Source organism: Balaenoptera borealis (assembly GCF_965194805.1).
Source record: "Balaenoptera borealis genome assembly, contig: HAP1_SCAFFOLD_1837, whole genome shotgun sequence".
NCBI classification, from domain to species: domain Eukaryota; kingdom Metazoa; phylum Chordata; class Mammalia; order Artiodactyla; family Balaenopteridae; genus Balaenoptera; species Balaenoptera borealis.
In genome coordinates this window covers 1-72,089 of record NW_028122416.1, presented here as the reverse complement: position 1 = coordinate 72,089, position 72,089 = coordinate 1, and the positions used below count along the sequence as shown (strand labels likewise).

Sequence of the window (72,089 nt, the reverse complement as noted above, 5' to 3'; positions counted from 1 at the left end):
ACTCACATTATCACAGTCACAAGAGTGGTTAGGGAGAAAAGCACTAACCAGGGGAACTAAAACAGAGGCAATCCAGGCCAAGCTGGGCTGGTGGCAGATATCTTGCTCCTTACGCTCGGGTGCATAATGCGACTCACCACAGTGCCTTTTTCACAGACCCTTTTGAACGTTTCTCCACAGAATCCAACAGCTCAAGTTAGTTCATGACGCTTCAAGGTCAACAATCGTCAAGAGAAAAACATGCAATATGTCTTACAATGTTGGATTCCTTACAAACAGGACAAGGAGATAACCATGTAGACAAAACCAGAGCATTTGAAAACATCTGTATTCTACAAACACACCAGTGAATGCTATAAATAAGGTACTATGACATAAAACAAAATGAAAACTAGATGTGAGACTCTTCTCTTCAGTGTACAGACTTCATGGCAGTTGCTGCACACTATCTAGCTACTTAGATCTTTAACTCTCTGTTCTGTTAATACCAAATGAGGCCCAAGTGTGTCAACCTGTTTCCCACAGAAACCAAAAAGTCTACATGCATCTCTTTTCTCCTGTGCCCTTTCACCTTACCTGCTCCCAATTCTCCACCAACGTCCTCCTCTTTCTCTAATTATTCTCCTCTTCATTTTGCTTGGCCTTGCCCCCAAGCATGCAAGACAGAGAGTCCTAGAGGTCCAAGATTCTAGAGTGGCTGTTTGCAAGGCGGAGGAGATTACAGTAACTGCCACACTGTATATACTTCTGTGCAAAGAAAAAGGGACAGTGTTCAGAATGTCTCTCACATATAACAAGAGCTGGAGATGGCAGGATACCTGTGTGGCCCAAGGAACTAGAGCTAGCAAATTATGGGCCAAACAATTGCAACCAAAGGCTGGAAGAGGAAAGGTCTGCAACCAGCTCTGTCTCCTAGCTCTCTGGTATTTGCTGCCAACGGGCAGAGTCTATTTCGTGAAGCATCAAGCACTGAAAAGAAGACTCCTGCTGCTGGAAGGTGACAGGAAGTAACGTCCAATGCAAGATCAAGGCTTGTCCTCGAAGCAATGCCCATAATGGAAGAAAAAAAAAAAAGAGAAAGCGGAAGAGAAATGTTAAGTCGCAAGTCCAACCTGGCCCCCAGCCTAGCCCAGCCCAAGGAAGGTAGGAGTCAAGGAGAAGAAACTAAAAGAGAAGAGCCTTGGACCACAACATTCTCCACAAGGTACACTCAAGAAACTTCACCCTACTCTTGAACCAAGTTACAAAGAGAGCTTCTTAATCCCTACTTTGGCTCCTTAAAAGCTGCTATCAGTTCACTCATTAGACACATCTGATTTCAGAACAACTGTAATAGTTCAAACTAGATGGCTCTTTCCTTCCTAAGGATTATTAATTAAATAAGATCTATATAGCTCTAAGTATATGATACATAAAATAGAATACTCTGTAGAATATAAGTAACTCTTAGTTCAGTGTATTAATGAACGTCTGTAAGAAATGTTGCAATGATTTCCCTAATGGAAGAGCCTGGGGGAGGTAAATCTGTCTTCTAGGATTTCCTCCTCCCCAAAGCTCAGAAACTCAGGTGTTGTTTTAGCTCTCCTACACTCTCTTCACCCAAGCCCGCCTTCCTGTTGGGGATCGGACCTCCCTATTGGCTCTCTCATACCTTTCAACTGCCTGCTTTGTGACATCACTCTCCTCCCAAACCTACTACCACTTGGTAGAGCCTTGGGGTTTCCGTGGAGCTGTTTGGACCAGTAACCAGTGACCTCTGTACTGGACACGTGCGCCGTTCAGCTGCAGCCACTCAGACATCCTCTAGTGTTGTCTCCTCATCCCTTGTACCTGCAGTGGATGCTTCCTCTTCTCTGACCATGTCAGGTAAGAAAAGAAACTTTGGAAAGTTTTGCGTTCGATTTCTTTTGCCCCTAAATTGAGTAGGAGATTCAAAATAGCATGGAATAATGAGGGAAAGTATTGAACTACAAGTCTGGAGACCTAATTTCACTTTTGACTTTGACGTTTACTATCTGTGTGACTTTGGACAAATCACTGGCTGTCTCACAAAGCCTGTTGCTTTCCTTAACTGTTACGTTAGGATACCACATTGGGTTGATCACTCTGATCCCCTTCTTTTCCAGTATTGAGCCTTAAAGGGTACCCATGTAGAAAACGAAATCAGACACTTCTCAAGAGTGTTTCAACAGAAACACAGAAAAGCCAGGGGACATAGAAAACTAGCAATATATACCAAGATGTTTCATCTCTAATGGTCTCCCTCCACTAGGATTTCGACTAGTTGAAAAGAGAGAATAGGGAGAGAGGATGGAGAGTACTGGGCTCTACAGGGAGGCACAGAGTCGAGCGTAAGGAAGTTTAGGACGGTTTTCATTAGCACAGGCCAACAGGCACCAAGAGATGGGAGAAAATGTAAGAATGAAGAGGGAAAGCATAGAGGAGCTCTCAAGAAAAACGGAGTTTGCAATGGAATGCTGATGGGAACCAAAGATTTTCAATTAAAGCAGAAACAGCACAGAGGGAAACCTGCTCAGAGCAGGGCAAAACCAAGTTGATGGTAGCAAACCCTTACATTAACAGACTTAAGAAGGAAAGTAAGGCCAGAACAGGGGATCACCGGGAAAGGCAGCTTATCAGAAAAGTCATACTCCGTTTTCTTTCTTTTATTGCCTCTCTGAATACAGTTGGCCACTTGACAGTTTTGAATATAAACATTTTAGAAATACGTTTTAGAAATGATGCCTCCTATAAACAAGCAACCACAGTGGTTATCTAGGGGGCTGCTTTTCAGTGTTTTATTCTTTCTAATTTTTAAACTAGGTAGACATTTCACCAATTCAACATTTTAAGTGATATCTTCTAAATTGAATCAGAAGGACTATTTTCCTTGGTGTGATATGTAGGTTCTAAGGCAAGGCTGCTTTTCATTTTTACAGTTATTTCCTTCCTAACACAGAGAGCACATTGATCAACAGCCATCGTTCGCTTGTAGATCTTAGCTACCGAAGAAGAAGAAGAAGAAGAAAAAGTCAAGCCCCACATCTCTAATTCCCCCCACTTAGGGAATTCCCTGGCGGTCCAGTGCTTAGGACTCGGTGCTTTCACGGCCAGGGCCACGCGGCGCGGCCAAAGAAACAAAACAAACAAACATCCACGTTTATCGAAAACCATATTGTGGAGTCCTGTGGATTTTCTTACATTTGAAAATCTTTTTTAATTGGATTCTAGGCATGATGGTTTTTTGAGGTTTTGGGATGCCATCTTCTTGGATGCTGAAGATGATTCTAATCTAAGTTCTAGGATAAATCCAAAAACCTTCCTGATACATTTTAAGCTTCCTTTCTGCTTATTATATAAGCTATATTCATTGAAATATATATTTCTCCTAGGCTTAATACCTCTTACTTGCTGGGTAAAAATATGAAGGAGCACAATAATGAAACTCTTTTACACTTATTATTTTGCTGTCTGCTTCGTACCGGTTTTCATTGAAATACTTGTCTATATGTGTTGTGGCTACCTATACATGCACATTTATTGCATTCTGTTGCTTGTTATGCATTTTTTACTGACATACCTTCTCTGTCTGTATGCATTGGCTAGGAATTCATTCACCTCTATCACCTCCATCGTGTTTTCTGGTTAATAGTATTCACTAAAATAGAGTGGGCAAAATTCACTTTCATAATATTGCATGGATAGTACAGAATGCCATTTGTTAGTAAATTCATTAGGCTTCGATACTTGCCACATACCCCAGTTTTCATTAATATCTATGGATTTCTTTTTCGTTAACGTAATATGCTTGTCATGATTTTTCTTTGTCTTTCTAGAACTTATTGTATCTTCCTCCATATAAATCATACGCAATAGATCAGCTTATTCATCTATTAATTATTACTGCTATTATTATTGGTGGTGGTGTTATAACCACTTTATAGGTGAGGAATCTGAAGTAATCAGATAACTTTTCCCTTTCCAAAAGCACTTAAGAAATCCACTTTCGGGTAATCATTTTGAGGTAGGATGAGAAACCAGGCTTGAAGAGGGCAAAAATGACTCTTTCAATTCACCAGTTGGACTGAGCTGTACGTCACCTCTAGGTAATAGCGTGGGAACTGCACAAGCAAAGGGAGACACTGAAGACGACCATGGTAATAGCCGTACTGTTTTCTAATGGACAAAAAAAATGCCTATATTATAAGTTCTATTTCTCCTGCTTTCTGGCAGTATCATGCTCAGAGTGGAGTCCTGGCAAGGAAGTCAGGATACTTAGGTTCTGAAACCTGGTAATGATACTAACATAATGAGAGAACTTGAACAAGTCAACCCGACCTCTCTGAGCCTCAGTTTCCTTACTCACGAAATGAGACTGAGAACATCGAAGTTCTCTAAGGGCCTCCTAGTTCTAAAATGCTTCCAGTCTAGGAAATAGCATAGAAGTCAATACGAGTGCAGGCTGAAGGGAAAGACAGGGCAGGGAGAAGGTTGCTTCCAGCCTAGAGAACAATCTCTGAACCACACCACTTGGCTCTTCTGCCCGTCTGTGCCCAAGATGGGAGCACAGGCAGTTAATAGAGAAGAGTGGAAAACTGCTCAGTCCTTACAGCCATCATTAACTGTCTGATTTTGGGTTTCTCAGGAAGTAGTGATAGTAGAGGTGTCCTGATAGCAAGAACCTTCAGATGATGCCGTTCCTCAAACGTAGTGAGAATTTCTCAACCTCCCTGAGTTTTTCATGACCCTCTTGTTCTTACAGAAAATTTCCAACATCCATCTCTACTTGGAACTCTAAATTCTCTGCAGCATTCTCCTCCTGTGGTGAGCAATGCAACTTCCCTAACACGAAGTGTCTGCAACTTCTCCAGAGTCTCTGCCCCTGCCGTCAGTTCGGCATCGGCTACCGGTACCCCTTTCCAGACACTCATGGGTAGTGCCTACCTTTACCAACATTCTAGCACGACTATGTTATCTGGAGTTACTGACCACAGCCAGATCTCCACTTCAGCTGCTTCCTATCCAGGTGTTCTTGAGTGGGACATCACAGCAAGCACTGAAAAGAATTCTTCTTCACTCGGAGACTTTACTCTGGCACTCACTGACCGCCACACAGCTGCCTCCTCCATGTTTCTGGCAGCCCAGTATGATAAAACTTCAGACGCCAAGAACATGGTCCCTCTACATCCATCGCTTTCTGCCAGCCTTGCTCAGGGAACACCATCTCAGATTCCAAATCAGGGGCAGAGCCGCCTGCCACTTCCCTGCCAGGAAGGAAGCCAGGTATATTACTATAACCAAGGCACACTGGGGTCTTTACTGTATGGAGAACTTGGCTCCTGCCCGCAATCCTACGGCTCGGCGTCATACACAGGAAGTCGGGCCTCTGGGCAACCAGAAATGGGAATGGGACTGAAGGAGATTCAGCCCACAAATATCCGACCACCAGCTTCCACCTCTGCAGTCTGCCACCCTGTGTCTGCTCAACGCATCACAGAAACAAGTTTTCAAGGTGAGTATAACAAACGCCAGAGAAAGTTGAAGAATGAGGTCGGCACTCAAAAATGGGGTCAAATCGACAGCTGGGAAGGGGTGTAGAGGCAGGTAGAATTTAGATCCTGAGCCTTTAATAACCACTACCTTCGCTCAGTGCCCTCTGTTTTTAGACTCTCTATGAGAACACCTAGGGCTTCCCTGGTGGCGCCGTGGTTAAGAATCCGCCTGCCAATGCAATGCGGGGGACACGGGTTCGAGCCCTGGTCTGCGAAGATCCCACATGCCGTGCAGCAACTAAGCGCATGTGCCACAACGACGGAGCCTGCATTCTAGAGCCCGTGAGCCTCAACTACCGAAGCCCACGTGCCTACAGCCCATGCTCCGCAACAAAGAGAAGCCACCGCGATGAGAAGCCCGCACACCGCAACCAAGAGTAGCCCCCGCTAGCCGCCAACTAGAGAAAGCCCGTGCACAGCAATGAGAGACCCAGTGCAGCCAAAAAAATAAATACGTAGAATAAATAAGTTCAAACAGTAAATAAATACATAAACATAAATTACAAAAAAAAGAACACCTAATGCAGGTGGGAAGGTGGGAGGGCCACTGTAGAGGTCATCTATGCTACATGTACAAGAACCCCGAGAGCACACCAATCGGTACCACACTTTTCACTGCTGTAGCCGATCGTTCCCCCTGTACTGCCACACTGTAGCACTCCCTTCCCTCATCTACTGCTATAGTCTCTTCGGAAGGTGTTTCAGAACTCTTGTTATGAGAGTGCCAGTTGAACTGTCCTCACTTCCTTCATTTATACCAGGATTGAAGACCTTGTGGTCCGAGATCCTGTCCAGAGAGCAAGCAGGCTAAGACTCTGTCTTTGTTGATGTATTTCATCAGCAAGGGCTCTACCCCCTCTCCTAGTTCATGGTGTGACGTGTTCTTGGCCTCTCGGGAAAGTGGGGAGAATGGAAAGGACCCTATATGAGAATGCTAGGCTTTGTAAAACATTTCAGGTTTTTAAAAATAAGACTCATTTTGTATTGGACTTATAAACAGTCCTATGAAATACAAAGCGAGCCGAGAATCAGCGACAGGAAAGGCTCACCAGTAAGAATTACAACAGTCACTGCTTACCTCGTAGCATAGGGCACTGTCCATGATCCTTAAGAAGAGTTAGTAGAAATGCCTTGCCCATCTTGCCCCTGAACCCCTTGAAAGGTACACGACTGCTGTGTTGGTGTTTAGGGGGAGCATCTCACTTACCAGGGACTGACTTCTCCCTTGATCCCTTTGTAGGGATGGAGACCTCCCCCCTGGTGATGAAAAATTCCCTGGGATTGCAACCTCCAAGCCAGACGTTTTGTGTGACACAAAGTCAAGAACTCCCCAAGTCCTGCAGTAGCAGAAACAGCCACATACTTGAGAGTAACCCACCATCTGAACTTGGGGACATTTCAGTGACAGCTCCAGTCCAGAGTGCCAGGCGTCTCCTGGCCCTGCCTCCAGCTCCAAGCCAGGGACAAATAGAGAGTAAGCACGTGGATGATATCAAAACCAAGCTTTCAAAGCCTCTGGATGCCTACCAGATCCCAACAGAGAACCAAGATCCTCCACTACTCCCTTTAGGAATCCCTGATATTCACCAGCCGCTGGCCTGCACCGATCCCCTCAGCCAAGAGGAGCAGCCTGGTTCTGAAAATGCTGATCTGGGAGAGAACAGCCGGAGTCGTCAGGACCTAGGGACACTTGAAAATGGGATTGAACCTAGCAGTGGTCTTGCAGACATTACTACACTGGCGGAGGATATTCACCTTCCCCAGCTCTTTAATCCTTTGAAAGATCTTGATCAATCCCAAGGTCCCAACGTGATCAAAGCTAAAGACACCAGAGCCATTAAGGTGAATCAGGTGCAGGAAAAGCCAAGTGTCATAAAGGTTCCCTCTGATCAACCCAGGAAGAACAAACAGAAAGCCTCTGAGCCTATCAGTGGCGCTCCCAAGGCCAAAATCCAGCCAAAGAATCCAGAGTGCCTGTTAGGGGGAGAAGTGGTTACATGCCACGCTGCAGTCAGTGACAGGGCTCCTGTGAACACGGCCAAGCACTCTCAAGGCAAACCTCAGAAAGCTGCATCCAGAAAGATCAGCAAAACTAAGAGCCACGGGCAGGAAAAGACCAAAAGGACCAGAGGGAGAAACAAGGCTGAGGAGAACAAGCAGTCAGGGAACAAAGTCAAGGCAGAAGAGAAGCCAGCAATCCCCCACACGAAGCGAAAGGAACACCAAACTGAGCTTCTCCAACAGAGCTTTCAAAAGCCTCGAACCTCCCTTGGCGTGCGCATGCTGGAGTCTGTGAAGGTTCTTCATGCGCTGGGGAAGAAGAATGAGACGAAAACTGGGCTCTCTTCCTGTCGGCTCTTGGGAAAGTCAAGCAACCCCAAAGACCCCCAGCCACCCCCAGCTATCCAGCCATGGCGGCATACCCCACGTGAGGGGAAGGGTCCTGAGAAAACGCAAGTCCAAGCCCAGAAACCAGACAGCAGTGCTGAAACAGAGTGTCCGTCTCCAGCCCAGTATGAGCGGCCTCCTCCTGGGAAGGTCAAGTTGATACCTCTGCCTTTTTCTGCCTGGGACAAGCCTCAAGCTCGACCCGCTCCTCGGAGGCCACAGTCTCTGGCCTCACATCGGCCTGCTGGGGCTTACCGTGCCCAGCCTGGTTCTACTGACTCAGCTCAACCTGCTGCAGCCAATTCATCCCAGCCAGCTCCTGCCTCTTTGCCAGGCCCCGCCAAACCAGCTCAGCCAACTGTGACCAACCCAACCCAACCGGCTTGGCCCAACCATACCCAGCCTCGTGTCCCTCAGTCTGCTGCTCCTAGGCCTGCACCCTCCAAAACTTCATCTGGCGCTCCTCTCCAGCGGGAGCCTGTTCCCCCTGCTGTGAATAAGCGCCAGTCCCCACCCAAGCTCCAAACCCACTTTCTACTCCAAGACTTCAGCAAGCAACGAGTTCCATGGAGGGAACCCAACGTGCCTGAGCCAGTCATGTCAAAGCCCATCGAACAAGAGCAGAGGCCAGAGCGAGAGGCCATGAAGAGGCGGGCTCAACAACAACGGGAGAATGCTGCCAGATACACCTCTTCGGGCAAGCTGCAATTTTTCACCGAGAGGGAAAACGAAATGGAAATTGCCGACTACTACGGATACGTCAAGTGAGAGCTGCTAGGATTCTTGGTGCCACCTTGGCTACCAGCTGTTCTTCCATACACAGGTAAGACAGGTATAGAACTGAATAAGTAAATGGAATACAATTAATAGACGAGTAACAAACCTTTCGAATTTTCAGATGCTGCTAACTGGGGCGTGAGAAAGGAAGGACTGAAAGTTGGATGGGAGAATGAAGGAAAGGGGTAAAAACTGAGCAAAGAGGAAGGAACTTGGCCCAGGGCTAGGAAGGCCAAAAGAGACGTATGGATTTAGGAAAGGAAGCAGGAGCGAGGATGAAATGGCAGAAGTAAAAAGCAGGGTCAGAGGTCTGGGTTGAAAGAACACAATTGGAGTAGAGTTGAAGGTGACAGAAGATGAGTCTAGGTTTACTAGGAGAAATAGAAAAAGTCTCTCGGGGACGCTGGCCTTAAGTCTCACAACCACCAGATAGGTATTTCAGAAAACAAGAGGTTCAGGACACATCTCTGAAAGGTCTGAGTTGCCTTATTCAGGTGTGACTGTAGTGGGGGAATAGGGAAATCTACCAGAGAAGTGGCTAGGGCTCAGAGTTATCCTAGGGGCAGCTGACGACAGGGGCAGAGCCAAGGGAACTGCTGGATCAGGAGGCCCACGAACAAAGCAGGGGCATAGCCGCCTGTCACTTCCCTGCCAGGAAGGAAGCCAGGTATATTACTGTAACCAAGGCACACTGGGGTCTTTACTGTATGGAGAACTTGGCTCCTGCCCGCAATCCTACGGCTCGGCGTCACACACAGGAAGTAGGGCCTCTGGGCAACCAGAAATGGGAATGGGACTGAAGGAGATTCAGCCCACAAATATCCGACCACCAGCTTCCACCTCTGCAGTCTGCCACCCTGTGTCTGCTCAACGCATCACAGAAACAAGTTTTCAAGGTGAGTATACAGACGGCAGAGAAAAGTTGAACAATGAGGTCGGCATTCAAAAATGGGGTCAAATCGACAGCTGGGAAGGGGTGTAGAGACAGGTAGAATTTAGATCCTGAGCCTTTAATAACCACTACCTTCTCTCAGTGCTCTCTGTTTTTAGACTCTATATGAGAACACCTAGGGCTTCCCTGGTGGCGCCTGCCAATGCAGGGGACACGGGTTCGAGCCCTGGTCTGCGAAGATCCCACATGCCGTGCAGCAACTAAGCGCATGTGCCACGACGACGGAGCCTGCATTCTAGAGCCCGTGAGCCTCAACTACCGAAGCCCACGTGCCTACAGCCCATGCTCCGCAACAAGAGAAGCCACCGCGATGAGATGCCCGCACACCGCAACCGAGAGTAGCCCCCGCTAGCCGCCAACTAGAGAAAGCCCGTGCACAGCAATGAGAGACCCAGTGCAGCCAAAAACATAAATACGTAGAATAAATAAGTTCAAACAGTAAATAAATACATAAACATAAATTACAAAAAAAAAGAACACCTAATGCAGGTGGGAAGGTGGGAGGGCCACCGTAGAGGTCATCTATGCTACATGTACAAGAACCCCGAGAGCACACCAATCGGTACCACACTTTTCACTGCTGTAGCCGATCGTTCCCCCTGTACTGCCACACTGTAGCACTCCCTTCCCTCATCTACTGCTATAGTCTCTTCGGAAGGTGTTTCCGAACTCTTGTTATCAGAGTGCCAGTTGAACTGTCCTCACTTCCTTCATTTATACCAGGATTGAAGACCTTGTGGTCCGAGATCCTGTCCAGAGAGCAAGCAGGCTAAGACTCTGTCTTTGTTGATGTATTTCATCAGAAAGGGCTCTACCCCCTCTCCTAGTTCATGGTGTGAAGTGTTCTTGGCCTCTCGGGAAAGTGGGGAGAATGGAAAGGACCCTATATGAGAATGCTAGGCTCTGTAAAACATTTCAGGTTTTTAAAAATAAGACTCATTTTGTATTGGACTGACAACAGTCCTATGAAATACAAAGAAGGCCGAGAATCAGTGACAGGAAAGGATCACCAGTAAGAACTACAACAGTCACCGCTTACCTCGTAGCATAGGGCACTGTCCGTGATCCTTAAGAAGAGTTAGTAGAAATGCCTTGCCCATCTTGCCCCTGAACCCCTTGAAAGGTACACGACTGCTGTGTTGGTGTTTAGGGGGAGCATCTCACTTACCAGGGACTGACTTCTCCCTTGATTCCTCTGTAGTGATGGAGACTTCCCCGCTGATGAAAAATTCCCTGGGATTGCAACCTCCAAGCCAGACAGCTTTCCTATGGAATGACAGAGAACTTGTCAAGGTGAAACACCAGTCTGCGGGAGAAAGGGAAGAAGAGAATGATGGAAATCGTTTCTGGGAAACTATTTTTACATTATGTGTTGTTTGTTCCCGGTAAATAAACTGAAATCTTCTTAACAGTAAAACAAAATCTAAACCACTAAAGCCAACAATACAGGAGTATAACGTTCGAAAAAAATTTCTTTGGCTGCGCAGCATGTGGGATCTTAGCTCCCCAACCAGGGATTGAACCCACGCCTGCTGCATTGGAAGCGCAGAGTCTTCACCACGGGACCACCGGGGAAGTCCCAGGACTATCACTTTTAAAGGAGAAGGTACAAACCCCTCGGTTCTATGAACTGGAGATTTTTAGTAAGAAGTCAATATATTTGTTGTTAGGCACATTTTATGTTAGGCTGTCTCCCTGCACAGGATGCAGGCGCCTTGAGAATGGAAGTCATATCCCTCTATAGTACGTCCCTCTTCTTTCTGCTTTGCAGTTTGCTGCTCCACTTGTTCAACCCCACCTAGTAATAACCTATACTTCCCTTGTTCCTGTTTTCCCATCTGGAAAACAGACAAAAGGCAACCAAACAACGCAAAGGTCTCAACAAATAAGGGATATCCAAAACCAGAGATGGCCAGAACTTCTGTACCCCTGATGAAATAGTCCTCATACAAAACCTGATAATCAAATTCCTTAATGCTAGGAATCACAGTGAAAAATAGTATCTGAACTGACTTCTGTCAGATGAGTGAGAACTAAGGTTAATTCAGTGTATCTGAAGCATAGAAAGTGAGGGCAAAAGTGGCACAAGATGGGGCTAGAGAAGCAGAGAGGATTCTAGACCACGCAGAGTCTTAAAGGCCAACAGTGTGTTTTCTATTCTCAAAACAATGCTTGTGAGCGATGTTTATGAGCAACGTTCCAACTTGCTTTGAAGGTTTCTTGTGTGAAGAGTGGATTGGAAGGAAACAAGATATATGGACACCAGTTAGGACCTAATCGCAACAGACAGGCAAGTTCAGTATTAGGAAGTTGAGGAAGAGCTGGCTGACAGATTCCAAAGAAATTCAGGAGATGAACTGAAGCGGGCTTAATGGGGTAGGAGATGGAGGAAAGGAAGGTCTTAGGGAATTCAAGGGTTTACTGCACACATGAGCAAAGTCTCAAAATTAATCATTTGAACGTACAGAGGCGGATCTCCCAAATGACACCGGTTAGGAAGCAACGGTACGCCCTTTAGAATTCCTAGAGACAACACAAATCAACTGTTTCGATGGAAAATTCGGCGGGACTCTTGATTTCCATGGGAATACAGAGAAAAGAGACACTGATCTGGCTTGCAGGTATATTTAGGAAGTTGTTAGCCGGACATCACCTACTAGTATCATGTAAGTAGGCCGTCCGAAGTAGGAAGCTTAGGGGAAAAACCTGGAGGAAAACTTAAAAGCTTAAGCCACACCTCTACACTACACCACCTTTCACAATTTCTTCTCAGATAAGCATCATCCCCATCAGTGAAGAAACTCGTTCGTACCTCATAATAGGAAAAACAGGCCTAAAGATTCAATGTGTGTCTTGGGAGGTCCCATCTATGCGATATCTTCCTGGGACCAGAAAAGGCCCCAGGAAGATCCATCTCTGCACCCCTGAAAGCTTACCACCAAGGAAAATGACTAGGTCCATAGATTTCCTCCCTCAAACCAGCTTACCTCACACATAGATCATTAGCAACTCCGCCCTTACTCACATTATCACAGTCACAAGAGTGGTTAGGGAGAAAAGCACTAACCAGGGGAACTAAAACAGAGGCAATCCAGGCCAAGCTGGGCTGGTGGCAGATATCTTGCTCCTTACGCTCGGGTGCATAATGCGACTCACCACAGTGCCTTTTTCACAGACCCTTTTGAACGTTTCTCCACAGAATCCAACAGCTCAAGTTAGTTCATGACGCTTCAAGGTCAACAATCGTCAAGAGAAAAACATGCAATATGTCTTACAATGTTGGATTCCTTACAAACAGGACAAGGAGATAACCATGTAGACAAAACCAGAGCATTTGAAAACATCTGTATTCTACAAACACACCAGTGAATGCTATAAATAAGGTACTATGACATAAAACAAAATGAAAACTAGATGTGAGACTCTTCTCTTCAGTGTACAGACTTCATGGCAGTTGCTGCACACTATCTAGCTACTTAGATCTTTAACTCTCTGTTCTGTTAATACCAAATGAGGCCCAAGTGTGTCAACCTGTTTCCCACAGAAACCAAAAAGTCTACATGCATCTCTTTTCTCCTGTGCCCTTTCACCTTACCTGCTCCCAATTCTCCACCAACGTCCTCCTCTTTCTCTAATTATTCTCCTCTTCATTTTGCTTGGCCTTGCCCCCAAGCATGCAAGACAGAGAGTCCTAGAGGTCCAAGATTCTAGAGTGGCTGTTTGCAAGGCGGAGGAGATTACAGTAACTGCCACACTGTATATACTTCTGTGCAAAGAAAAAGGGACAGTGTTCAGAATGTCTCTCACATATAACAAGAGCTGGAGATGGCAGGATACCTGTGTGGCCCAAGGAACTAGAGCTAGCAAATTATGGGCCAAACAATTGCAACCAAAGGCTGGAAGAGGAAAGGTCTGCAACCAGCTCTGTCTCCTAGCTCTCTGGTATTTGCTGCCAACGGGCAGAGTCTATTTCGTGAAGCATCAAGCACTGAAAAGAAGACTCCTGCTGCTGGAAGTTGACAGGAAGTAACGTCCAATGCAAGATCAAGGCTTGTCCTCGAAGCAATGCCCATAATGGAAGAAAAAAAAAAAAGAGAAAGCGGAAGAGAAATGTTAAGTCGCAAGTCCAACCTGGCCCCCAGCCTAGCCCAGCCCAAGGAAGGTAGGAGTCAAGGAGAAGAAACTAAAAGAGAAGAGCCTTGGACCACAACATTCTCCACAAGGTACACTCAAGAAACTTCACCCTACTCTTGAACCAAGTTACAAAGAGAGCTTCTTAATCCCTACTTTGGCTCCTTAAAAGCTGCTATCAGTTCACTCATTAGACACATCTGATTTCAGAACAACTGTAATAGTTCAAACTAGATGGCTCTTTCCTTCCTAAGGATTATTAATTAAATAAGATCTATATAGCTCTAAGTATATGATACATAAAATAGAATACTCTGTAGAATATAAGTAACTCTTAGTTCAGTGTATTAATGAACGTCTGTAAGAAATGTTGCAATGATTTCCCTAATGGAAGAGCCTGGGGGAGGTAAATCTGTCTTCTAGGATTTCCTCCTCCCCAAAGCTCAGAAACTCAGGTGTTGTTTTAGCTCTCCTACACTCTCTTCACCCAAGCCCGCCTTCCTGTTGGGGATCGGACCTCCCTATTGGCTCTCTCATACCTTTCAACTGCCTGCTTTGTGACATCACTCTCCTCCCAAACCTACTACCACTTGGTAGAGCCTTGGGGTTTCCGTGGAGCTGTTTGGACCAGTAACCAGTGACCTCTGTACTGGACACGTGCGCCGTTCAGCTGCAGCCACTCAGACATCCTCTAGTGTTGTCTCCTCATCCCTTGTACCTGCAGTGGATGCTTCCTCTTCTCTGACCATGTCAGGTAAGAAAAGAAACTTTGGAAAGTTTTGCGTTCGATTTCTTTTGCCCCTAAATTGAGTAGGAGATTCAAAATAGCATGGAATAATGAGGGAAAGTATTGAACTACAAGTCTGGAGACCTAATTTCACTTTTGACTTTGACGTTTACTATCTGTGTGACTTTGGACAAATCACTGGCTGTCTCACAAAGCCTGTTGCTTTCCTTAACTGTTACGTTAGGATACCACATTGGGTTGATCACTCTGATCCCCTTCTTTTCCAGTATTGAGCCTTAAAGGGTACCCATGTAGAAAACGAAATCAGACACTTCTCAAGAGTGTTTCAACAGAAACACAGAAAAGCCAGGGGACATAGAAAACTAGCAATATATACCAAGATGTTTCATCTCTAATGGTCTCCCTCCACTAGGATTTCGACTAGTTGAAAAGAGAGAATAGGGAGAGAGGATGGAGAGTACTGGGCTCTACAGGGAGGCACAGAGTCGAGCGTAAGGAAGTTTAGGACGGTTTTCATTAGCACAGGCCAACAGGCACCAAGAGATGGGAGAAAATGTAAGAATGAAGAGGGAAAGCATAGAGGAGCTCTCAAGAAAAACGGAGTTTGCAATGGAATGCTGATGGGAACCAAAGATTTTCAATTAAAGCAGAAACAGCACAGAGGGAAACCTGCTCAGAGCAGGGCAAAACCAAGTTGATGGTAGCAAACCCTTACATTAACAGACTTAAGAAGGAAAGTAAGGCCAGAACAGGGGATCACCGGGAAAGGCAGCTTATCAGAAAAGTCATACTCCGTTTTCTTTCTTTTATTGCCTCTCTGAATACAGTTGGCCACTTGACAGTTTTGAATATAAACATTTTAGAAATACGTTTTAGAAATGATGCCTCCTATAAACAAGCAACCACAGTGGTTATCTAGGGGGCTGCTTTTCAGTGTTTTATTCTTTCTAATTTTTAAACTAGGTAGACATTTCACCAATTCAACATTTTAAGTGATATCTTCTAAATTGAATCAGAAGGACTATTTTCCTTGGTGTGATATGTAGGTTCTAAGGCAAGGCTGCTTTTCATTTTTACAGTTATTTCCTTCCTAACACAGAGAGCACATTGATCAACAGCCATCGTTCGCTTGTAGATCTTAGCTACCGAAGAAGAAGAAGAAGAAGAAAAAGTCAGGCCCCACATCTCTAATTCCCCCCACTTAGGGAATTCCCTGGCGGTCCAGTGCTTAGGACTCGGTGCTTTCACGGCCAGGGCCACGCGGCGCGGCCAAAGAAACAAAACAAACAAACATCCACGTTTATCGAAAACCATATTGTGGAGTCCTGTGGATTTTCTTACATTTGAAAATCTTTTTTAATTGGATTCTAGGCATGATGGTTTTTTGAGGTTTTGGGATGCCATCTTCTTGGATGCTGAAGATGATTCTAACCTAAGTTCTAGGATAAATCCAAAAACCTTCCTGATACATTTTAAGCTTCCTTTCTGCTTATTATATAAGCTATATTCATTGAAATATATATTTCTCCTAGGCTTAATACCTCTTACTTGCTGGGTAAAAATATGAAGGAGCACAATAATGAAACTCTTTTACACTTATTATTTTGCTGTCTGCTTCGTACCGGTTTTCATTGAAATACTTGTCTATATGTGTTGTGGCTACCTATACATGCACATTTATTGCATTCTGTTGCTTGTTATGCATTTTTTACTGACATACCTTCTCTGTCTGTATGCATTGGCTAGGAATTCATTCACCTCTATCACCTCCATCGTGTCTTCTGGTTAATAGTATTCACTAAAATAGAGTGGGCAAAATTCACTTTCATAATATTGCATGGATGGTACAGAATGCCATTTGTTAGTAAATTCATTAGGCTTCGATACTTGCCACATACCCCAGTTTTCATTAATATCTATGGATTTCTTTTTCGTTAACGTAATATGCTTGTCATGATTTTTCTTTGTCTTTCTAGAACTTATTGTATCTTCCTCCATATAAATCATACGCAACAGATCAGCTTATTCATCTATTAATTATTACTGCTATTATTATTGGTGGTGGTGTTATAACCACTTTACAGGTGAGGAATCTGAAGTAATCAGATAACTTTTCCCTTTCCAAAAGCACTTAAGAAATCCACTTTCGGGTAATCATTTTGAGGTAGGATGAGAAACCGGGCTTGAAGAGGGCAAAAATGACTCTTTCAATTCACCAGTTGGACTGAGCTGTACGTCACCTCTAGGTAATAGCGTGGGAACTGCACAAGCAAAGGGAGACACTGAAGACGACAATGGTAACAGCCGTACTGTTTTCTAATGGACAAAAAAAATGCCTATATTATAAGTTCTATTTCTCCTGCTTTCTGGCAGTATCATGCTCAGAGTGGAGTCCTGGCAAGGAAGTCAGGATACTTAGGTTCTGAAACCTGGTAATGATACTAACATAATGAGAGAACTTGAACAAGTCAACCCGACCTCTCTGAGCCTCAGTTTCCTTACTCACGAAATGAGACTGAGAACATCGAAGTTCTCTAAGGGCCTCCTAGTTCTAAAATGCTTCCAGTCTAGGAAATAGCATAGAAGTCAATACGAGTGCAGGCTGAAGGGAAAGACAGGGCAGGGAGAAGGTTGCTTCCAGCCTAGAGAACAATCTCTGAACCACACCACTTGGCTCTTCTGCCCGTCTGTGCCCAAGATGGGAGCACAGGCAGTTAATAGAGAAGAGTGGAAAACTGCTCAGTCCTTACAGCCATCATCAACTGTCTGATTTTGGGTTTCTCAGGAAGTAGTGATAGTAGAGGTGTCCTGATAGCAAGAACCTTCAGATGATGCCGTTCCTCAAACGTAGTGAGAATTTCTCAACCTCCCTGAGTTTTTCATGACCCTCTTGTTCTTACAGAAAATTTCCAACATCCATCTCTACTTGGAACTCTAGATTCTCTGCAGCATTCTCCTCCTGTGGTGAGCAATGCAACTTCCCTAACACGAAGTGTCTGCAACTTCTCCAGAGTCTCTGCCCCTGCCGTCAGTTCGGCATCGGCTACTGGTACCCCTTTCCAGACACTCATGGGTAGTGCCTACCTTTACCAACATTCTAGCACGACTATGTTATCTGGAGTTACTGACCACAGCCAGATCTCCACTTCAGCTGCTTCCTATCCAGGTGTTCTTGAGTGGGACATCACAGCAAGCACTGAAAAGAATTCTTCTTCACTCGGAGACTTTACTCTGGCACTCACTGACCGCCACACAGCTGCCTCCTCCATGTTTCTGGCAGCCCAGTATGATAAAACTTCAGACGCCAAGAACATGGTCCCTCTACATCCATCGCTTTCTGCCAGCCTTGCTCAGGGAACACCATCTCAGATTCCAAATCAGGGGCAGAGCCGCCTGCCACTTCCCTGCCAGGAAGGGAGCCAGGTATATTACTATAACCAAGGCACACTGGGGTCTTTACTGTATGGAGAACTTGGCTCCTGCCCGCAATCCTACGGCTCGGCGTCATACACAGGAAGTCGGGCCTCTGGGCAACCAGAAATGGGAATGGGACCGAAGGAGATTCAGCCCACAAATATCCGACCACCAGCTTCCACCTCTGCAGTCTGCCACCCTGTGTCTGCTCAACGCATCACAGAAACAAGTTTTCAAGGTGAGTATAACAAACGCCAGAGAAAGTTGAAGAATGAGGTCGGCATTCGAAAATGGGGTCAAATCGACAGCTGGGAAGGGGTGTAGAGGCAGGTAGAATTCAGATCCTGAGCCTTTAATAACCACTACCTTCGCTCAGTGCCCTCTGTTTTTAGACTCTCTATGAGAACACCTAGGGCTTCCCTGGTGGCGCCGTGGTTAAGAATCCGCCTGCCAATGCAATGCGGGGGACACGGGTTCGAGCCCTGGTCTGCGAAGATCCCACATGCCGTGCAGCAACTAAGCGCATGTGCCACAACGACGGAGCCTGCATTCTAGAGCCCGTGAGCCTCAACTACCGAAGCCCACGTGCCTACAGCCCATGCTCCGCAACAAGAGAAGCCACCGCGATGAGAAGCCCGCACACCGCAACCAAGAGTAGCCCCCGCTAGCCGCCAACTAGAGAAAGCCCGTGCACAGCAATGAGAGACCCAGTGCAGCCAAAAACATAAATACGTAGAATAAATAAGTTCAAACAGTAAATAAATACATAAACATAAATTACAAAAAAAAAAGAACACCTAATGCAGGTGGGACGGTGGGAGGGCCACTGTAGAGGTCATCTATGCTACATGTACAAGAACCCCGAGAGCACACCAATCGGTACCACACTTTTCACTGCTGTAGCCGATCGTTCCCCCTGTACTGCCACACTGTAGCACTCCCTTCCCTCATCTACTGCTATAGTCTCTTCGGAAGGTGTTTCAGAACTCTTGTTATGAGAGTGCCAGTTGAACTGTCCTCACTTCCTTCATTTATACCAGGATTGAAGACCTTGTGGTCCGAGATCCTGTCCAGAGAGCAAGCAGGCTAAGACTCTGTCTTTGTTGATGTATTTCATCAGCAAGGGCTCTACCCCCTCTCCTAGTTCATGGTGTGACGTGTTCTTGGCCTCTCGGGAAAGTGGGGAGAATGGAAAGGACCCTATATGAGAATGCTAGGCTTTGTAAAACATTTCAGGTTTTTAAAAATAAGACTCATTTTGTATTGGACTTATAAACAGTCCTATGAAATACAAAGCGAGCCGAGAATCAGCGACAGGAAAGGCTCACCAGTAAGAATTACAACAGTCACCGCTTACCTCGTAGCATAGGGCACTGTCCGTGATCCTTAAGAAGAGTTAGTAGAAATGCCTTGCCCATCTTGCCCCTGAACCCCTTGAAAGGTACACGACTGCTGTGTTGGTGTTTAGGGGGAGCATCTCACTTACCAGGGACTGACTTCTCCCTTGATCCCTTTGTAGGGATGGAGACCTCCCCCCTGGTGATGAAAAATTCCCTGGGATTGCAACCTCCAAGCCAGACGTTTTGTGTGACACAAAGTCAAGAACTCCCCAAGTCCTGCAGTAGCAGAAACAGCCACATACTTGAGAGTAACCCACCATCTGAACTTGGGGACATTTCAGTGACAGCTCCAGTCCAGAGTGCCAGGCGTCTCCTGGCCCTGCCTCCAGCTCCAAGCCAGGGACAAATAGAGAGTAAGCACGTGGATGATATCAAAACCAAGCTTTCAAAGCCTCTGGATGCCTACCAGATCCCAACAGAGAACCAAGATCCTCCACTACTCCCTTTAGGAATCCCTGATATTCACCAGCCGCTGGCCTGCACCGATCCCCTCAGCCAAGAGGAGCAGCCTGGTTCTGAAAATGCTGATCTGGGAGAGAACAGCCGGAGTCGTCAGGACCTAGGGACACTTGAAAATGGGATTGAACCTAGCAGTGGTCTTGCAGACATTACTACACTGGCGGAGGATATTCACCTTCCCCAGCTCTTTAATCCTTTGAAAGATCTTGATCAATCCCAAGGTCCCAACGTGATCAAAGCTAAAGACACCAGAGCCATTAAGGTGAATCAGGTGCAGGAAAAGCCAAGTGTCATAAAGGTTCCCTCTGATCAACCCAGGAAGAACAAACAGAAAGCCTCTGAGCCTATCAGTGGCGCTCCCAAGGCCAAAATCCAGCCAAAGAATCCAGAGTGCCTGTTAGGGGGAGAAGTGGTTACATGCCACGCTGCAGTCAGTGACAGGGCTCCTGTGAACACGGCCAAGCACTCTCAAGGCAAACCTCAGAAAGCTGCATCCAGAAAGATCAGCAAAACTAAGAGCCACGGGCAGGAAAAGACCAAAAGGACCAGAGGGAGAAACAAGGCTGAGGAGAACAAGCAGTCAGGGAACAAAGTCAAGGCAGAAGAGAAGCCAGCAATCCCCCACACGAAGCGAAAGGAACACCAAACTGAGCTTCTCCAACAGAGCTTTCAAAAGCCTCGAACCTCCCTTGGCGTGCGCATGCTGGAGTCTGTGAAGGTTCTTCATGCGCTGGGGAAGAAGAATGAGACGAAAACTGGGCTCTCTTCCTGTCGGCTCTTGGGAAAGTCAAGCAACCCCAAAGACCCCCAGCCACCCCCAGCTATCCAGCCATGGCGGCATACCCCACGTGAGGGGAAGGGTCCTGAGAAAACGCAAGTCCAAGCCCAGAAACCAGACAGCAGTGCTGAAACAGAGTGTCCGTCTCCAGCCCAGTATGAGCGGCCTCCTCCTGGGAAGGTCAAGTTGATACCTCTGCCTTTTTCTGCCTGGGACAAGCCTCAAGCTCGACCCGCTCCTCGGAGGCCACAGTCTCTGGCCTCACATCAGCCTGCTGGGGCTTACCGTGCCCAGCCTGGTTCTACTGACTCAGCTCAACCTGCTGCAGCCAATTCATCCCAGCCAGCTCCTGCCTCTTTGCCAGGCCCCGCCAAACCAGCTCAGCCAACTGTGACCAACCCAACCCAACCGGCTTGGCCCAACCATACCCAGCCTCGTGTCCCTCAGTCTGCTGCTCCTAGGCCTGCACCCTCCAAAACTTCATCTGGCGCTCCTCTCCAGCGGGAGCCTGTTCCCCCTGCTGTGAATAAGCGCCAGTCCCCACCCAAGCTCCAAACCCACTTTCTACTCCAAGACTTCAGCAAGCAACGAGTTCCATGGAGGGAACCCAACGTGCCTGAGCCAGTCATGTCAAAGCCCATCGAACAAGAGCAGAGGCCAGAGCGAGAGGCCATGAAGAGGCGGGCTCAACAACAACGGGAGAATGCTGCCAGATACACCTCTTCGGGCAAGCTGCAATTTTTCACCGAGAGGGAAAACGAAATGGAAATTGCCGACTACTACGGATACGTCAAGTGAGAGCTGCTAGGATTCTTGGTGCCACCTTGGCTACCAGCTGTTCTTCCATACACAGGTAAGACAGGTATAGAACTGAATAAGTAAATGGAATACAATTAATAGACGAGTAACAAACCTTTCGAATTTTCAGATGCTGCTAACTGGGGCGTGAGAAAGGAAGGACTGAAAGTTGGATGGGAGAATGAAGGAAAGGGGTAAAAACTGAGCAAAGAGGAAGGAACTTGGCCCAGGGCTAGGAAGGCCAAAAGAGACGTATGGATTTAGGAAAGGAAGCAGGAGCGAGGATGAAATGGCAGAAGTAAAAAGCAGGGTCAGAGGTCTGGGTTGAAAGAACACAATTGGAGTAGAGTTGAAGGTGACAGAAGATGAGTCTAGGTTTACTAGGAGAAATAGAAAAAGTCTCTCGGGGACGCTGGCCTTAAGTCTCACAACCACCAGATAGGTATTTCAGAAAACAAGAGGTTCAGGACACATCTCTGAAAGGTCTGAGTTGCCTTATTCAGGTGTGACTGTAGTGGGGGAATAGGGAAATCTACCAGAGAAGTGGCTAGGGCTCAGAGTTATCCTAGGGGCAGCTGACGACAGGGGCAGAGCCAAGGGAACTGCTGGATCAGGAGGCCCACGAACAAAGCAGGGGCATAGCCGCCTGTCACTTCCCTGCCAGGAAGGAAGCCAGGTATATTACTGTAACCAAGGCACACTGGGGTCTTTACTGTATGGAGAACTTGGCTCCTGCCCGCAATCCTACGGCTCGGCGTCACACACAGGAAGTAGGGCCTCTGGGCAACCAGAAATGGGAATGGGACTGAAGGAGATTCAGCCCACAAATATCCGACCACCAGCTTCCACCTCTGCAGTCTGCCACCCTGTGTCTGCTCAACGCATCACAGAAACAAGTTTTCAAGGTGAGTATACAGACGGCAGAGAAAAGTTGAACAATGAGGTCAGCATTCAAAAATGGGGTCAAATCGACAGCTGGGAAGGGGTGTAGAGACAGGTAGAATTTAGATCCTGAGCCTTTAATAACCACTACCTTCTCTCAGTGCTCTCTGTTTTTAGACTCTATATGAGAACACCTAGGGCTTCCCTGGTGGCGCCTGCCAATGCAGGGGACACGGGTTCGAGCCCTGGTCTGCGAAGATCCCACATGCCGTGCAGCAACTAAGCGCATGTGCCACGACGACGGAGCCTGCATTCTAGAGCCCGTGAGCCTCAACTACCGAAGCCCACGTGCCTACAGCCCATGCTCCGCAACAAGAGAAGCCACCGCGATGAGATGCCCGCACACCGCAACCGAGAGTAGCCCCCGCTAGCCGCCAACTAGAGAAAGCCCGTGCACAGCAATGAGAGACCCAGTGCAGCCAAAAACATAAATACGTAGAATAAATAAGTTCAAACAGTAAATAAATACATAAACATAAATTACAAAAAAAAAGAACACCTAATGCAGGTGGGAAGGTGGGAGGGCCACCGTAGAGGTCATCTATGCTACATGTACAAGAACCCCGAGAGCACACCAATCGGTACCACACTTTTCACTGCTGTAGCCGATCGTTCCCCCTGTACTGCCACACTGTAGCACTCCCTTCCCTCATCTACTGCTATAGTCTCTTCGGAAGGTGTTTCCGAACTCTTGTTATCAGAGTGCCAGTTGAACTGTCCTCACTTCCTTCATTTATACCAGGATTGAAGACCTTGTGGTCCGAGATCCTGTCCAGAGAGCAAGCAGGCTAAGGCTCTGTCTTTGTTGATGTATTTCATCAGAAAGGGCTCTACCCCCTCTCCTAGTTCATGGTGTGAAGTGTTCTTGGCCTCTCGGGAAAGTGGGGAGAATGGAAAGGACCCTATATGAGAATGCTAGGCTCTGTAAAACATTTCAGGTTTTTAAAAATAAGACTCATTTTGTATTGGACTGACAACAGTCCTATGAAATACAAAGAAAGCCGAGAATCAGTGACAGGAAAGGATCACCAGTAAGAACTACAGCAGTCACCGCTTACCTCGTAGCATAGGGCACTGTCCGTGATCCTTAAGAAGAGTTAGTAGAAATGCCTTGCCCATCTTGCCCCTGAACCCCTTGAAAGGTACACGACTGCTGTGTTGGTGTTTAGGGGGAGCATCTCACTTACCAGGGACTGACTTCTCCCTTGATTCCTCTGTAGTGATGGAGACTTCCCCGCTGATGAAAAATTCCCTGGGATTGCAACCTCCAAGCCAGACAGCTTTCCTATGGAATGACAGAGAACTTGTCAAGGTGAAACACCAGTCTGCGGGAGAAAGGGAGGAAGAGAATGATGGAAATCGTTTCTGGGAAACTATTTTTACATTATGTGTTGTTTGTTCCCGGTAAATAAACTGAAATCTTCTTAACAGTACAACAAAATCTAAACCACTAAAGCCAACAATACAGGAGTATAACGTTCGAAAAAAATTTCTTTGGCTGCGCAGCATGTGGGATCTTAGCTCCCCAACCAGGGATTGAACCCACGCCTGCTGCATTGGAAGCGCAGAGTCTTCACCACGGGACCACCGGGGAAGTCCCAGGACTATCACTTTTAAAGGAGAAGGTACAAACCCCTCGGTTCTATGAACTGGAGATTTTTAGTAAGAAGTCAATATATTTGTTGTTAGGCACATTTTATGTTAGGCTGTCTCCCTGCACAGGATGCAGGCGCCTTGAGAATGGAAGTCATATCCCTCTATAGTACGTCCCTCTTCTTTCTGCTTTGCAGTTTGCTGCTCCACTTGTTCAACCCCACCTAGTAATAACCTATACTTCCCTTGTTCCTGTTTTCCCATCTGGAAAACAGACAAAAGGCAACCAAACAACGCAAAGGTCTCAACAAATAAGGGATATCCAAAACCAGAGATGGCCAGAACTTCTGTACCCCTGATGAAATAGTCCTCATACAAAACCTGATAATCAAATTCCTTAATGCTAGGAATCACAGTGAAAAATAGTATCTGAACTGACTTCTGTCAGATGAGTGAGAACTAAGGTTAATTCAGTGTATCTGAAGCATAGAAAGTGAGGGCAAAAGTGGCACAAGATGGGGCTAGAGAAGCAGAGAGGATTCTAGACCACGCAGAGTCTTAAAGGCCAACAGTGTGTTTTCTATTCTCAAAACAATGCTTGTGAGCGATGTTTATGAGCAACGTTCCAACTTGCTTTGAAGGTTTCTTGTGTGAAGAGTGGATTGGAAGGAAACAAGATATATGGACACCAGTTAGGACCTAATCGCAACAGACAGGCAAGTTCAGTATTAGGAAGTTGAGGAAGAGCTGGCTGACAGATTCCAAAGAAATTCAGGAGATGAACTGAAGCGGGCTTAATGGGGTAGGAGATGGAGGAAAGGAAGGTCTTAGGGAATTCAAGGGTTTACTGCACACATGAGCAAAGTCTCAAAATTAATCATTTGAACGTACAGAGGCGGATCTCCCAAATGACACCGGTTAGGAAGCAACGGTATGCCCTTTAGAATTCCTAGAGACAACACAAATCAACTGTTTCGATGGAAAATTCGGCGGGACTCTTGATTTCCATGGGAATACAGAGAAAAGAGACACTGATCTGGCTTGCAGGTATATTTAGGAAGTTGTTAGCCGGACATCACCTACTAGTATCATGTAAGTAGGCCGTCCGAAGTAGGAAGCTTAGGGGAAAAACCTGGAGGAAAACTTAAAAGCTTAAGCCACACCTCTACACTACACCACCTTTCACAATTTCTTCTCAGATAAGCATCATCCCCATCAGTGAAGAAACTCGTTCGTACCTCATAATAGGAAAAACAGGCCTAAAGATTCAATGTGTGTCTTGGGAGGTCCCATCTATGCGATATCTTCCTGGGACCAGAAAAGGCCCCAGGAAGATCCATCTCTGCACCCCTGAAAGCTTACCACCAAGGAAAATGACTAGGTCCATAGATTTCCTCCCTCAAACCAGCTTACCTCACACATAGATCATTAGCAACTCCGCCCTTACTCACATTATCACAGTCACAAGAGTGGTTAGGGAGAAAAGCACTAACCAGGGGAACTAAAACAGAGGCAATCCAGGCCAAGCTGGGCTGGTGGCAGATATCTTGCTCCTTACGCTCGGGTGCATAATGCGACTCACCACAGTGCCTTTTTCACAGACCCTTTTGAACGTTTCTCCACAGAATCCAACAGCTCAAGTTAGTTCATGACGCTTCAAGGTCAACAATCGTCAAGAGAAAAACATGCAATATGTCTTACAATGTTGGATTCCTTACAAACAGGACAAGGAGATAACCATGTAGACAAAACCAGAGCATTTGAAAACATCTGTATTCTACAAACACACCAGTGAATGCTATAAATAAGGTACTATGACATAAAACAAAATGAAAACTAGATGTGAGACTGTTCTCTTCAGTGTACAGACTTCATGGCAGTTGCTGCACACTATCTAGCTACTTAGATCTTTAACTCTCTGTTCTGTTAATACCAAATGAGGCCCAAGTGTGTCAACCTGTTTCCCACAGAAACCAAAAAGTCTACATGCATCTCTTTTCTCCTGTGCCCTTTCACCTTACCTGCTCCCAATTCTCCACCAACGTCCTCCTCTTTCTCTAATTATTCTCCTCTTCATTTTGCTTGGCCTTGCCCCCAAGCATGCAAGACAGAGAGTCCTAGAGGTCCAAGATTCTAGAGTGGCTGTTTGCAAGGCGGAGGAGATTACAGTAACTGCCACACTGTATATACTTCTGTGCAAAGAAAAAGGGACAGTGTTCAGAATGTCTCTCACATATAACAAGAGCTGGAGATGGCAGGATACCTGTGTGGCCCAAGGAACTAGAGCTAGCAAATTATGGGCCAAACAATTGCAACCAAAGGCTGGAAGAGGAAAGGTCTGCAACCAGCTCTGTCTCCTAGCTCTCTGGTATTTGCTGCCAACGGGCAGAGTCTATTTCGTGAAGCATCAAGCACTGAAAAGAAGACTCCTGCTGCTGGAAGGTGACAGGAAGTAACGTCCAATGCAAGATCAAGGCTTGTCCTCGAAGCAATGCCCATAATGGAAGAAAAAAAAAAAAGAGAAAGCGGAAGAGAAATGTTAAGTCGCAAGTCCAACCTGGCCCCCAGCCTAGCCCAGCCCAAGGAAGGTAGGAGTCAAGGAGAAGAAACTAAAAGAGAAGAGCCTTGGACCACAACATTCTCCACAAGGTACACTCAAGAAACTTCACCCTACTCTTGAACCAAGTTACAAAGAGAGCTTCTTAATCCCTACTTTGGCTCCTTAAAAGCTGCTATCAGTTCACTCATTAGACACATCTGATTTCAGAACAACTGTAATAGTTCAAACTAGATGGCTCTTTCCTTCCTAAGGATTATTAATTAAATAAGATCTATATAGCTCTAAGTATATGATACATAAAATAGAATACTCTGTAGAATATAAGTAACTCTTAGTTCAGTGTATTAATGAACGTCTGTAAGAAATGTTGCAATGATTTCCCTAATGGAAGAGCCTGGGGGAGGTAAATCTGTCTTCTAGGATTTCCTCCTCCCCAAAGCTCAGAAACTCAGGTGTTGTTTTAGCTCTCCTACACTCTCTTCACCCAAGCCCGCCTTCCTGTTGGGGATCGGACCTCCCTATTGGCTCTCTCATACCTTTCAACTGCCTGCTTTGTGACATCACTCTCCTCCCAAACCTACTACCACTTGGTAGAGCCTTGGGGTTTCCGTGGAGCTGTTTGGACCAGTAACCAGTGACCTCTGTACTGGACACGTGCGCCGTTCAGCTGCAGCCACTCGGACATCCTCTAGTGTTGTCTCCTCATCCCTGGTACCTGCAGTGGATGCTTCCTCTTCTCTGACCATGTCAGGTAAGAAAAGAAACTTTGGAAAGTTTTGCGTTCGATTCTTTTGCCCCTAAATTGAGTAGGAGATTCAAAATAGCATGGAATAATGAGGGAAAGTATTGAACTACACGTCTGGAGACCTAATTTCACTTTTGACTTTGACGTTTACTATCTGTGTGACTTTGGACAAATCACTGGCTGTCTCACAAAGCCTGTTGCTTTCCTTAACTGTTACGTTAGGATACCACGTTGGGTTGATCACTCTGATCCCCTTCTTTTCCAGTATTGAGCCTTAAAGGGTACCCATGTAGAAAACGAAATCAGACACTTCTCAAGAGTGTTTCAACAGAAACATAGAAAAGCCAGGGGACATAGAAAACTAGCAATATATACCAAGATGTTTCATCTCTAATGGTCTCCCTCCACTAGGATTTCGACTAGTTGAAAAGAGAGAATAGGGAGAGAGGATGGAGAGTACTGGGCTCTACAGGGAGGCACAGAGTCGAGCGTAAGGAAGTTTAGGATGGTTTTCATTAGCACAGGCCAACAGGCACCAAGAGATGGGAGAAAATGTAAGAATGAAGAGGGAAAGCATAGAGGAGCTCTCAAGAAAAACGGAGTTTGCAATGGAATGCTGATGGGAACCAAAGATTTTCAATTAAAGCAGAAACAGCACAGAGGGAAACCTGCTCAGAGCAGGGCAAAACCAAGTTGATGGTAGCAAACCCTTACATTAACAGACTAAGAAGGAAAGTAAGGCCAGAACAGGGGATCACCAGGAAAGGCAGCTTATCAGAAAAGTCATACTCCGTTTTCTTTCTTTTATTGCCTCTCTGAATACAGTTGGCCACTTGACAGTTTTGAATATAAACATTTTAGAAATACGTTTTAGAAATGATGCCTCCTATAAACAAGCAACCACAGTGGTTATCTAGGGGGCTGCTTTTCAGTGTTTTATTCTTTCTAATTTTTAAACTAGGTAGACATTTCACCAATTCAACATTTTAAGTGATATCTTCTAAATTGAATCAGAAGGACTATTTTCCTTGGTGTGATATGTAGGTTCTAAGGCAAGGCTGCTTTTCATTTTTACAGTTATTTCCTTCCTAACACAGAGAGCACATTGATCAACAGCCATCGTTCGCTTGTAGATCTTAGCTACCGAAGAAGAAGAAGAAGAAGAAGAAAAAGTCAAGCCCCACATCTCTAATTCCCCCCACTTAGGGAATTCCCTGGCGGTCCAGTGCTTAGGACTCGGTGCTTTCACGGCCAGGGCCACGCGGCGCGGCCAAAGAAACAAAACAAACAAACATCCACATTTATCGAAAACCATATTGTGGAGTCCTGTGGATTTTCTTACATTCGAAAATCTTTTTTAATTGGATTCTAGGCATGATGGTTTTTTGAGGTTTTGGGATGCCATCTTCTTGGATGCTGAAGATGATTCTAATCTAAGTTCTAGGATAAATCCAAAAACCTTCCTGATACATTTTAAGCTTCCTTTCTGCTTATTATATAAGCTATATTCATTGAAATATATATTTCTCCTAGGCTTAATACCTCTTACTTGCTGGGTAAAAATATGAAGGAGCACAATAATGAAACTCTTTTACACTTATTATTTTGCTGTCTGCTTCGTACCGGTTTTCATTGAAATATGTGTTGTGGCTACCTATACATGCACATTTATTGCATTCTGTTGCTTGTTATGCATTTTTTACTGACATACCTTCTCTGTCTGTATGCATTGGCTAGGAATTCATTCACCTCTATCACCTCCATCGTGTCTTCTGGTTAATAGTATTCACTAAAATAGAGTGGGCAAAATTCACTTTCATAATATTGCATGGATAGTACAGAATGCCATTTGTTAGTAAATTCATTAGGCTTCGATACTTGCCACATACCCCAGTTTTCATTAATATCTATGGATTTCTTTTTCGTTAACGTAATATGCTTGTCATGATTTTTCTTTGTCTTTCTAGAACTTATTGTATCTTCCTCCATATAAATCATACGCAATAGATCAGCTTATTCATCTATTAATTATTACTGCTATTATTATTGGTGGTGGTGTTATAACCACTTTATAGGTGAGGAATCTGAAGTAATCAGATAACTTTTCCCTTTCCAAAAGCACTTAAGAAATCCACTTTCGGGTAATCATTTTGAGGTAGGATGAGAAACCGGGCTTGAAGAGGGCAAAAATGACTCTTTCAATTCACCAGTTGGACTGAGCTGTACGTCACCTCTAGGTAATAGCGTGGGAACTGCACAAGCAAAGGGAGACACCGAAGACGACAATGGTAATAGCCGTACTGTTTTCTAATGGACAAAAAAAATGCCTATATTATAAGTTCTATTTCTCCTGCTTTCTGGCAGTATCATGCTCAGAGTGGAGTCCTGGCAAGGAAGTCAGGATACTTAGGTTCTGAAACCTGGTAATGATACTAACATAATGAGAGAACTTGAACAAGTCAACCCGACCTCTCTGAGCCTCAGTTTCCTTACTCACGAAATGAGACTGAGAACATCGAAGTTCTCTAAGGGCCTCCTAGTTCTAAAATGCTTCCAGTCTAGGAAATAGCATAGAAGTCAATACGAGTGCAGGCTGAAGGGAAAGACAGGGCAGGGAGAAGGTTGCTTCCAGCCTAGAGAACAATCTCTGAACCATACCACTTGGCTCTTCTGCCCGTCTGTGCCCAAGATGGGAGCACAGGCAGTTAATAGAGAAGAGTGGAAAACTGCTCAGTCCTTACAGCCATCATTAACTGTCTGATTTTGGGTTTCTCAGGAAGTAGTGATAGTAGAGGTGTCCTGATAGCAAGAACCTTCAGATGATGCCGTTCCTCAAACGTAGTGAGAATTTCTCAACCTCCCTGAGTTTTTCATGACCCTCTTGTTCTTACAGAAAATTTCCAACATCCATCTCTACTTGGAACTCTAAATTCTCTGCAGCATTCTCCTCCTGTGGTGAGCAATGCAACTTCCCTAACACGAAGTGTCTGCAACTTCTCCAGAGTCTCTGCCCCTGCCGTCAGTTCGGCATCGGCTACTGGTACCCCTTTCCAGACACTCATGGGTAGTGCCTACCTTTACCAACATTCTAGCACGACTATGTTATCTGGAGTTACTGACCACAGCCAGATCTCCACTTCAGCTGCTTCCTATCCAGGTGTTCTTGAGTGGGACATCACAGCAAGCACTGAAAAGAATTCTTCTTCACTCGGAGACTTTACTCTGGCACTCACTGACCGCCACACAGCTGCCTCCTCCATGTCTCTGGCAGCCCAGTATGATAAAACTTCAGACGCCAAGAACATGGTCCCTCTACATCCATCGCTTTCTGCCAGCCTTGCTCAGGGAACACCATCTCAGATTCCAAATCAGGGGCAGAGCCGCCTGCCACTTCCCTGCCAGGAAGGGAGCCAGGTATATTACTATAACCAAGGCACACTGGGGTCTTTACTGTATGGAGAACTTGGCTCCTGCCCGCAATCCTACGGCTCGGCGTCATACACAGGAAGTCGGGCCTCTGGGCAACCAGAAATGGGAATGGGACCGAAGGAGATTCAGCCCACAAATATCCGACCACCAGCTTCCACCTCTGCAGTCTGCCACCCTGTGTCTGCTCAACGCATCACAGAAACAAGTTTTCAAGGTGAGTATAACAAACGCCAGAGAAAGTTGAAGAATGAGGTCGGCATTCAAAAATGGGGTCAAATCGACAGCTGGGAAGGGGTGTAGAGGCCGGTAGAATTTAGATCCTGAGCCTTTAATAACCACTACCTTCTCTCAGTGCTCTCTGTTTTTAGACTCTATATGAGAACACCTAGGGCTTCCCTGGTGGCGCCTGCCAATGCAGGGGACACGGGTTCGAGCCCTGGTCTGCGAAGATCCCACATGCCGTGCAGCAACTAAGCGCATGTGCCACAACGACGGAGCCTGCATTCTAGAGCCCGTGAGCCTCAACTACCGAAGCCCACGTGCCTACAGCCCATGCTCCGCAACAAGAGAAGCCACCGCGATGAGATGCCCGCACACCGCAACCGAGAGTAGCCCCCGCTAGCCGCCAACTAGAGAAAGCCCGTGCACAGCAATGAGAGACCCAGTGCAGCCAAAAACATAAATACGTAGAATAAATAAGTTCAAACAGTAAATAAATACATAAACATAAATTACAAAAAAAAAGAACACCTAATGCAGGTGGGAAGGTGGGAGGGCCACTGCAGAGGTCATCTATGCTACATGTACAAGAACCCCGAGAGCACACCAATCGGTACCACACTTTTCACTGCTGTAGCCGATCATTCCCCCTGTACTGCCACACTGTAGCACTCCCTTCCCTCATCTACTGCTATAGTCTCTTTGGAAGGTGTTTCAGAACTCTTGTTATCAGAGTGCCAGTTGAACTGTCCTCACTTCCTTCATTTATACCAGGATTGAAGACCTTGTGGTCCGAGATCCTGTCCAGAGAGCAAGCAGGCTAAGACTCTGTCTTTGTTGATGTATTTCATCAGAAAGGGCTCTACCCCCTCTCCTAGTTCATGGTGTGAAGTGTTCTTGGCCTCTCGGGAAAGTGGGGAGAATGGAAAGGACCCTATATGAGAATGCTAGGCTCTGTAAAACATTTCAGGTTTTTAAAAATAAGACTCATTTTGTATTGGACTGACAACAGTCCTATGAAATACAAAGAAAGCCGAGAATCAGTGACAGGAAAGGATCACCAGTAAGAACTACAGCAGTCACCGCTTACCTCGTAGCATAGGGCACTGTCCGTGATCCTTAAGAAGAGTTAGTAGAAATGCCTTGCCCATCTTGCCCCTGAACCCCTTGAAAGGTACACGACTGCTGTGTTGGTGTTTAGGGGGAGCATCTCACTTACCAGGGACTGACTTCTCCCTTGATTCCTCTGTAGTGATGGAGACTTCCCCGCTGATGAAAAATTCCCTGGGATTGCAACCTCCAAGCCAGACAGCTTTCCTATGGAATGACAGAGAACTTGTCAAGGTGAAACACCAGTCTGCGGGAGAAAGGGAGGAAGAGAATGATGGAAATCGTTTCTGGGAAACTATTTTTACATTATGTGTTGTTTGTTCCCGGTAAATAAACTGAAATCTTCTTAACAGTAAAACAAAATCTAAACCACTAAAGCCAATAATACAGGAGTATAACGTTTGAAAAAAATTTCTTTGGCTGCGCAGCATGTGGGATCTTAGCTCCCCAACCAGGGATTGAACCCACGCCTGCTGCATTGGAAGCGCAGAGTCTTCACCACGGGACCACCGGGGAAGTCCCAGGACTATCACTTTTAAAGGAGAAGGTACAAACCCCTCGGTTCTATGAACTGGAGATTTTTAGTAAGAAGTCAATATATTTGTTGTTAGGCACATTTTATGTTAGGCTGTCGCCCTGCACAGGATGCAGGCGCCTTGAAAATGGAAGTCATATCCCTCTATAGTACGTCCCTCTTCTTTCTGCTTTGCAGTTTGCTGCTCCACTTGTTCAACCCCACCTAGTAATAACCTATACTTCCCTTGTTCCTGTTTTCCCATCTGGAAAACAGACAAAAGGCAACCAAACAACGCAAAGGTCTCAACAAATAAGGGATATCCAAAACCAGAGATGGCCAGAACTTCTGTACCCCTGATGAAATAGTCCTCATACAAAACCTGATAATCAAATTCCTTAATGCTAGGAATCACAGTGAAAAATAGTATCTGAACTGACTTCTGTCAGATGAGTGAGAACTAAGGTTAATTCAGTGTATCTGAAGCATAGAAAGTGAGGGCAAAAGTGGCACAAGATGGGGCTAAAGCAGAGAGGATTCTAGACCACGCAGAGTCTTAAAGGCCAACACTGTGTTTTCTATTCTCAAAACAATGCTTGTGAGCGATGTTTATGAGCAATGTTCCAACTTGCTTTGAAGGTTTTTTGTGTGAAGAATGGATTGGAAGGAAACAAGATATATGGACACCAGTTAGGACCTAATCACAACACACAGGCAAGTTCAGTATTAGGGTGTTGAGGGAGAGCTGACAGATTCCAAAGAAATTCAGGAGATGAACTGAAGCGGGCTTAATGGGGTAGGAGATGGAGGAAAGGAAGGTCTTAGGGAATTAAAGGGTTTACTGCACACATGAGCAAAGTCTCAAAATTAATCATTTGAACGTACAGAGGTAGATCTCTCAAATGACTCCGGTTAGGAAGCAACGGTACGCCCTTTAGAATTCCTAGAGACAACACAAATCAACTGTTTCGATGGAAAATTCGGCGGGACCGGTGCGTTTTTTCACTCCAACTTAGCTCCAGTTCCTATTACTCACATCTTCTGTGCCAAAACAACACAGCTGGAGGAACTGAAGGGGATTCCGTTTTGGTAATTAAGGAGTGTCCCCAACACTGACAGTCCCATCTTAAAAAGCACTCCCTCTGCATTTTACCCGAGGAGCAATGGCCAGAGCCTCCCTTTGAAAACGATGGGCAGAAATGAGAACATCACACACTGTCCCTTTCAGCTACTGTGAACTGAGCCGCGAGACGACCAATACCCCCTGGCACAGCGCGGACGGGCCAGCGCGCGGGGGCAACAGGGACAGGAGACAGCACAAGAGACGAAGCCCAGGCCCAGGGGCCAAGGCCTATTACCTTTCCGGCATGTGCAAAACATAAAACAGAAGCAATATTGTAACAAATTCATTAAAGACTTAAGAAAAAAACAAAAATCAGATGCTAAAGTGCCTACTCTAACCACTATACTATATTGCTTCTATAAAACAAGCACTAAACCTCAGATACAGAAAAAAACCCTTTTCGTGTCCTCACACCTAGGTCAAAATTACAAAGCGTTAATTCAGGAGACAGAAAGGGAAGGAATAAATCTGAATGAATCTGAGTCAGAACACAGTGCTATATAACCTTAGGCAAATTCCACAATACCCATGCCTCAACATGGCAAATTCCACAATACCCATGCCTCAACCTCCCTATCTATAAAGGAGTTAACCACACCAGCGCTAACCATTACTTGCCTCCTGGTAGCTTGTGAGTGTTAATTAATATTTGTAATAAATACACAGATCATCAGTTGAAAGAAACAAGGAAAACTACAGCGTTATTATTATTGCCTTGTTGCTAGAGCTAAACACCACAAATCAACATAAATAACTTATGTACACCAAGAATGTAGGGTTTGAATATGTACTTTGAAAGGCCATCATATAATTAGTTGTTTCACCTCTAATTGCTTTTCCTTTTTTTTTTTTTTTAATTTAAAAAAGCAATACAGGGACTTCCCTGGTGGTTCAGTGGTAAAGAATCCGTCCTGCAATGCAGGGGACGCGGGTTCGATTCCCGGTCGGGGAACTAAGATCCCACATGCCGCGGGGCAACTAAGCCCTCGCACCAAACTACTGAGCTCGCACACCTCAATGAGGTAGCCCACGTGCAGCAAACTACAGAGCCCACGCGCTCTGGAGCCTGCACGCCACAACTACAGAGCCCACGTGCCACAACTAGAGAGAGAAAACCCGCACGCCACAACTAGAGAGAAGCTCTCATGCTGCAACGAAGAGCCCGTGCGCCGCAACGACAATAAAGATCCCACATGCCTTAACGAAGGTCCCGCGTGCCGCAACTAAGACCCAATACAGCCAATCAACCAATCAATCAATCAAGTGGGGCGGGGGGAGCAATACAGGAATTTCCCTGGCAGTCCAGTGGTTAAGACTCCAAGCTCCCAATGCAGGGGGCACGGGCTCGATCCCTGATTGGGGAACCAAGATCCCACATGTGGCACAGCGTAGCCGGAAAAAAAACAAAAAAAGCAACACATACCCTACGGCATTTATCCCAGAGAACGCATGTTCGCACAAAAAAAGGTACACAAATGTCCACAGCATCTCTATCAGTAATAGTCAGGAAATGGGAAAAAAAACTCAGATGTTCTTCAATGGGCAAGTGATTAAACAAACTGAAGTACAGCCAAACCATGGAATACTACTCAGCAATTAAAAAGAAAGCGGCACTGGGACCTCTCTGGTGTTCCAGCGGTTAAGACTCTGCACTCTCAATGCAGGGGGCCCAGGTTCCATCCCTGGTCAGGGAACTAGATCCCGCATGCTGCAACTAAAGACCCGCACAGCCAAATAAATAAATAAATAAATATTTTTTTTAAAAAAGAGGAGCACTGTTGATTCATGCAATTTGGATGACTCTCCAGGGAATTACACTGATTGAAAAAGGCCAATCCAAAAGGTTGCATACTGGGAATTCCCTGGCGGTCCAGTGTTTAGCACTCAGCACTTTCACTACCTGGGCTGGGTTCAATCCTTGGTCGGGGAACTAAGATCGCACAACCGGCAGCGCAGCCAAAAAAAAATTTTTTTTACTTAAAAAAAAAAAAAGGTTACACACTATATGATTTTATTCACATAACATTCTTTTTTTTTAATTAATTAGTTAATTTATTTTATTTTTGGCTGCGTTGGGTCTTCGTTGCTGCGTGTGGGCTTTCTCTAGTTGCGGCGAGCGGGGGCTACTCTTTGTTGCAGTGTGCGGGCTTCTCGCTGCGGTGGCTTCTCTTGTTGCAGAGCACGGGCTCTAGGCACGCGGGCTTCAGTAGTTGTGGCACGTGGGCTCAGTAGTTGTGGCTCCCGGGCTCTAAAGCGCAGGCTCAGTCGTTGTGGCGCATGGGCTTAGCTGCTCCGCGGCATGTGGGATCTTCCCGGACAAGGGATCAAACCCATGTCCCCTGCAATGGCAGGCAGATTCTTAACCGCTGCGCCACCAGGGAAGTCCCACATAACATTCTTGAAATGACAGGTTGCCAGGGACAGATAGGGCCGGGGGAGTGGGAGACGGGCCATCTTCCCCAGGGGGTATTTTCCCTTGATCATCTGCACAAAAACTTTATTGCAACTTTATCCACTGCACTATCAGATCACTATGATTTGGTGGGGAGTGGGGGAGCAGCAGTGGCTATAAAATGGCATCAGGAGAGATCCTGTGGGATGGAAATGTTCTCTATCTTGACTGTGTCAATGGCAATACCCAGGTTGTGACAGTATACTATGATTCTGTAAGATGTTACCATTGGGGAAAACTGGGTAAAGGACACACAGGAGCTATCGCACTATTATTTCTTACAACTGCATGTAAACCTACAATAATCTGGACACAAAAAGTTTAATCAGAAATGAAGGCAACACATGCCTCTTGTAACAAGTAAAACAATAGTCTGTGGTCAGTCTCTTTCTCTACCCGTCCCATTCCCTCCCTCTTGAGATAACCATGCAAACTCACTGCTCATACAAACAGGCATGCATTTAATACTTTCTGTTTACTGTATCAAAATGGGATCATACATACTACATATTACCCTGCAGCCTACCTTCTTCACCCATCATCCCTATATCATAGAGAGCTTAAAAAAAAAAAATTTTTTTTTAAGTGCCAAGCAGGATGGCAGGTATAGAAAATTTTCTGACTAGGGCAAATCTGACAAATGTTTACCGTGCTAATGTGCCATAGCTCAGCCAGGTGCATTCAGTGAGAGCACAATATGCAAGTAGCATTCTAAAGAGATCTGCAAAAAATGCAAGGTCTTCAGCAGCTCTTCGAGGATCCCATCCCCCTCTCTGCCTCCTCCATGGAACCATCCCATGGAGGTTGAACAGTTTAACTCCATTTGCCCCTCCTGCTGTTTGTGCTTTCGTTGTATACTTCTGTTCTACATCTCCACAAGACATTATTATTGTCACTTATTTACAAAATAACATATAAATATAAAGGTGTATGTACCTGGGTATATGTACATGTATATATTAGACACACACACACTTTAAGTGCTCTTTGTTCTTTCCTGCAGTTGTGTTCTTTTTTTTGGGGGGGGGGGGGGGCAAGTTTTTATATTGGTAAAGTTCTGTACTACTAGAAATATAAGATTTGAAAAGAAAAGTGAGACTTGAGGATCATCTGTGGAGCTTATCCTCATTCTCCTGCTGACGCATTATATGTTTATAATTTGAGAACTGCAGATAAATACAAACTGGTCTTCTCCATACTTGCTCACTAAGGAATTCCTCATTTCTAGGAAACGTCTATTTCAAGGAAAGGAAACAAACAAAAACACCTAGTGCACTAGATGATTAAAAGGTACACATTTTATAGCCTGAGTTCGAGAAAAAAATTACCCAAGAAACGGCCTTTTTCCCTAGGAGCCAGCTTCTACTAGGGGAGTCTAGGGTTCTCTAGGCAAAGAAAAAAAACTTGCCAGTTTAAACAGAATAACAGAAACGTTCAGCCAATCAAATATACAGAACTCATCACTTGCAGTGAGGAATGAAAGGCCTGTATCAACAGAAAAAATAAATGGCACCGGCAACGTCTGCAACAGAAAACAAACAGGAAATCCTTTAAAAAGCCAAAATTGCAAAGACAGATGAACAGGGTATGAAATTACACGCCGGGCAATGCACCTGTTAAAGGAAAAGAGGCGCACACCAAGTCTGAAGTCTTAAGAATTCGGTGTTTAACACTACTTCTGCATGCTGCCCAGCAGAAAACTCGGGTCCTGGCTTAATCCACAACGCACACTTCATTTAAGGAGGTGAACTGCTTGGTCTGACTCAGTTTCTTATTCTGTAAAATGAATGCAACACAGCTGTCGTGAGTCCCCAAAGAATTCTGCACAAACGCTTTGTAACTCCAAAGTGCTGTGCAAATCAGAGCAGCCCTTCTCTCCTTCACATTCGTTGGACTTAGAATTTCAGAAGTTTAGCTGAAAATACAGACGACTCGGAAGCAAGGGACTGAGAGTGGCCCACACAGGTGGAAAGAAATGCAGAAACTGGAGCACCTCATACAAACCGCAAGAGACCACGTTCACGTGCACACGTTATCAGTGACAGAAAACGCCACCGGTAGCAACTGTAAACCACTGAGAGGACCAGCAACGACATGTGTCCAAATCCAGCCGGCAGCACAGCCTCGTCGGCGGCAATGCCTTAAACACAGCTCCCCGCACTCCGCGGCCTAACAAGATCCACTTTTTCCAAAAAGTTTAGCAACTTGCCAAGTACACTGGCGTAGTTCACCTTTTTTAATTGCTAAGCAAACATGCAGGGGAGTTGAGACAATCAAGGGAATGTTCAGCCTTCCTCAAAAATAAGATCCAGGAAATTCACGTTTTGCTTGAACAGTTTCATGTCTAAAACTGATCACAAACCTCTGTTTGATGTTGTTTTCTCGCTGCTGGCCAATGAGCCCGGGAAAGAGAACCAATTCTTTCAAACAGGGAGGGCTCTCTGCACTCTTCAGCTAAACCAGCGAGGCTTTACCACCGTCACGTTTAAAATAATGAGGAGGATGCCTCCATAGAGTTTACCGGGCTGCGCTAATCACGAGGGGCCTCGGGCGCCCAGGGCGGATCCCAGCGCCGGTGGCCGCGGGACCGGACGCCCTCCCCGGGACGCGGCCGCGGGACAGGACGCCCCCCAGAACCCCTGCCCGGGACGCAGCTGCGGGACAGGACGCCCCCCAGACCCCTGCCCGGGACGCAGCTGCGGGACAGGACGCCCCCCAGAACCCCTGCCCGGGACGCGGCCGCGGGACACGAAGCTCCCCCCTCCCCAGGAACCCCTCCCCAGAGCGCGGGCCTCGCCGCCGTCTCGCAGCACCCGCCGCGCTCACCGCGGGCCGGGAGCCCCCTCAGGCCGACTGGCCCCCGCCCGCCGCCCGGCCTCCCTCCGGCCCGCGCCGCCCGCCGCGCTCACCGCGTTTTTCTTCTGCACCATCTTGTCCATCTTCTTGGCAATGCGGACCACCTCGTCCTCCATGGCCCTGGCAGGCCTGCCCCGCGCCGGGCCGCGGGGGACGGGAAACGAGCGGAGCTGGCCGGGCGGCAGGTAAGCCCAGGCGTCGGCGAGGGCCCTCACCAGGCGTCACCGAGGCGCTTCTTCACTCACGACGACTGCGACGGCGGGGGCGGCGGCGGCGGCGGCGCTCCTCCCACGCAGGCAGCGCCAATCGAGCTCCCAGCTCGCGGCGGCGACGGCGGCGGCGCTCCTCCCACGCAGGCAGCGCCAATCGAGCTCCCAGCTCGCGGCGGCGACGGCGGCGGCGCTCCTCCCACGCAGGCAGCGCCAATCGAGCTCCCAGCTCGCGGCGGCGACGGCGGCGGCGCTCCTCCCCCGCAGGCAGCACCAATCGAGCTCCCAGCTCGCGGCCGCGGCGGCGGCGGCGCTCCTCCCCCGCAAGCAGCGCCAATCCAGCTCGCGGCGGCGGCGGCGGCGGCGGCGCTCCTCCCCCGCAGGCAGTGCCAAGCGAGCTCCCAGCTCGCGGCGGCGGCGCTCCTCCCCCGCAGGCAGCGACAATCGAGCTCCCGGCTCGCGGCGGCGACGGCGGCGCTCCTCCCCCGCAGGGAGCGCCAGTCGAGCTCCCAGCTCGCGGCGGCGGCGGCGGCGCTCCTCCCCCGCAGGCAGCGCCAACCGAGCTCCCAGCTCGCGGCGGCGACGGCGGCGGCGCTCCTCCCACGCAGGCAGCGCCAATCGAGCTCCCAGCTCGCGGCGGCGGCGCTCCTCCCCCGCAGGCAGCGCCAATCGAGCTCCCAGCTCGTGGCGGCGGCGGCGGCGGCGGCGGCGGCGGCGGCGGCGGCGCTCCTCCCCCGCAGGGCAGCGCCAATCGAGCTCCCAGTTCGCGGCGGCGGCGGCGGCGCTCCTCCCCCGCAGGCAGCGCCAAACGAGCTCCCAGCTCGCGGCGGCGGCGGCGGCGGCGCTCCTCCCCCGCAGGCAGCGCCAATCCAGCTCGCGGCGGCGGCGGCGGCGGCGGCGCTCCTCCCCCGCAGGCAGTGCCAAGCGAGCTCCCAGCTCGCGGCGGCGGCGCTCCTCCCCCGCAGGCAGCGCCAAGCGAGCTCCCAGCTCGCGGCGGCGACGGCGGCGGCGCTCCTCCCCCACAGGCAGCGCCAATCGAGCTCCCAGCTCGCGGCGGCGGCGGCGGCGGCGCTCCTCCCCCGCAGGGAGCGCCAGTCGAGCTCGCGGCGGCGGCGGCGGCGGCGGCGGCGGCGGCGGCGGCGGCGCTCCTCCCCCGCAGGCAGCGCCAATGGAGCTCCCAGCTCGCGGCGGCGGCGGCGGCGGCGCTCCTCCCCCGCAGGCAGCGCCAAACGAGCTCCCAGCTCGCGGCGGCGGCCGCGGCGGCGCTCCTCCCCCGCAGGCAGCGCCAATCCAGCTCGCGGCGGCGGCGGCGGCGGCGGCGCTCCTCCCCCGCAGGCAGTGCCAAGCGAGCTCCCAGCTCGCGGCGGCGGCGCTCCTCCCCCGCAGGCAGCGACAATCGAGCTCCCGGCTCGCGGCGGCGACGGCGGCGCTCCTCCCCCGCAGGGAGCGCCAGTCGAGCTCCCAGCTCGCGGCGGCGGCGGCGGCGGCGCTCCTCCCCCGCAGGGAGCGCCAATCGAGCTCCCAGCTCGCGGCGGCGGCGGCGCTCCTCCCCCGCAGGCAGCGCCAATCGCGCTCCCAGCTCTGTTCTTTTGTTTTTTTTTTTTTGAATTCTGAGATTTTTCATTTGAAGTAAATCTTAAAGCTATTAAATTCACAAATATGCTAATTTAAATACCCAATTCTATTATCTAAAACACACATTGCAAACATACAAATATCTATTCTCTCCACATGTCAGAGCCCATTCATTTCATGGTTTGGAAATGGGGAGAATAGATCCCCTTAAACTGCAAGTCAGCAGGTGTTTCTTTACAGTTAACTTTAGCAAAATTCATACAAAATATTAATGAACAATGATCTTCTTTACTTGTTAACTCACAAGGAAACACCTTCAAAACTGCATTTTGTTAAAGTTTCTGTACTAAAATGTAGAAAAACTGAACTACACAAATATTGAAAAGTTTAAAATTCCTTAATTTTTTATTCCTGGTACCACTACCACAATTTACAGGGCAATATACCTGATGTAATGAAAAGAAAAAGACAAAGCTACAACAGATAAAAGACCTCAGGAATGTACATCTAATTGACCCTCCGTTGCATGAATCAATAGCTGCACTTTTTGCAAACTGTGGCTAGGACAGTCCTGAACAAGAAGGGTTTCCTGTTTAAGCTGCAGTAACTTTTCTGACTATGGATCATCGTTCCTTCTGCGGCAGGTTTTTACAGTTCCTCTAATGCATTTGGGACGACTGTCTCAAAGTAACCTGCAGCTTTCCTGACAACTCCTCGCTCTCTCTCCTGCTAAGAACTGTAGCCCTTTTCTTCTGAGTTTTGAGAACCTTCTGCTACCATATCCACCACTTCCACCACCAGATCCATAACCACCACCATAGGGACTTCCCGAGCTTCTTCCACCAAAACTGCCCCCCTTCATGGGTCCATAATTTGATTGCTGTTGTCCACTATAATTTCCAAAATCATTATAGCTCCCACCACCACCACCATAGTTACCTCCAAAATTTCCTCCTTCATTGTAAGCATCATATCCTCCACCACCGCCACCATATCCACCATCTTGGTTTCCATATCCTGGTCCACCACCACCATAGCCTCCTCTACTACTGTAACCAGGACCACCACCATCGTTACCACCGTCGCCTCCAAATCCGTTTTATCCACCATCACCTCCTCCATAACTACCTCTGCTGCCACCACCTCCACCACCATAGCCTCCTCTTCCACCAAAGTTTCCACCACGGCCAAAGTTACCTCCACCACCTCCAAAGTTTCCTCCACGACCCATAAAGTTGCCAGATCCACCTCCACGACCTCTCTGTGATCCAGCAGATTGCATTTCTTGTTTAGAAAGGGCCTTTTTCACTTACAATTATGCCCATTAATAGTGTGGTATTTCTGAACAACAATTTTATCAACTGTATCATGATCATCAAAAGTTACAAAAGCAAATCCTCTCTTTTTTCCACTCTGCCTGTCTTCCATAACTCCTATGGTTTCAATCTTGCCATACTTTTCAAAGTAGTCTCTCGAATTACATTCTTCTGTATCTTCTTTAATACCACCAACAAAAATTTTCTTCACTGTTAGACGGGCACCAGGCTTTACAGAATCCTCTCTAGAAACAGCTCTCTTTGGTTCCACTACACGCCCATCAACCTTGTGTGGTCGAGCACACATTGCTGCATCCACCTCTTCAACCCAAGAGTAAGTCACAAAACCAAAGCCCCTGGAACGGTTTGTCTGGGGGTCTCTCATCACCACACAATCTGTAAGTGTGCCCCATTTCTCAAAATGTTCTCTTAAGCTATCGTCTGTAGTTTCAAAGCTCAGACCACCAATAAACAGTTTTCTCAACTGTTCTGGTTCCTTTGGATCATGGCCCTCCTCCCCCCGGCGGCGGCGGCGGCCGGAGTCGGGCTGGGGGCGACCGGGCGGCGGTTTTACCTCCGTTTTGAGACCGGACTCGCCTCTTCCAACTCGAGTTCAATATGGGACCGAGAGCCCAGCTCTGTTCTATGTTGGGCCATTTTACTTCAGCCCAAAAAAATTTCTTCTAGTATTCCCTAAGGTCTGCTGGGGATCAGTTTTCTTATTTTTCATTTATCTGTATTTGATTTTTTAAAATTGATTCCAATTTTCTGTTGAGATTCTCCATATTTTAATCTATTAATCCCCATCTTTTACTCTCAATATAGTCATTTTAAAGTTCTGTGCTAACTCCAGAATCTGAATTCCCTCTAAATCAATTTTTCTTGGTTTTTTTTTTTTTTTTTTTTTTTTGTCTTAAGTTTTAGTCACTTTTTCCTGCTTCAGGAATTTCATAATTTTTGATTGTGTGCTGGACGTGGTGAATAAAAAATTCATAGAGACTGAAGATGCTATTACTTTGCACCAGAGAAGATTTACCCTTTTCTCTGTTAATCAGAGTGGCTGATCATTTCAGTCATTTCAGGAATTTTACTAGGTCAGAACTGGGTTGGAGCTTTAGTTGTCTCATCCTACCTATGATTTTTCCTAATTTGTGGCCTCCCTGGATTTTTGCTGTGAGCCTGACAGGTCTTTGATTCTTCAATAAATACAGTCAGTTATTGACTTCAGTCTTTCAGATGTTTGAATTCAGCTCTTTAGGCTCTCAGTTCTCACAGCTTCAGAGTATGGCAAATGTAAGGAGAGACCAGCTATGTATTTGTTGCCGTTACACTTTCTCAGTGAAAATTTGTCTCATAAACACTGAAACATTGCAGATGACTTCACTTTTTCTGACTCAGCCCCCTTCTTGGGGATGGCACTTCTGGGTTTTTACTGTGAGTCTGGTAGGTCTCTAATTCCTCACTTTGGAAAGTTCTCTCCCTCAGGCATTAGGTATTTAGCTTCCTGCTTTATATAGGTTCAAAAACTGGCAAATGTCTTGAAGAGGAGACCTAATGATTGTCACAGGCCCCTTTATCTAGCGGGATTTGGTTTGTTAGTGCCATGACTGTGCAGGAAATTTCACTCTGCTTTCTTGGCTCAGTCCCCCATCATCCTATACCACCCTGACACTAAGGAAATGTCCTGTGGGGGAAATCGGCTTGACATTCTGCTAGATTTCACTCCATCATGCCAGCAAATGAGTTCATCAAAAGATATGGTGATTTCTCTTTTCCAGTGGAGTATGTCTCCCTACACCAAACCCCTGCTCCAAATCTCTAAATGTCCCTCTCTAGCATATTAGTTGATATTGTTTCTTGATTGCTTCCTTAGCTCGATGATCTTTTATTCAAGTTTGTTTGCTCGTTGCAGCAGGAGTGATGGCCTGTGCCTACCTAGTGCAGGCATATTATTATGGAGATATGGCTTTGGTCCCAGACACCACAATAAGGAGAATATCATAAGAAAGCAAGTCACACGAGTTGTTTGGTTTCCCAGTGCATGTAAAAGTTATGTTTATGCTATACTGTAGTCTATTAAGTGTGCAATAGCATTATGTCTAAAAAAAGTACATATCTTAATTTGAAAGTAGACTTTAAGAATGCTACCCATCATCTGAGCCTTCAGCAAGCTGTAATCTTTTTGCAATAGTAACATCAAAGATCACTGATCACAGATCATGTAACAAGTATAATAGTGAAAAAGTTTGAAATATTGTGAGACTTACCAAAACATGACATAGAGACACGAAGTGAGCAAATGCTGTTGGAAAAATGGCACCACCAGTAGAGCTGCTTGACACAGGGTTGCCACAAACCTTCAATTTGTAAAAAAAAAAAAAAAAAAGCATTATCTGCAAGGTACAATAAAGTGAAGTGCAATAAAGTGAGGTATGCCTATACATCCTGCCTCAAAGCAGAAATCCTATTTAGATCACCTTTAATTTCTCTCTATGATATATCAATAGTTTTCTATTCTAATAGGGTTCTTACATTTTTTATTACACTTATTATTAGGTATATGATGTTTTGATGATAATGTAGATGGCATATTTTTTAGTTTTTAATTTTATAACTTTTCAGACACAGAAAAATGTTAGTGGAATTTTTTAATGTTTGGTCTCTTATCTGGCAACTCTTCTAAAAACTAACTGATATTCTAATAAGTTATCTGTAGATGGTTTTGGATTTTCTGTATCCTTAATTATATCAACTATGGAAAGTGACAGTATGATTTCTTCCTTTCTTAGCCTTATATTTCTGATTTCTTTTTCCTGCCTTACTGCTAATGCCATTTAATACTTTTACTAATAGGTTGAATAGAAAAGGTAAGAGTTGGCATTCTTATTTTGTTCCTAATCTTACAGTGGACGTTCTCCACATTTCACTATAAATAGGATGGTGGCTCTAAAGTTTTTTGTAGTTTCCCTTTGCTATGAGTTTTTAATCATACATAATTATTGAATTTTATCAAATGCTTTATCTGACTATACTGATATGATCATATACATTTTCTCCTTTATTTTATGGATGTGGTGCATGACATTTATTGATATTTGAATGTTAACTCACCTTGCATTTCTGGAGTAAAACAACTTGGTAGGAATTCACACACACACACACACACACACACACACACACACACACATTCACTCACTCACACACTCTACATTTGATTGTCTAACATTTTGTGTATGATTTTTGCTTCTGTATACATAAGGGAGATGGGCCTATTTTCTTTTCTCATAATTGTCCTTTTAATTAGTGAATAGTATATAGAGGGTAGAGATTTAAAAGACCTTTTAAAAGGTCTTCTTCTTCTGTGATATAATACAATACAGTATTACTCCATTTTTTAAAAATGACCTTTTTCATTTTCAAATAATTTCAAATCTGCAGAAAAGATACAAACAGAGTTCCCTTTACCTCTCTCCCAGTTTTTCCTATTGCTAACATCTTATACTACCATAGTATATTTTTCAAAATTAAAAAGCCAACATTTATACATTACTATTAACTAAACTTAAGACTTTTTTTGGATTTCACCAGTTTTCCTGTTAATGACCTTTTTCTGTTCTAGGACCCAATCCAGTATATCACATTCCACTTAGTTAGTTGTCATGTCTCCTTAGTCTTCTCTGGTCTATGACAGTTCCTCATTCCTTCCTTGTTTTTCATGATTTTGACAGTCTTGAGGAATATTTGTCTGATATTTTGTAGAATTGTTCTCAGTCTGGGTTTGGCTGATGTTTTTCTCATGATTCGACTGGAGTTATAGGTTTTGACAAAGAATACCGCAGAAGCGAAGTAACCGTCTCATCACATCATAACAGAGAGTATGTAGTGTCTCCGTGACATCACTGGTGATGTGAAACATCATCACTTGCATAACATGGTGTTTGCTTGGTTTCTCCACTGTAAAGTTACTTTTTCTCCCATTTTATACTGTCTCTGGAATTCAATCATTAAGGCCAGCCCAGGACTGGACTTAAGGGGAAGATTAAGCTTCACCTCCACCTCCTTGGGGAGGAGATGGATGCCGGGGGGGGGGCGGGGGGGAGGTTACCTACATATGGAATTCTTCTGTTGGCAAGATTTGTCTTCTCCCTCCCTCCTATTATTTATTTATTTATACACTCATTTATTTACTCCATTATGTTTTAATATGGATTCTTTATAATCTATATACATAATTACAACCTTAAAAACCTCTGGTTCCCCCACTGACATATAAACTTTTTGAGGAAAGGCTCTGTTTCTTTTTTATTTTTGTACACTCTATGCGTTTAGCATAGTCCCCTAATTTATAGTGGACTTCCAGTAATTATTTTTTAATGGATATCTTTCCACTTCAACTGAAAAGTACCCTTTCCTTATATAATAGCATTCTAAATCCAAAATAAAAGTAGATTTTAAAATAAGTAAAAGTAAACTCATGCATGATCACCCTGTAATAAGTATGTAAAAAAGCACAGGGTACTGCAGAAATAACTTAACCATTTGAGTTGGATGTGTCTCCAAAAAATATTGAAGCCACATTTGGAAAGAAATTACAGTATTTGATAAGCCAAGGATATGACCTGCTGTGTGCTTTCTCTTTTTTGTTCAGATCACCAAAGGAGATTAAGACCCCGTTTTCTCCCTTCTCTGGAAAATTATCATCTGATGCAGTCACTCAGATAACAACAGAGAGTCCAGGAAAAACCATGTTTTCATCTGAGATTTTTGTTAATGCTGAAGATCGTGGACATGATATTCCAGACCTCAGTACACAGAAGTTGGGCAAAGTTCCTGTCAAGTTTGCTTCATCATCTTCAGTCCAACAGATTACTGTTCTTCATGGCACAGATGGTAAGAGAATTTTAGGTCACATTACCAACTTTTGTGTGTCATTAACTAAGAAATTTCTTGATTGGGTCTTTCTAGTTAGAAAACCTAATTTTAATTTTAAGCATTAGGTTGTACATGATTAAAACATCTTTTATTTACATAGCTATGAAGAGAATATAATTTATTATGTTTTTACTTCAATTTCTAGTGAAGTTAACAACCTATGTGAAACTCATGCTACTTGTGGCTGACGTATTTTCAACTCATAATACTTGTCATAAGAATGCAAGTAGTTCATGAAAACATAAAAACTATAGAGGTTCAATTTTAGGGAGGTAGATAACTATTTGGCATTGTTTCTTTTACTATTGTTTTGCATGATACAGTGAACAGATAGCAAACACAATACCAGTCTATTTCTTGCTCAAGAAACGTTGAGCAGGGACCCAGGTTGACTGTGACTCTGCTTTCTTTAAAACATGGAACCTTGGATTCATCATCATAGTCAACTGGAAGGGACGAAAAGCATGGAGGAGCACATGTTGGGAGGCTTTTATGGGCTAGGCCTAGGTGTGGCCCACATCACTTTCCACTGACTAGGAATAGTTTAGCTGTGCTTTCCAGGATGAAGAAGAAATGAGTTTTGGTGAACAGCTAGCAATTTCTACCATAAGGTCTACATTTAGAGTGTTCCTATGCTATCATGACAGTGATATTTTTATAGTGCTTATACTATATAACATTCAAAATTATAGCAAGTTATTTTCTTTTTCAGACCAGTAACTGGAAAGTTAAGTTCCCATTCTACCTCCAAATGAGGGTGGGAACACTTTCAATTACTAATTTTAAAGTATTCAACAGTTTGTACAAATCTATTCAAAATATATTTTAAGTTTTCCTACTTGTGCAAAAAGTTTATCTGTCTGTAGGTATAAATGGAATATGCCTAAATGTATAAAGAAAATTGCTTAGTTCCACATGTAAATTGCACTGAATTTAATTTGAATAAATACATTTATATGTTGAAATGGTTATATTTCTTTTCTTTTTTTTTTTTTTACTTTTATTTATTTTATTTTTGGCTGTGTTGGGTCTTCATCGCTGCGTGCAGCCTTTCTCTAGTTGCGGCGAGCGGGGGCTACTCTTCGTTGCGGTGCACGGGCTTCTCATTGCGGTGGCTTCTCTTGTGGTGGAGCACGGGCTCTAGGCGCGTGGGCTTCGGTGCATGGGCTCAGTAGTTGTGGCTCGCGGGCTCTAGAGCGCAGGCTCAGTAGTTGTGGCACATGGGCTTAGTTGCTCCGCGGCATGGGGGATCTTCCCGGACCAGGGCTGGCACCCGTGTCCCCTGCATTGGCAGGCGGATTCTTAACCACTGCGCTATCAGGGAAACCCGAGATGGTTATATATCTTATACATTTTTATTGTGATATAAAATTATGCCCCCCAAATGTATAGTCTAATCAATATCACACAGAACACCTTTAATGTGTCAGTTACCTATTGCCACCGTGATACTGTATAAGAACCTCGAAAATCTCAGTGCTTCGTAACAACAGACATTTGCTTTCCTCACTCATGGGCTTATGAGTCAGTTGGAGTTTGGCATCAGGATGCAAAAACGGTTTGGGTCTGTTCCACATGCCTTGTACTGAAACCCAGGCTACTCTGGGTATGCTGTTTTCATGTTGGTGGCAGAGCACAGGAGAGGAAATCCAACTGTGAAAGTGTATTTTATACCTCTTCTGACATCAAATGGATCGGTCTACATAGAGCCCACAGTTCACGGTCTTACCTTTACATACAGGTACTTGGTAGAAAGGACTCCTTTAAAAGAGAAATATTATTTGGTTTAATAATAAAAGATTTTTAACTCTGTGGATTCAGAAGTAAAATTTTAAAAAATATTTTAAAAGTATACAGAATAGGGCTTCCCTGGTGGCGCAGTGGTTAAGAATCCACCTGCCAATGCAATGCGGGGGACACGGGTTCGAGCCCTGGTCTGCGAAGATCCCACATGCCGTGGAGCAACTAAGCCCATGTGCCACAACTACTGAGCCTGCATTCTAGAGCCCGTGAGCCGCAACTACCGAAGCCCACGCGCCTAGAGCGCATGCTCCGCAACAATAGACGCCACCGCGATGAGACGCCCGCACACCGCAACCAAGAGTAGCCCCCGCTAGCCGCCAACTAGAGAAAGCCCGTGCACAGCAATGAAGACCCAGTGCAGCCAAAAAAATAAACACATAGAATAAATAAGTTCAAACAATAAATAAATAAATAAACATAAATTTAAAAAAAAAAGAACACCTAATGCAGGTGGGAAGGTGAGAGGGCCACTGTAAAGGTCATCTATGCTACATGTACAAGAACCCCGAGAGCACACCAATAGGTACCACATTTTTCACTGCTGTAGCCGATCATTCCCCCTGTACTACCACACTGTAGCACTCCCTTCCCTCATCTACTGCTATAGTCTCTTTGGAAGGTGTTTCACAACTCTTGTTATGAGAGTGCCAGTTGAACTGTCCTCACTTCCTTCATTTATACCAGGATTGAAGACCTTGTAGTCCGAGATCCTGTCCAGAGAGCAAGCAGGCTAAGACTCTGTCTTTGTTGATGTATTTCATCAGAAAGGGCTCTACCCCCTCTCCTAGTTCATGGTGTGAAGCGTTCATAGCCTCTTGGGAAAGTGGGGAGAATGGAAAGGACTCTATATGAGAATGCTAGGCTTTGTAAAACATTTCAGTTTTTTAAAAATAAGACTCATTTTCTATTGGACTGACAACAGTCCTATGAAATACAAAGAAAGCCGAGAATCAGTGACAGGAAATGATCACCAGTAAGAATTACAACAGTCACCGCTTACCTCGTAGCTTACGGCACTGTCCATGGTCCTTAAGAAGAGTTAGTAGAAATGCCTAGCCCATCTTGCCCTTGAACCCCTTAAAAGGTACACGACTGCTGTGTTGGTGTTTAGGGGGAGCATCTCACTTACCAGGGACTGACTTCTCCCTTGATCCCTCTGTAGTGATGGAGACTTCCCCGCTGATGAAAAATTCCCTGGGATTGCAACCTCCAAGCCAGACAGCTTTCCTATGGAAAGACAGAGAGCTTGTAAAGATGAAACACCAGTCTGCGGGAGAAAGGGAAGAAGAGAATGATGGAAATCGTTTCTGGGAAACTATTTTTACATTATGTTTTGTTTGTTCCTGGTAAATAAACTGAAATCTTCTTAACATTAAAACAAAATCTAAACCACTAAATTCAATAATACAGGAGTATAACTTTTGAAAAAAATTTCTTTGGCTGCGCAGCATGTGGGATCTTAGCTCCCCAACCAGGAATTGAACCCACGCCTGCTGCATTGGAAGCGCAGAGTCTTCACCACTGGACCACCAGGGAAGTCCCAGGAATATCACTTTTAAAGGAGAAGTTATAAACCCCTTGGTTATATGAACTGCAGATTTTTAGTAAGAAGTCAATATATTTTTTGTTAGGCACATTTTATGTTAGGCTGTCTCCCTGCACAGGATGCAGGCGCCTTGAGAATGGAAATCATATCCCTCTATAGTACGTCCCTCTTCTTTCTGCCTTGCAGTTTGCTGCTCCACTTGTTCAACCCCACCTAGTAATAACCTATACTTCCCTCGTTCCTGTTTTCCCATCTTGAAAACAGACAAAAGGCAACCAAACAACGCAAAGGTCTCAACAAATAAGGGATATCCAAAACCAGAGATGGCCAGAACTTCTGTATCCCTCATGAAACCTAGCCCGGTGTTCAATATGTAGGTATCATTAATACATGCGTGTTGACTGAAACAGTTTAAACTCAATTCTTCCACTTCCCAGTTTAGTTTTAGTCCTCATACAAAACGTGATAATCAACTTGCTTAATGCTAGGGATCACAGTGAAAAATAATATCTGAACTGACTTCTGTCAGATGAGTGAGAACTAAGGTTAATTCAGTGTATCTGAAGCATAGAAAGTGAGGGCACAAGTGGCACAAGATGGGGCTAGAGAAGCAGAGAGGATTCTAGACCACGCAGAGTCTTAAAGGCCAACAAACACTGTGTTTTCTATTCTCAAAACAATGTTTGTGAGCGATGTTTATGAGCAATGTTCCAACTTGCCTTGAAGGTTTTTTGTGTGAAGAATGGATTGGAAGGAAACAAGATATATGGACACTAGTTAGGACCTAATCGCAACACACAGGCAAGTTCAGTATTAGGGTGTTGAGGGAGAGCTGACAGATTCCAAAGAAATTCAGGAGATGAACTGAAGCGGGCTTAATGGGGTAGGAGATGGAGGAAAGGAAGGTCTTAGGGAATTAAAGGGTTTACTGCACACATGAGCAAAGTCTCAAAATTAATCATTTGAACGTACAGAGGTAGATCTCTCAAATGACTCCGGTTAGGAAGCAACGGTACGCCCTTTAGAATTCCTACAGACAACACAAATCAACTGTTTCGATGGAAAATTCGGCGGGACCGGTGCGTTTTTTCACTCCAACTTAGCTCCAGTTCCTATTACTCACATCTTCTGTGCCAAAACAACACAGCTGGAGGAACTGAAGGGGATTCCGTTTTGGTAATTAAGGAGTGTCCCCAACACTGACAGTCCCATCTTAAAAAGCACTCCCTCTGCATTTTACCCGAGGAGCAATGGCCAGAGCCTCCCTTTGAAAACGATGGGCAGAAATGAGAACATCACACACTGTCCCTTTCAGCTACTGTGAACTGAGCCGCGAGACGACCAATACCCCCTGGCACAGCGCGGACGGGCCAGCGCGCGGGGGCAACAGGGACAGGAGACAGCACAAGAGACGAAGCCCAGGCCCAGGGGCCAAGGCCTATTACCTTTCCGGCATGTGCAAAACATAAAACAGAAGCAATATTGTAACAAATTCATTAAAGACTTAAGAAAAAAACAAAACTCAGATGCTAAAGTGCCTACTCTAACCACTATACTATATTGCTTCTATAAAACAAGCACTAAACCTCAGATACAGAAAAAAACCCTTTTCGTGTCCTCACACCTAGGTCAAAATTACAAAGCGTTAATTCAGGAGACAGAAAGGGAAGGAATAAATCTGAATGAATCTGAGTCAGAACACAGTGCTATATAACCTTAGGCAAATTCCACAATACCCATGCCTCAACATGGCAAATTCCACAATACCCATGCCTCAACCTCCCTATCTATAAAGGAGTTAACCACACCAGCGCTAACCATTACTTGCCTCCTGGTAGCTTGTGAGTGTTAATTAATATTTGTAATAAATACACAGATCATCAGTTGAAAGAAACAAGGAAAACTACAGCGTTATTATTATTGCCTTGTTGCTAGAGCTAAACACCACAAATCAACATAAATAACTTATGTACACCAAGAATGTAGGGTTTGAATATGTACTTTGAAAGGCCATCATATAATTAGTTGTTTCACCTCTAATTGCTTTTCCTTTTTTTTTTTTTTTAATTTAAAAAAGCAATACAGGGACTTCCCTGGTGGTTCAGTGGTAAAGAATCCGTCCTGCAATGCAGGGGACGCGGGTTCGATTCCCGGTCGGGGAACTAAGATCCCACATGCCGCGGGGCAACTAAGCCCTCGCACCAAACTACTGAGCTCGCACACCTCAATGAGGTAGCCCACGTGCAGCAAACTACAGAGCCCACGCGCTCTGGAGCCTGCACGCCACAACTACAGAGCCCACGTGCCACAACTAGAGAGAGAAAACCCGCACGCCACAACTAGAGAGAAGCTCTCATGCTGCAACGAAGAGCCCGTGCGCCGCAACGACAATAAAGATCCCACATGCCTTAACGAAGGTCCCGCGTGCCGCAACTAAGACCCAATACAGCCAATCAACCAATCAATCAATCAAGTGGGGCGGGGGGAGCAATACAGGAATTTCCCTGGCAGTCCAGTGGTTAAGACTCCAAGCTCCCAATGCAGGGGGCACGGGCTCGATCCCTGATTGGGGAACCAAGATCCCACATGTGGCACAGCGTAGCCGGAAAAAAAACAAAAAAAGCAACACATACCCTACGGCATTTATCCCAGAGAACGCATGTTCGCACAAAAAAAGGTACACAAATGTCCACAGCATCTCTATCAGTAATAGTCAGGAAATGGGAAAAAAAACTCAGATGTTCTTCAATGGGCAAGTGATTAAACAAACTGAAGTACAGCCAAACCATGGAATACTACTCAGCAATTAAAAAGAAAGCGGCACTGGGACCTCTCTGGTGTTCCAGCGGTTAAGACTCTGCACTCTCAATGCAGGGGGCCCAGGTTCCATCCCTGGTCAGGGAACTAGATCCCGCATGCTGCAACTAAAGACCCGCACAGCCAAATAAATAAATAAATAAATATTTTTTTTAAAAAAGAGGAGCACTGTTGATTCATGCAATTTGGATGACTCTCCAGGGAATTACACTGATTGAAAAAGGCCAATCCAAAAGGTTGCATACTGGGAATTCCCTGGCGGTCCAGTGTTTAGCACTCAGCACTTTCACTACCTGGGCTGGGTTCAATCCTTGGTCGGGGAACTAAGATCGCACAACCGGCAGCGCAGCCAAAAAAAAATTTTTTTTACTTAAAAAAAAAAAAAGGTTACACACTATATGATTTTATTCACATAACATTCTTTTTTTTTAATTAATTAGTTAATTTATTTTATTTTTGGCTGCGTTGGGTCTTCGTTGCTGCGTGTGGGCTTTCTCTAGTTGCGGCGAGCGGGGGCTACTCTTTGTTGCAGTGTGCGGGCTTCTCGCTGCGGTGGCTTCTCTTGTTGCAGAGCACGGGCTCTAGGCACGCGGGCTTCAGTAGTTGTGGCACGTGGGCTCAGTAGTTGTGGCTCCCGGGCTCTAAAGCGCAGGCTCAGTCGTTGTGGCGCATGGGCTTAGCTGCTCCGCGGCATGTGGGATCTTCCCGGACAAGGGATCAAACCCATGTCCCCTGCAATGGCAGGCAGATTCTTAACCGCTGCGCCACCAGGGAAGTCCCACATAACATTCTTGAAATGACAGGTTGCCAGGGACAGATAGGGCCGGGGGAGTGGGAGACGGGCCATCTTCCCCAGGGGGTATTTTCCCTTGATCATCTGCACAAAAACTTTATTGCAACTTTATCCACTGCACTATCAGATCACTATGATTTGGTGGGGAGTGGGGGAGCAGCAGTGGCTATAAAATGGCATCAGGAGAGATCCTGTGGGATGGAAATGTTCTCTATCTTGACTGTGTCAATGGCAATACCCAGGTTGTGACAGTATACTATGATTCTGTAAGATGTTACCATTGGGGAAAACTGGGTAAAGGACACACAGGAGCTATCGCACTATTATTTCTTACAACTGCATGTAAACCTACAATAATCTGGACACAAAAAGTTTAATCAGAAATGAAGGCAACACATGCCTCTTGTAACAAGTAAAACAATAGTCTGTGGTCAGTCTCTTTCTCTACCCGTCCCATTCCCTCCCTCTTGAGATAACCATGCAAACTCACTGCTCATACAAACAGGCATGCATTTAATACTTTCTGTTTACTGTATCAAAATGGGATCATACATACTACATATTACCCTGCAGCCTACCTTCTTCACCCATCATCCCTATATCATAGAGAGCTTAAAAAAAGAAAATTTTTTTTTAAGTGCCAAGCAGGATGGCAGGTATAGAAAATTTTCTGACTAGGGCAAATCTGACAAATGTTTACCGTGCTAATGTGCCATAGCTCAGCCAGGTGCATTCAGTGAGAGCACAATATGCAAGTAGCATTCTAAAGAGATCTGCAAAAAATGCAAGGTCTTCAGCAGCTCTTCGAGGATCCCATCCCCCTCTCTGCCTCCTCCATGGAACCATCCCATGGAGGTTGAACAGTTTAACTCCATTTGCCCCTCCTGCTGTTTGTGCTTTCGTTGTATACTTCTGTTCTACATCTCCACAAGACATTATTATTGTCACTTATTTACAAAATAACATATAAATATAAAGGTGTATGTACCTGGGTATATGTACATGTATATATTAGACACACACACACTTTAAGTGCTCTTTGTTCTTTCCTGCAGTTGTGTTCTTTTTTTTGGGGGGGGGGGGGGGGCAAGTTTTTATATTGGTAAAGTTCTGTACTACTAGAAATATAAGATTTGAAAAGAAAAGTGAGACTTGAGGATCATCTGTGGAGCTTATCCTCATTCTCCTGCTGACGCATTATATGTTTATAATTTGAGAACTGCAGATAAATACAAACTGGTCTTCTCCATACTTGCTCACTAAGGAATTCCTCATTTCTAGGAAACGTCTATTTCAAGGAAAGGAAACAAACAAAAACACCTAGTGCACTAGATGATTAAAAGGTACACATTTTATAGCCTGAGTTCGAGAAAAAAATTACCCAAGAAACGGCCTTTTTCCCTAGGAGCCAGCTTCTACTAGGGGAGTCTAGGGTTCTCTAGGCAAAGAAAAAAAACTTGCCAGTTTAAACAGAATAACAGAAACGTTCAGCCAATCAAATATACAGAACTCATCACTTGCAGTGAGGAATGAAAGGCCTGTATCAACAGAAACAATAAATGGCACCGGCAACGTCTGCAACAGAAAACAAACAGGAAATCCTTTAAAAAGCCAAAATTGCAAAGACAGATGAACAGGGTATGAAATTACACGCCGGGCAATGCACCTGTTAAAGGAAAAGAGGCGCACACCAAGTCTGAAGTCTTAAGAATTCGGTGTTTAACACTACTTCTGCATGCTGCCCAGCAGAAAACTCGGGTCCTGGCTTAATCCACAACGCACACTTCATTTAAGGAGGTGAACTGCTTGGTCTGACTCAGTTTCTTATTCTGTAAAATGAATGCAACACAGCTGTCGTGAGTCCCCAAAGAATTCTGCACAAACGCTTTGTAACTCCAAAGTGCTGTGCAAATCAGAGCAGCCCTTCTCTCCTTCACATTCGTTGGACTTAGAATTTCAGAAGTTTAGCTGAAAATACAGACGACTCGGAAGCAAGGGACTGAGAGTGGCCCACACAGGTGGAAAGAAATGCAGAAACTGGAGCACCTCATACAAACCGCAAGAGACCACGTTCACGTGCACACGTTATCAGTGACAGAAAGCGCCACCGGTAGCAACTGTAAACCACTGAGAGGACCAGCAACGACATGTGTCCAAATCCAGCCGGCAGCACAGCCTCGTCGGCGGCAATGCCTTAAACACAGCTCCCCGCACTCCGCGGCCTAACAAGATCCACTTTTTCCAAAAAGTTTAGCAACTTGCCAAGTACACTGGCGTAGTTCACCTTTTTTAATTGCTAAGCAAACATGCAGGGGAGTTGAGACAATCAAGGGAATGTTCAGCCTTCCTCAAAAATAAGATCCAGGAAATTCACGTTTTGCTTGAACAGTTTCATGTCTAAAACTGATCACAAACCTCTGTTTGATGTTGTTTTCTCGCTGCTGGCCAATGAGCCCGGGAAAGAGAACCAATTCTTTCAAACAGGGAGGGCTCTCTGCACTCTTCAGCTAAACCAGCGAGGCTTTACCACCGTCACGTTTAAAATAATGAGGAGGATGCCTCCATAGAGTTTACCGGGCTGCGCTAATCACGAGGGGCCTCGGGCGCCCAGGGCGGATCCCAGCGCCGGTGGCCGCGGGACCGGACCCCCTCCCCGGGACGCGGCCGCGGGACAGGACGCCCCCCAGAACCCCTGCCCGGGACGCAGCTGCGGGACAGGACGCCCCCCAGACCCCTGCCCGGGACGCAGCTGCGGGACAGGACGCCCCCCAGAACCCCTGCCCGGGACGCGGCCGCGGGACACGAAGCTCCCCCCTCCCCAGGAACCCCTCCCCAGAGCGCGGGCCTCGCCGCCGTCTCGCAGCACCCGCCGCGCTCACCGCGGGCCGGGAGCCCCCTCAGGCCGACTGGCCCCCGCCCGCCGCCCGGCCTCCCTCCGGCCCGCGCCGCCCGCCGCGCTCACCGCGTTTTTCTTCTGCACCATCTTGTCCATCTTCTTGGCAATGCGGACCACCTCGTCCTCCATGGCCCTGGCAGGCCTGCCCCGCGCCGGGCCGCGGGGGACGGGAAACGAGCGGAGCTGGCCGGGCGGCAGGTAAGCCCAGGCGTCGGCGAGGGCCCTCACCAGGCGTCACCGAGGCGCTTCTTCACTCACGACGACTGCGACGGCGGGGGCGGCGGCGGCGGCGGCGCTCCTCCCACGCAGGCAGCGCCAATCGAGCTCCCAGCTCGCGGCGGCGACGGCGGCGGCGCTCCTCCCACGCAGGCAGCGCCAATCGAGCTCCCAGCTCGCGGCGGCGACGGCGGCGGCGCTCCTCCCACGCAGGCAGCGCCAATCGAGCTCCCAGCTCGCGGCGGCGACGGCGGCGGCGCTCCTCCCCCGCAGGCAGCGCCAATCGAGCTCCCAGCTCGCGGCCGCGGCGGCGCTCCTCCCCCGCAGGCAGCGCCAATCGAGCTCCCAGCTCGCGGCGGCGGCGGCGGCGGCGCTCCTCCCCCGCAAGCAGCGCCAATCCAGCTCGCGGCGGCGGCGGCGGCGGCGGCGCTCCTCCCCCGCAGGCAGTGCCAAGCGAGCTCCCAGCTCGCGGCGGCGGCGCTCCTCCCCCGCAGGCAGCGACAATCGAGCTCCCGGCTCGCGGCGGCGACGGCGGCGCTCCTCCCCCGCAGGGAGCGCCAGTCGAGCTCCCAGCTCGCGGCGGCGGCGGCGGCGCTCCTCCCCCGCAGGCAGCGCCAACCGAGCTCCCAGCTCGCGGCGGCGACGGCGGCGGCGCTCCTCCCACGCAGGCAGCGCCAATCGAGCTCCCAGCTCGCGGCGGCGGCGCTCCTCCCCCGCAGGCAGCGCCAATCGAGCTCCCAGCTCGTGGCGGCGGCGGCGGCGGCGGCGGCGGCGCTCCTCCCCCGCAGGGCAGCGCCAATCGAGCTCCCAGTTCGCGGCGGCGGCGGCGGCGCTCCTCCCCCGCAGGCAGCGCCAAACGAGCTCCCAGCTCGCGGCGGCGGCGGCGGCGGCGCTCCTCCCCCGCAGGCAGCGCCAATCCAGCTCGCGGCGGCGGCGGCGGCGGCGGCGCTCCTCCCCCGCAGGCAGTGCCAAGCGAGCTCCCAGCTCGCGGCGGCGGCGCTCCTCCCCCGCAGGCAGCGCCAAGCGAGCTCCCAGCTCGCGGCGGCGACGGCGGCGGCGCTCCTCCCCCACAGGCAGCGCCAATCGAGCTCCCAGCTCGCGGCGGCGGCGGCGGCGGCGCTCCTCCCCCGCAGGGAGCGCCAGTCGAGCTCCCAGCTCGCGGCGGCGGCGGCGGCGGCGGCGGCGGCGGCGGCGGCGCTCCTCCCCCGCAGGCAGCGCCAATGGAGCTCCCAGCTCGCGGCGGCGGCGGCGGCGGCGCTCCTCCCCCGCAGGCAGCGCCAAACGAGCTCCCAGCTCGCGGCGGCGGCCGCGGCGGCGCTCCTCCCCCGCAGGCAGCGCCAATCCAGCTCGCGGCGGCGGCGGCGGCGGCGGCGCTCCTCCCCCGCAGGCAGTGCCAAGCGAGCTCCCAGCTCGCGGCGGCGGCGCTCCTCCCCCGCAGGCAGCGACAATCGAGCTCCCGGCTCGCGGCGGCGACGGCGGCGCTCCTCCCCCGCAGGGAGCGCCAGTCGAGCTCCCAGCTCGCGGCGGCGGCGGCGGCGGCGCTCCTCCCCCGCAGGGAGCGCCAATCGAGCTCCCAGCTCGCGGCGGCGGCGGCGCTCCTCCCCCGCAGGCAGCGCCAATCGCGCTCCCAGCTCTGTTCTTTTGTTTTTTTTTTTTTGAATTCTGAGATTTTTCATTTGAAGTAAATCTTAAAGCTATTAAATTCACAAATATGCTAATTTAAATACCCAATTCTATTATCTAAAACACACATTGCAAACATACAAATATCTATTCTCTCCACATGTCAGAGCCCATTCATTTCATGGTTTGGAAATGGGGAGAATAGATCCCCTTAAACTGCAAGTCAGCAGGTGTTTCTTTACAGTTAACTTTAGCAAAATTCATACAAAATATTAATGAACAATGATCTTCTTTACTTGTTAACTCACAAGGAAACACCTTCAAAACTGCATTTTGTTAAAGTTTCTGTACTAAAATGTAGAAAAACTGAACTACACAAATATTGAAAAGTTTAAAATTCCTTAATTTTTTATTCCTGGTACCACTACCACAATTTACAGGGCAATATACCTGATGTAATGAAAAGAAAAAGACAAAGCTACAACAGATAAAAGACCTCAGGAATGTACATCTAATTGACCCTCCGTTGCATGAATCAATAGCTGCACTTTTTGCAAACTGTGGCTAGGACAGTCCTGAACAAGAAGGGTTTCCTGTTTAAGCTGCAGTAACTTTTCTGACTATGGATCATCGTTCCTTCTGCGGCAGGTTTTTACAGTTCCTCTAATGCATTTGGGACGACTGTCTCAAAGTAACCTGCAGCTTTCCTGACAACTCCTCGCTCTCTCTCCTGCTAAGAACTGTAGCCCTTTTCTTCTGAGTTTTGAGAACCTTCTGCTACCATATCCACCACTTCCACCACCAGATCCATAACCACCACCATAGGGACTTCCCGAGCTTCTTCCACCAAAACTGCCCCCCTTCATGGGTCCATAATTTGATTGCTGTTGTCCACTATAATTTCCAAAATCATTATAGCTCCCACCACCACCACCATAGTTACCTCCAAAATTTCCTCCTTCATTGTAAGCATCATATCCTCCACCACCGCCACCATATCCACCATCTTGGTTTCCATATCCTGGTCCACCACCACCATAGCCTCCTCTACTACTGTAACCAGGACCACCACCATCGTTACCACCGTCGCCTCCAAATCCGTTTTATCCACCATCACCTCCTCCATAACTACCTCTGCTGCCACCACCTCCACCACCATAGCCTCCTCTTCCACCAAAGTTTCCACCACGGCCAAAGTTACCTCCACCACCTCCAAAGTTTCCTCCACGACCCATAAAGTTGCCAGATCCACCTCCACGACCTCTCTGTGATCCAGCAGATTGCATTTCTTGTTTAGAAAGGGCCTTTTTCACTTACAATTATGCCCATTAATAGTGTGGTATTTCTGAACAACAATTTTATCAACTGTATCATGATCATCAAAAGTTACAAAAGCAAATCCTCTCTTTTTTCCACTCTGCCTGTCTTCCATAACTCCTATGGTTTCAATCTTGCCATACTTTTCAAAGTAGTCTCTCGAATTACATTCTTCTGTATCTTCTTTAATACCACCAACAAAAATTTTCTTCACTGTTAGACGGGCACCAGGCTTTACAGAATCCTCTCTAGAAACAGCTCTCTTTGGTTCCACTACACGCCCATCAACCTTGTGTGGTCGAGCACACATTGCTGCATCCACCTCTTCAACCCAAGAGTAAGTCACAAAACCAAAGCCCCTGGAACGGTTTGTCTGGGGGTCTCTCATCACCACACAATCTGTAAGTGTGCCCCATTTCTCAAAATGTTCTCTTAAGCTATCGTCTGTAGTTTCAAAGCTCAGACCACCAATAAACAGTTTTCTCAACTGTTCTGGTTCCTTTGGATCATGGCCCTCCTCCCCCCGGCGGCGGCGGCGGCCGGAGTCGGGCTGGGGGCGACCGGGCGGCGGTTTTACCTCCGTTTTGAGACCGGACTCGCCTCTTCCAACTCGAGTTCAATATGGGACCGAGAGCCCAGCTCTGTTCTATGTTGGGCCATTTTACTTCAGCCCAAAAAAATTTCTTCTAGTATTCCCTAAGGTCTGCTGGGGATCAGTTTTCTTATTTTTCATTTATCTGTATTTGATTTTTTAAAATTGATTCCAATTTTCTGTTGAGATTCTCCATATTTTAATCTATTAATCCCCATCTTTTACTCTCAATATAGTCATTTTAAAGTTCTGTGCTAACTCCAGAATCTGAATTCCCTCTAAATCAATTTTTCTTGGTTTTTTTTTTTTTTTTTTTTTTTTGTCTTAAGTTTTAGTCACTTTTTCCTGCTTCAGGAATTTCATAATTTTTGATTGTGTGCTGGACGTGGTGAATAAAAAATTCATAGAGACTGAAGATGCTATTACTTTGCACCAGAGAAGATTTACCCTTTTCTCTGTTAATCAGAGTGGCTGATCATTTCAGTCATTTCAGGAATTTTACTAGGTCAGAACTGGGTTGGAGCTTTAGTTGTCTCATCCTACCTATTGGCCTCCCTGGATTTTTGCTGTGAGCCTGACAGGTCTTTGATTCTTCAATAAATACAGTCAGTTATTGACTTCAGTCTTTCAGATGTTTGAATTCAGCTCTTTAGGCTCTCAGTTCTCACAGCTTCAGAGTATGGCAAATGTAAGGAGAGACCAGCTATGTATTTGTTGCCGTTACACTTTCTCAGTGAAAATTTGTCTCATAAACACTGAAACATTGCAGATGACTTCACTTTTTCTGACTCAGCCCCCTTCTTGGGGATGGCACTTCTGGGTTTTTACTGTGAGTCTGGTAGGTCTCTAATTCCTCACTTTGGAAAGTTCTCTCCCTCAGGCATTAGGTATTTAGCTTCCTGCTTTATATAGGTTCAAAAACTGGCAAATGTCTTGAAGAGGAGACCTAATGATTGTCACAGGCCCCTTTATCTAGCGGGATTTGGTTTGTTAGTGCCATGACTGTGCAGGAAATTTCACTCTGCTTTCTTGGCTCAGTCCCCCATCATCCTATACCACCCTGACACTAAGGAAATGTCCTGTGGGGGAAATCGGCTTGACATTCTGCTAGATTTCACTCCATCATGCCAGCAAATGAGTTCATCAAAAGATATGGTGATTTCTCTTTTCCAGTGGAGTATGTCTCCCTACACCAAACCCCTGCTCCAAATCTCTAAATGTCCCTCTCTAGCATATTAGTTGATATTGTTTCTTGATTGCTTCCTTAGCTCGATGATCTTTTATTCAAGTTTGTTTGCTCGTTGCAGCAGGAGTGATGGCCTGTGCCTACCTAGTGCAGGCATATTATTATGGAGATATGGCTTTGGTCCCAGACACCACAATAAGGAGAATATCATAAGAAAGCAAGTCACACGAGTTGTTTGGTTTCCCAGTGCATGTAAAAGTTATGTTTATGCTATACTGTAGTCTATTAAGTGTGCAATAGCATTATGTCTAAAAAAAGTACATATCTTAATTTGAAAGTAGACTTTAAGAATGCTACCCATCATCTGAGCCTTCAGCAAGCTGTAATCTTTTTGCAATAGTAACATCAAAGATCACTGATCACAGATCATGTAACAAGTATAATAGTGAAAAAGTTTGAAATATTGTGAGACTTACCAAAACATGACATAGAGACACGAAGTGAGCAAATGCTGTTGGAAAAATGGCACCACCAGTAGAGCTGCTTGACACAGGGTTGCCACAAACCTTCAATTTGTAAAAAAAAAAAAAAAAAAAAAAAAAAAAAAAAGCATTATCTGCAAGGTACAATAAAGTGAAGTGCAATAAAGTGAGGTATGCCTATACATCCTGCCTCAAAGCAGAAATCCTATTTAGATCACCTTTAATTTCTCTCTATGATATATCAATAGTTTTCTATTCTAATAGGGTTCTTACATTTTTTATTACACTTATTATTAGGTATATGATGTTTTGATGATAATGTAGATGGCATATTTTTTAGTTTTTAATTTTATAACTTTTCAGACACAGAAAAATGTTAGTGGAATTTTTTAATGTTTGGTCTCTTATCTGGCAACTCTTCTAAAAACTAACTGATATTCTAATAAGTTATCTGTAGATGGTTTTGGATTTTCTGTATCCTTAATTATATCAACTATGGAAAGTGACAGTATGATTTCTTCCTTTCTTAGCCTTATATTTCTGATTTCTTTTTCCTGCCTTACTGCTAATGCCATTTAATACTTTTACTAATAGGTTGAATAGAAAAGGTAAGAGTTGGCATTCTTATTTTGTTCCTAATCTTACAGTGGACGTTCTCCACATTTCACTATAAATAGGATGGTGGCTCTAAAGTTTTTTGTAGTTTCCCTTTGCTATGAGTTTTTAATCATACATAATTATTGAATTTTATCAAATGCTTTATCTGACTATACTGATATGATCATATACATTTTCTCCTTTATTTTATGGATGTGGTGCATGACATTTATTGATATTTGAATGTTAACTCACCTTGCATTTCTGGAGTAAAACAACTTGGTAGGAATTCACACACACACACACACACACACACACACACACACACACACATTCACTCACTCACACACTCTACATTTGATTGTCTAACATTTTGTGTATGATTTTTGCTTCTGTATACATAAGGGAGATGGGCCTATTTTCTTTTCTCATAATTGTCCTTTTAATTAGTGAATAGTATATAGAGGGTAGAGATTTAAAAGACCTTTTAAAAGGTCTTCTTCTTCTGTGATATAATACAATACAGTATTACTCCATTTTTTAAAAATGACCTTTTTCATTTTCAAATAATTTCAAATCTGCAGAAAAGATACAAACAGAGTTCCCTTTACCTCTCTCCCAGTTTTTCCTATTGCTAACATCTTATACTACCATAGTATATTTTTCAAAATTAAAAAGCCAACATTTATACATTACTATTAACTAAACTTAAGACTTTTTTTGGATTTCACCAGTTTTCCTGTTAATGACCTTTTTCTGTTCTAGGACCCAATCCAGTATATCACATTCCACTTAGTTAGTTGTCATGTCTCCTTAGTCTTCTCTGGTCTATGACAGTTCCTCATTCCTTCCTTGTTTTTCATGATTTTGACAGTCTTGAGGAATATTTGTCTGATATTTTGTAGAATTGTTCTCAGTCTGGGTTTGGCTGATGTTTTTCTCATGATTCGACTGGAGTTATAGGTTTTGACAAAGAATACCGCAGAAGCGAAGTAACCGTCTCATCACATCATAACAGAGAGTATGTAGTGTCTCCGTGACATCACTGGTGATGTGAAACATCATCACTTGCATAACATGGTGTTTGCTTGGTTTCTCCACTGTAAAGTTACTTTTTCTCCCATTTTATACTGTCTCTGGAATTCAATCATTAAGGCCAGCCCAGGACTGGACTTAAGGGGAAGATTAAGCTTCACCTCCACCTCCTTGGGGAGGAGATGGATGCCGGGGGGGGGCGGGGGGGAGGTTACCTACATATGGAATTCTTCTGTTGGCAAGATTTGTCTTCTCCCTCCCTCCTATTATTTATTTATTTATACACTCATTTATTTACTCCATTATGTTTTAATATGGATTCTTTATAATCTATATACATAATTACAACCTTAAAAACCTCTGGTTCCCCCACTGACATATAAACTTTTTGAGGAAAGGCTCTGTTTCTTTTTTATTTTTGTACACTCTATGCGTTTAGCATAGTCCCCTAATTTATAGTGGACTTCCAGTAATTATTTTTTAATGGATATCTTTCCACTTCAACTGAAAAGTACCCTTTCCTTATATAATAGCATTCTAAATCCAAAATAAAAGTAGATTTTAAAATAAGTAAAAGTAAACTCATGCATGATCACCCTGTAATAAGTATGTAAAAAAGCACAGGGTACTGCAGAAATAACTTAACCATTTGAGTTGGATGTGTCTCCAAAAAATATTGAAGCCACATTTGGAAAGAAATTACAGTATTTGATAAGCCAAGGATATGACCTGCTGTGTGCTTTCTCTTTTTTGTTCAGATCACCAAAGGAGATTAAGACCCCGTTTTCTCCCTTCTCTGGAAAATTATCATCTGATGCAGTCACTCAGATAACAACAGAGAGTCCAGGAAAAACCATGTTTTCATCTGAGATTTTTGTTAATGCTGAAGATCGTGGACATGATATTCCAGACCTCAGTACACAGAAGTTGGGCAAAGTTCCTGTCAAGTTTGCTTCATCATCTTCAGTCCAACAGATTACTGTTCTTCATGGCACAGATGGTAAGAGAATTTTAGGTCACATTACCAACTTTTGTGTGTCATTAACTAAGAAATTTCTTGATTGGGTCTTTCTAGTTAGAAAACCTAATTTTAATTTTAAGCATTAGGTTGTACATGATTAAAACATCTTTTATTTACATAGCTATGAAGAGAATATAATTTATTATGTTTTTACTTCAATTTCTAGTGAAGTTAACAACCTATGTGAAACTCATGCTACTTGTGGCTGACGTATTTTCAACTCATAATACTTGTCATAAGAATGCAAGTAGTTCATGAAAACATAAAAACTATAGAGGTTCAATTTTAGGGAGGTAGATAACTATTTGGCATTGTTTCTTTTACTATTGTTTTGCATGATACAGTGAACAGATAGCAAACACAATACCAGTCTATTTCTTGCTCAAGAAACGTTGAGCAGGGACCCAGGTTGACTGTGACTCTGCTTTCTTTAAAACATGGAACCTTGGATTCATCATCATAGTCAACTGGAAGGGACGAAAAGCATGGAGGAGCACATGTTGGGAGGCTTTTATGGGCTAGGCCTAGGTGTGGCCCACATCACTTTCCACTGACTAGGAATAGTTTAGCTGTGCTTTCCAGGATGAAGAAGAAATGAGTTTTGGTGAACAGCTAGCAATTTCTACCATAAGGTCTACATTTAGAGTGTTCCTATGCTATCATGACAGTGATATTTTTATAGTGCTTATACTATATAACATTCAAAATTATAGCAAGTTATTTTCTTTTTCAGACCAGTAACTGGAAAGTTAAGTTCCCATTCTACCTCCAAATGAGGGTGGGAACTTTCAATTACTAATTTTAAAGTATTCAACAGTTTGTACAAATCTATTCAAAATATATTTTAAGTTTTCCTACTTGTGCAAAAAGTTTACCTGTCTGTAGGTATAAATGGAATATGCCTAAATGTATAAAGAAAATTGCTTAGTTCCACATGTAAATTGCACTGAATTTAATTTGAATAAATACATTTATATGTTGAAATGGTTATATTTCTTTTCTTTTTTTTTTTTTTTACTTTTATTTATTTTATTTTTGGCTGTGTTGGGTCTTCATCGCTGCGTGCAGCCTTTCTCTAGTTGCGGCGAGCGGGGGCTACTCTTCGTTGCGGTGCACGGGCTTCTCATTGCGGTGGCTTCTCTTGTGGTGGAGCACGGGCTCTAGGCGCGTGGGCTTCGGTGCATGGGCTCAGTAGTTGTGGCTCGCGGGCTCTAGAGCGCAGGCTCAGTAGTTGTGGCACATGGGCTTAGTTGCTCCGCGGCATGGGGGATCTTCCCGGACCAGGGCTGGCACCCGTGTCCCCTGCATTGGCAGGCGGATCCTTAACCACTGCGCTATCAGGGAAACCCGAGATGGTTATATTTCTTATACATTTTTATTGTGATATAAAATTATGCCCCCCAAATGTATAGTCTAATCAATATCACACAGAACACCTTTAATGTGTCAGTTACCTATTGCCACCGTGATACTGTATAAGAACCTCGAAAATCTCAGTGCTTTATAACAACAGACATTTGCTTTCCTCACTCATGGGCTTATGAGTCAGTTGGAGTTTGGCATCAGGATGCAAAAACGGTTTGGGTCTGTTCCACATGCCTTGTACTGAAACCCAGGCTACTCTGGGTATGCTGTTTTCATGTTGGTGGCAGAGCACAGGAGAGGAAATCCAACTGTGAAAGTGTATTTTATACCTCTTCTGACATCAAATGGATCGGTCTACATAGAGCCCACAGTTCACGGTCTTACCTTTACATACAGGTACTTGGTAGAAAAGACTCCTTTAAAAGAGAAATATTATTTGGTTTAATAATAAAAGATTTTTAACTCTGTGGATTCAGAAGTAAAATTTTAAAAATATTTTAAAAGTATACAGAATAGCATGTTGAATTTATGACTATGTGTCCACTGCTCTGAATTAACAAATTAAGAGTAATATGCTATATGTTTATATTTAGTTCCATTTGCAAGTTTTTTGAAGGAATAAAGTTTATGGTTGGACTTTCTTCTTTACCCTTCTGCAGTCCTTTCTTTCTCTCCCAGGAACAACCATTATTTGCTGAATAGTCGCTTCTTCCCCCAGAGATAGGCAGTCCAAAGTAACTTTAAGACTTCTGCATCCAAACAGAAAGTTGTTGAGAATTTCAAAAAGCCACTTATCTTGCCTCTGAATTCTCCATCTCCACATGGTAGCCATTCTTGCCCTGGGTCCATTGTAATTCTGCCCAATTGTTGTTGTCCATTTTCTGCAAACTTTGAACTAAATGGTAAATTTAACCATCACCACCAAGCTTTATATACACTGGTGGAGGAAGAAAACTACTAAGTCAATATTCTAACAATAATGACTACAGCAACGTCCAAAGAGAAGTAGAGGCTACAGCCTATTTTTCCTGTTATTTAAATTCTTCCAGCCTCTATACATTTCTTCATTCTCCTTGAATTCAGCCAGGTTCTCATTGGCTGGGGCTTTGCCTGATAGGTTGGTACAAGTATTCCTAAGTAGTCTAAGGCTTTGCTAGCCCTGCATAGGTTTAAGGTCATTTTTTGTTAATTTCTATGACCAGGCTTGGTAAAGTGGTCCCCTAGGTGTAAGCCATACTCCTACTGACTTTCTTCTTTTAAGGTAACCTTATTTCTCCCTGATAGTTAAGGTCAATTGTAGTTTTAGTCAACACTATGGCATCCTATTCCCTGTATTGTTTCAGTGACATAAAGAATGTAAAATGACTAGATGGCTCCTGTCTCCCGGTAGAAGTGCCCCTCCCTTATTTCTAAGATCTTCCATCAAACAAAGCAGAGTCACAGAGATAGAAAGCAAAAGATTTTAAAGGCTTCTGCCTTTGTTCCTAAATATATGCATTCTGTCTGTAGGATAGGCAAGTGCCATATGTGGTTCTGAGCACATGCCGTATTTGGCAAGCTAGCATTCCAGCCTCAGAAAGTGATGCCTCCCAGCTTGTGCCATGACAGTTATCAGTAAATTGTTCACTCGCTTTTTTGTTTTTGAGTTTACCATAGCTGTGGGTGATCAGGCTTGTGAGGAGAACAGTGACTCCCTTTAGGCATCAGCCTGTTGTCTCATTTCCTTCACTATGAAGTCAGTTCCTTGGTTGGAAGCAGGGTACTAGTAATATGGATTCCATGTCAAATCATCAGAATGATGGAGTGGTCAAGGATGGTAACACAATTCTAAGTAATATAAAAGTTGTTATTGCGTCCAGAATGAAGGAGATCTCATTCTACTCTGGGACTATCAGACTCTGTCTAGAGTATTTTGATTTTTATAAACTAGACATGGGCAACTAGGAGTCCATCTAGAGGTGATTACAGGATGCAAGAGAAGACCATGGTCCATAAGGATAAACTGAAGAAGCTGTTGTGTTTAATCAGGAGAAGTGGTAGCTATCTACAAAATTCTATTTGAATGAGCAGTACAACCCCATGAATACTGAGGAGTAACCTAAACAAGAATTTTATAGGACTCATGTGATGGCAATACTAATCCTTTGTGTAGGCATAGAAAAGGAGAGTAGACTAAAAGGAGGGATGGGATATTTCTGAATGGGAAAATTGAATATTTAAAGATGTCATTTATTCCCAAATGAATTTAAACTCTAATGTAATTCTACTCAAAATTCTAATGGAATTGTTCTTTTGAACTTGTTTAATTGATCTTAAGTTTTTTCCGGAAGACTAATAAAGAAAATACTGGAAAAGAAGAGTAATGGGGAGGATAAATTTTAGCAGCAGCCGGTGGAGTGTTTTAATGGGATGCCTGGAAGTTGCAGACATTATTCTCACCCTTGACCTATGGGCCCAGACTTAGTCATATGTCCATACATGTCTGCAAGGGAGATTGGGAAATACAGTGTACAGATGAGCAGTATGTACCCAGCTAAATATCAAAATGCTGTTACAGAGAGAGAGAGAGTTTCTACCACATCATGAAAGAAAAACAAGTGTATAGAAAAAGATTTCAGGGACTTCCCTGGTGGCGCAGTGGTTAAGAATCCACCTGCCAGTGCAGGGGACACGGGTTCGAGCCCTGGTCCGGGAAGATCCCACATGCCGCAGAGCAACTAAGCCCGTGTGCCACAACTACTGAGCCTGTGCTCTAGAGCCTGCGAGCCACAACTACTGAGCCCATGCTCCACAACTACTGAAGCCTGCGTGCCTAGAGCCTGTGCTCCACAACAAGAGAAGCCACTGCAGTGAGAAGAGTGAGAAGCTCGCGCACCACAACGAACAGTAGCCCCCCCACACCGCAACTAGAGAAAGCCCGCGTGCAGCAATGAAGACCCAATGAAGCAAAAAAATAAGAAGAAGAAGAAAAAGATTTCATCTTCTATAATAATCAAATTACTACCATGTCACAGACATTTTAGAAAGAATTTTAGCAGTTAGTATTAAAAAAAAAGAAACTTTATAAATGACATAATTTTTCACTCTGAAATCAGAAAACTTATGTGAAATGGGGCAGCAGGGGAGAATGGGTATGCTATAAACAGGAAGTCTTTATTACAGAATTCTTTATTATTGAAAATTTAATCCAGCCTAAAATTTTAACATTATGAGAAGGGTTAAATACACTTAATGTGTAGTAGAATGATAAAAAATGTGACGATAGGAAATAAAATGAATATTTTATTATCAATGTAAAGTAGAAAAACTGAATTCCACATTATACATACTATACACAACTATGTAAACAAATAAGAAATACAGAGGAAAGACCTGTAGAAATACATTAAAATATTAATAATAGTTATCTTTGAGTGGTAAGACTTTGTCTTTTTTATTTCTGTGTATTTTTTTAATATTGAGAAGTTATACTTTTTTAATGGGAAACTTATTTTGAAAATCTGCCACATAGAAGAGAATTAGATTTACTTTCTATGACTCTGGAGGGAGAACCTTCAAAGATCAGTAGTAGGGGTTAACAACGACCAGGTTTGGGTTCAATATAAGATAAAGTGTTTCTTAGTTAGAGCCATCTAAATATGGAATAGATTGCTAGGAAGTCGTCTTCTCAATGAATCCTACCCTTACCACTCTATTTAAACTGCATCCTGCTGCAATTTCCCAAATACTTCTAATCTTCCTCAGCATTTTCTAATTTTTGGGGGGGGAGTGGCTGTTTTGGGTCTTTGTTGCTGCACACGGGCTTTCCCTAGCTGTGGTGAGTAGGGGCTACTCTTCGTTGTGGTGCATGGGTTTCTTATTGTGGTGGCTTCTCCTGTTGCAGAGCGTGGGCTCTAGGCGCACAGGCTTCAGTAGTTGCAGCACGAGGGCTCAGTACTCGCAGCACAAGGGCCCTAGAGCACGTGGGCTTCAGTAGTTGCGGCACATGGGCTCAGTAGTTGTGGCGCTCGGGCTCTAGGGCGGGCGGGCTTTGGTAGTTGTGGCACGCAGGCTCAGTAGTTGTGGTGCACAGGCTTAGTTGCTCCACAGCATGTGAGATCTTCCCAGACCAGGTATCGAACCCCTGTCCCCTGCATTGGCAGGCAGATTCTTAACCCACTGCACCACCAGGGAAGTCCCAGTATTTTCTAATTTTTTATGTCACTAATAATTTATAAAAATACTAGATGATTTACTTATTTAGTATGCTAATTGTTTACTGTCTATCTCCCTCTTCTAGAATGCTAGTTTACTGATACATTCCAAGAATCTTGACCACTGCTTGGCACATTAAAGGTGCTTAATATTTGTTCAGTTAATTAATAAATGTTTTCTTATTAATTATTCTGATCTTTATGTCCTTAGGCCAGCCTTTACTGTTGCCATATAAGCCTTCTGGTAGTACAAAGATGTACTATGTTCCCCAATTAAGACAAATTCCTTCATCTCTGGATTCCAAGTCAGACACCACCATTGAGAGCTCACACTCAGGTATTATGCAGAAATTATTCAAAATTTTATTTTTTGAAATTTTATTTGTGGATTGGCTGTTTAATTCTGGATGACATATGAAAGCTCAGTGCTCTTTAATCTTTAAGTGAAACATGGAGATTTTCATGACACAGGCTCTGGTTCAGATAGGTGAGTTATTTGGTCAGATGTATTGTGTACACTCAAACATTTGATAAATATTTGAAGAAAATTGTATGAACAGTTACTTGTTTGGGTTAGTGGACTCCATCTAGGACAAAGGTTTCCAAGTTTTCTCTGTTCACAGTCACCTTAGTGTTTGGGTGATTTCTTTTCTCATCATCGTGGGGATATAAATCATCAGCAGCATATAAATACATGAAGTATTTTTTCAGACACTAAGCTATTATGTTATTAGGGTATAAAAATACTTAGCGTTTTGATCTTACAGCTTAATAAGCAAAAATATTTTTCGTTTTGTGTTTGAAAGAAAACATTTTACTTTGTTCAGAAATATGCATAATTACTTGCTAACGAGATATGTGTGGCTATTAGGGCACAGTTTCTCAAACCTTGAGATGAGATTGGACACAACCACCCTCATTTATTGCTTTTGTTACAGAAACCGTCAAAAATCCAACTCTGCAGAGATACAGACAGCAGCATTGAAAGGAATGTAGCAGTATCTAATGTTGAAACTTTAAACTATCTTTAGCGATTAGTTTTTGTCCTGTACACCAGATATTACATATCACTCTTTCTCTAGAATTTTAAAATATCCCACAACATCCCTGTGAGATCACCACAATAGAACTGCAGATTTAGAAAATGAATAGCATCCTGTGGAGGAACTGAATAAATATTTTCTGTGGAAAATTATAAGGATACAGAGTTGGTATGGTGCGGGGTTTTGATTGTTGGGATAACATATTGATTGGTCCACAGGAGTTGACTTGGTTCAGTTTAGATATAAATTGTTCATGATTTGTCAATAGACATCTTTATAGGTGTAGAAATTAAAAAGAAAGTAGTTGTCCCTGGTCTTACGCAGATTTTCTGTTAATTTTAAGAGGACCCAACTAGTATCTAATGGTAACTGAGTTAAAGCCCCGATATAATTGCTCCTGATTTCCCACTGTGATGCCACTGAAAAAAAGAACCACAAAATGCTCATATGTTAGGATTGATTATGAAGCCTATAACCAGGAACTGGAAGAAATTTTCACTACCTGCATGGCTATGATTTTAAAAACTCACTTAGTGGCTACGAGACATAAAACAAGCTTACTTAATTGATTGTAGGTAGGAAAATCTTTTAT

The 72,089-nt window shown here is 45.2% G+C and overlaps 1 long non-coding RNA gene and 1 pseudogene across 2 annotated transcripts; one reads left to right on the top strand and one right to left on the bottom strand.

Moving 5' to 3' along the window:
- Nucleotides 1–41,491: 41,491 nt before the first annotated feature.
- On the bottom strand, nt 41,492–60,599 carry LOC309622208 (annotated as a pseudogene). Its single transcript has 2 exons — nt 59,438–60,599; nt 41,492–42,639 (listed from the first exon to the last, which is right to left on the bottom strand). The product of its transcript is annotated as an uncharacterized misc_RNA (transcript).
- A 4,147-nt stretch (nt 60,600–64,746) lies between these two features.
- LOC309622209 lies at nt 64,747–71,441 on the top strand. The gene is made up of 2 exons (XR_014240608.1): nt 64,747–64,875; nt 70,666–71,441. It is a non-coding gene; the product is annotated as an uncharacterized lncRNA (long non-coding RNA).
- Nucleotides 71,442–72,089: the final 648 nt, after the last annotated feature.